Source organism: Helianthus annuus, chromosome 16, assembly GCF_002127325.2.
Source record: "Helianthus annuus cultivar XRQ/B chromosome 16, HanXRQr2.0-SUNRISE, whole genome shotgun sequence".
NCBI classification, from domain to species: domain Eukaryota; kingdom Viridiplantae; phylum Streptophyta; class Magnoliopsida; order Asterales; family Asteraceae; genus Helianthus; species Helianthus annuus.
This window is the reverse complement of record NC_035448.2, coordinates 110,664,141-110,736,229: the sequence shown is the minus strand read 5'-3', so window position 1 is coordinate 110,736,229 and position 72,089 is coordinate 110,664,141. Positions and strand designations below refer to the sequence as shown.

The 72,089-nt window shown below is 36.4% G+C and overlaps 1 protein-coding gene and 1 long non-coding RNA gene across 3 annotated transcripts; one reads left to right on the top strand and one right to left on the bottom strand.

The window, feature by feature from the left end:
* The first annotated feature begins 25,050 nt into the window (after nucleotides 1-25,050).
* On the top strand, nucleotides 25,051-31,355 carry LOC110916150 (pyrophosphate--fructose 6-phosphate 1-phosphotransferase subunit alpha). The gene is made up of 19 exons (XM_022160903.2): nucleotides 25,051-25,280; nucleotides 26,481-26,653; nucleotides 26,849-26,961; nucleotides 27,063-27,137; nucleotides 27,231-27,344; nucleotides 27,437-27,504; nucleotides 27,608-27,691; nucleotides 27,969-28,022; nucleotides 28,323-28,403; nucleotides 28,484-28,577; nucleotides 28,914-28,987; nucleotides 29,194-29,304; nucleotides 29,407-29,451; nucleotides 29,538-29,594; nucleotides 29,699-29,803; nucleotides 30,097-30,213; nucleotides 30,340-30,449; nucleotides 30,541-30,706; nucleotides 30,998-31,355. Exons 1-19 carry the CDS (start codon nucleotides 25,191-25,193, stop codon nucleotides 31,109-31,111), a joined length of 1,845 nt encoding a protein of 614 aa, XP_022016595.1. The 5' UTR covers nucleotides 25,051-25,190; the 3' UTR covers nucleotides 31,112-31,355.
* A 5,524-nt stretch (nucleotides 31,356-36,879) lies between these two features.
* On the bottom strand, nucleotides 36,880-39,835 carry LOC110916151. 2 transcript variants are annotated; one of them, XR_004884089.1, is made up of 3 exons: nucleotides 39,444-39,822; nucleotides 37,795-38,305; nucleotides 36,972-37,159 (listed from the first exon to the last, which is right to left on the bottom strand). It is a non-coding gene; the product is annotated as an uncharacterized LOC110916151 (long non-coding RNA). The 2 variants fall into 2 exon arrangements; XR_004884088.1 differs by having other exon boundaries at nucleotides 36,880-38,305; nucleotides 39,444-39,835.
* Between the last annotated feature and the right edge of the window lie 32,254 nt (nucleotides 39,836-72,089).

Here is a 72,089-nt window from a genome sequence, read left to right as displayed (position 1 = left end):
AACATTTGTGCTTGAAATCATTGTGAACAGTTCAGTTATCAATAAAACAAAGTTATTTGATCCCAATGTTTGTTTGGTTATTTTACATTTTTCATGTTTTGACTTTTGTTCAATTTTAAACTCTACATCCTGGTGCGTAACCGTACTCAGTTTAATGCGACAAATACTCCGGAACATCAACATATACTTAACATACCTTAAATAACCTTTACATAACTTAGAAAAAAGTTTTGAAGGCTTTGGTATGGCAAAAACAAGTTAATTCGCCTACAGGGACTAAATTTGACAAACTGCGAAAGTATGCCAATTTGAACTGTAACAGACATTCGGAACATGACCATAAGTTAAACATACCATAAATATCCTTTACATAGCTTAGAAATAGGCTTTGAGGTGTTCGGTGTGCTAAAATAAACTTTTGGGTCATTCAGGGACTAAAAGTGTCAAAAAGTGCATAAGTTTGCACTTTCGCGCATAACTTACGTTCTGAATACATCGGACATCCAAAAATTTATGTAAGCACTAAAATAATTTATTTTAGTGTTTGGCAGAGAAAAATCCATTCGTCACGCATTTTGGATCGTTTTTCGCGCTTATGCGCATTCCGTCGTAATTAACCAAACATCGCGATCGTACGACCAAACGAACCGACATCCGGCATATTTTGAGCATGTTTCATGTCCACAATGTTTAAGCATCATTTTAGGGCCTTAAAGTTGGCTTAACGGGCCTTAAACATGTCGGAAAAGGCTTTAAACACCAACAGGGACTGAAACTGTCATTTTCCAAAGTTGGCTGCAGATCAGGACACCCAGGCGGGGCGCGTAAGCCCTGTCTGAACCTTACGCGGGCTGCTAGGCCTCCCCAGATATGCAGAAACTCGTTTTCACAGCTGTTTAGCAGCTTTCAACACTCCAAAGGGCAATGCCTTTTGCAAAATCTCTGGGGTTGGGGTCATATTGTGGTACCATAACATTTTGACACTTGTACGGATGAGATTCAAGCACGTAAATCGATAAACGATCCTAACGGTCTTGCATATCCTATAAATACCCCCCCCATTCTTGCAAAAACCCACAAATCTAATCTAAAAGCTCTAAGTTGAAGCCATTGCTTTATACCTGAGCTCCTGGATCAAGATTAGCTTTCGGGGACCCTTCGTAAGTGTTCTTTCGTTCTTTTAATCGCTTTTCGAGTCCGAAAGTCAAAACTTTGTTTGACTTTCTACATTGACCAGTTTATGGTCAATGCGAAGTTCGTTTGAACTTCATAACGTGAGCGTGATCACGAAGGTTATAGTCCATAGTGACTATACCTACTGATTACCACGTTATCTAGGCTCAGTGACGAGTCGTAGTTTCGGTCAAAATGTGCATTCTTGCGTATTTTGTAACCAAACTACTCATAGGTATCAAAACCGTTTGTTTTGATACCAAACCTGTTTTCTAAACTTAGTTAAGCATGTTTTAACATGCTTAGCTCGTCACTTTTAGTTTAGTGCTTATATAGGGTCGTAAGGTAAGCGGTCTAAACATCGCTTATACTTTCGAACCCGACCCATTTGGTCGATCATTAGGATCCGACTAAACGCATTAGGTGACCGTAGTTGTATAGGGAATAACCTTCCGAGGTTATACCTTATGGTCACATCATTTGAGTAGTTGTATGATGGGTAGTATATATGCCTTAGGTAAATTACCAAAATGCCCTTTTTACGCCAAAATTCATATTAAGCATATGTAACATAACTTTTGGTATCTAAACTGATTTGGCAACAATATTAGACATGTTAAGGCATATTTTACTTATCATAGGGCTAGTTAGGCGTTCCGAGCGCGTTTTACGCGAACGACGCATTAAAGTAGCATAAGCTACCTAAACGGGTCGTAATGGGTCGTAAGCACTTAGGTTAGGTTTCATTTTAGTATGTGGGCTTTGTTAAACCATATTACATGAGTTTCCATACTCATTTGGTTTACGAACCCTCATTCTATCCAATCCTCCAATTTTAGGTCCAGTATATTAACATAGTTACCTATATTAGGTTGTCGTTTGATATCCGTGATCTCTAGCATTGTTTGGTTGTTACACAAGGACTTCTAAGCAATCTCAAGTGAGTACATAGACCCCTCTTTTACTGTTTTCCAAACTGTTTTGGGGTGAAACACATGTGCCTACTTGTTACTTTCGTGCTTTCCTGTTTTCACATCATATACTGCTATGCTCATTAGTACACTATTAGTACATGATTTACATTACATTGTTTCGCTTTGTATGTTAACTTAGCATACTTAGTACATTGTTTTACTTTACATTTCTGCTATGTATGTTGACTGATAGCATGCTAGCACATCGATTTACATGACTTTTCTGCTTTGTATGTTAACTTAGCATACATAGTACATTGTTTTCATATAACATGTTTACATTTGCTATAACATTTGGTTTGCACAAACGGGACTTATATACGTTCATTAACATTAGCTACGCCGCTCGGTAGTAAGTAGTGGTACCATAGGACTTGACAAATCCCATTCCTGACATCCCGGGTTTGTTTGGATGTAAGGAATGACTGAACCCGAAACATTTCTTTTGATAACCCTGACTTAGGGTTATCCGACTGTCTCAAGGCTTGAATGTATGCGTTAACTTACCACATAAATGTATGTATCAATGTAACATGCTTTTACTTTGCGAAACATAACTTTTTGATATATTCAAAATACTCTGTTTTGTACATTTTTCTACATTTGGTTATGTGACAATACTTTACTTACGATACATAACATTTGTTACACATAACATGACTACATTTGGACTTTTTAACATTTGCCAAGGTTTATACAAGGACTTTTGACAATTGGTTTAAACATAGACATTATACATTGTTGGTTGGTTTGAGTGACTTGAGTAACGAGATGTGAGTAGTATAACACAAACATGGTAAATACGCCGCTGGTACTTTTTATATATAAGTGTTTGTATTATATTATATATCATAGCGTTACTTAAATTATTCATTTTTGACTTATACATTTTACACAAGTAGCACGTTTTCACAAGGCTTTGGTTTGCAATACAATTTATTTTATACAACTCATTTTACTTGGTTATTCATTTAACCATCCATTATTCTTTTATCTATACGTATCATTTGATCTTATCACTTTTAAATGATTTACAAAACAAGACAATTTACAAGGTTCATGACTGAATGTTATTAAACAGTTCTTAAATCTTAAGTCATGAATCCTATTTTCACAAAACCTATGTATCTCACAGGCATTTTTTATGCTGACGTACCTATTTTCACATGTGTTTTCAGGAGCTTTTGCGTAGGACGATGATCGTGACACTAGGGCGGACCTGTGCCTTAGAGACATAAAATGAAGATAGACTTAGTTTAACTATGTTATGTACTCTTGGTTTTCATGTTTAAGACAATGTTAGTCTATTGTTGATAAATAAAACGTAACTTTGCATGCCATGGTTGTGAAACAATTAATTCTGTTACAACACTCCCCGACGTTTCCGCCACGTTTGATTGTTCCACGTGGTCGGGTGGTGACAGAAGAGTTGGTATCAGAGCCAATGGTTATAGGGAATTAGGTTATTAGTAATGCTTTGACCTAGACTATAACTTTCTAGACCCTAACACAAGTTATCTTGTGTTTAGATTTTAAAACATGCACTTCACCTATCCTTAGGTGATAACCGCAACAAGAACATAAATTTCAAAACTGCTTTGAAAACAAATCATCTGTTCTAGGATGATTGATTACTGGGTCTTTAACCCTCTGTTATATGGTTTCGAAACCTCGTCAAAGTTTTGGATTTTTAATAGTGTTAACACGTGCAAACTGGAAGAGCGAATGCCTGTACCCTGGGTTTTCTGTCTAAGGCTAGAGTGTTCGTACAAATCCACATAATCGGACCAGTCACTCTTACCTGGGAACTCTTAGGGTGAGTGTTCGCTTATAGGCGAGCATGTCTTCGCGATACATTATTTTTGATCCATTTACTTTGATTAGACACTGTGTGTCGCTTGTTTGCTTTACGATGCGAACGAATGACCACCATCTTTGCTTTTGTTGATTTTGCTTCATCTCATTCTCTTCATCCAATCATCTCACTCGTTTCCTTTCATGTTTTCCTCTTTTAGAATGCCTCCTCGATGCGAAAACCAGATAGCGACTGCCAAACTGGCAGAAATTATTGCGCAGCAAATGGCTGCTCAATTCCCAAACCTCTTTGCTCAATGGAACCAAGCCAACAACAACAACAATGCTCCATGCAATTTCAAGAATTTTAACTCGGCTAAACCACTCAAGTTTAGTGGTTCTGAGGGAGCAACTGGGCTTCTTCAATGGTTCGAGAGCTTTGAGAATACTTTCCGTCACGTGCAGTGTCCTGACAATCGCAAGGTCGAGTTTTCCTCAAGTGTGTTTCAGAAGAGGGCTCTTACGTGGTGGAACGGGGTAATGAGAGACCGTGGTGCAGAAGTTGCTCTAGCACAGACATGGGCTGAACTTAGGGCCCTTATGATGAGGGAGTTCTGTCCTCGTCATGAACAGCGAGCTTTGGAGAAAGAGTTTGACGACTTAAAACAATACAGTGGCGAACACCGGGCATATATTGATAGGTTTGAGGAGTTGAGTCTGCTTTGCCCAACAATGGTTGCCCCACTCGACAAGGCTATCGAAAGGTACACCGATGGCCTACCTGACTCGGTACAAGACATCATTACTGGTAGTAACCCTACCACACTCCGTCAGGCGATCGAGTTAGCAGCGACATTGACCGAGTCGCAGGTTCGAAAGGGAAAGCTGCACAAAAAGGGTGACAAGGGTAAGAAGCAGGCGTCTGACAAAGAGGATAGCAAGAAAGGTCAAAACAAGAAGGGAAAAGATTTTGGTTCTCCAAGGGGGTCTAGGAAGCGAAAGGCTTCCCAAAACTATGTCGTTACTGCACAGGCTCAAGCTGAACCAAATCAGCCTGCGTAACCACTAGCCAAGAAGCCTTATCTTGGCAATGCACCTTTGTGCAACAGGTGTAACGGCCATCACCCACCACATCTTCAGTGTCGTCAATGCACCAACTATGGAAGAAATGGTCATCTTGCTGCCACCTGCCGCATTCCTGCTAACCAGAATCAGGCAGTTCAGAACCCAGCCCAACAAATTGCTCAGCCTCTTGCTCAGCAACAAGGTCAAGCTGCACGACCACATTTTCCTCCTGGTTCGTGCTACAATTGTGGGGATCTGACCCACTACAGAAACCGGTGCCCAAGGCTAGCCAATCAGAATCAGAATCCAAATCAGAATTAGGCTCAGGCTCGAGGTCGAGTCTTCAACATGAATGCACAAGAGGCACAAGCAGATGATAATGTGGTGAATGGTACGTTCTTTATTAATAATCAGCCAGCATCTGTTCTTTTTTATTCGGGTGCCGATAAGAGTTTTGTGTCGTTATCTTTTGAACCATTGCTTCGCATGTCTAGAACAAAACTAGGTAAACCATTGACAGTAGAAGTGGCTAGTGGTGAACCCATTGTTCTTGATTCTGTTCTCCGCAACTGCCAGTTGAACCTTAACAACCATCTTTTTCCCATTGACCTCACGCCTATGCAACTTGGAAGCTTCGACGTTATTGTGGGTATGGATTGGTTAGCCAAGCATCGCGCAGAGGTAGTTTGTTTTGAGAAGATCGTTCGTGTGCCGCTTTCGACAGGTGAGATCCTACAAGTTCGTGGTGAGAAACCTGCTGGTGGTCTCCAACTCATGTCTTGTTTTAAAGCTCGGAAGTATCTGCGAAAGAACTATGTGGCCTTTCTGGCACATGTTGTAGCAGATAAGGGCAAAGGTAAATCTATTCAAGATATTCCTGTTGTTCGGGATTATTCTGAGGTATTCCCTGAGGATTTACCTGGTCTACCCCCAGCACGCAAAGTCGAGTTCCGTATTGATCTCGTACCTGGTGCAAATCCCATTGCCAGAGCTCCATATCGTCTTGCACCGTCCGAGATGCAAGAGTTGTCTAAGCAGCTGCAGGAGCTCTCTGACAAAGGTTTTATCCGTCCTAGCTTTTCACCTTGGGGTGCTCCCGTTCTTTTTGTCAAAAAGAAGGATGGATCTTTCAGGATGTGTATCGATTATCGTGAGCTTAACAAGCTCACCATCAAGAATCGATATCCCCTACCTCGCATCGATGATCTCTTTGATCAGTTACAGGGTGCTTCTTATTTTTCAAAGATTGATCTGCGATCTGGATATCATCAACTTCGTGTGCATGAAGAAGATATTCCCAAGACAGCGTTCCGCACTCGTTATGGGCATTATGAGTTCACAGTCATGCCATTCGGTTTGACCTATGCTCCTGCTGTTTTCATGGACTTGATGAATAGGGTCTGTAAGCCTTATTTGGATAAGTTCATCATTGTTTTCATTGATGACATTTTGATATATTCTAAGACGCGAGCTGATCATGAGCAACATCTTCGTCTTACTTTGGAACTCCTAAAGAAAGAGCAACTTTTCGCCAAATTCTCCAAGTGTGAATTTTGGCTTAAAGAAGTTCAATTCCTAGGACATATTGTCAATGAACAAGGTATTCATGTAGATCCCTCCAAGATCAGTGCGATTAAGGACTGGGATACGCCTACTACTCCTACTGAAGTTCGTTCTTTTCTTGGTCTCGCGGGTTATTATCGCCGCTTCATTGAAAATTTCTCAAAGATTGCAGTTCCTCTAACTGCTCTAACTCAGAAGAACAAGCCATTTGATTGGGGATTCAAGCAAGAGGAAGCGTTTCTGACTTTGAAACAAAAACTTTGCGACGTGCCTGTTCTAACTTTGCCTGAGGGCAATGATGATTTCGTTGTTTATTGAGATGCATCTAAATTAGGTCTTGGCTGCGTCCTGATGCAAAGAAACAAAGTCATAGCATATGCATCAAGGCAGTTGAAGATACATGAGAAGAACTACACCACTCATGATCTTGAGTTGGGTGCAGTTGTCTTCGCTCTTAAAATATGGAGACACTATTTTTACGGTACAAAATGTGTGGTTTTTACTGACCACAAAAGTCTTCAGCATATCTTCAATCAGAAAGAACTCAACATGAGGCAACGACGTTGGGTTGAGCTTCTAAACGACTATGACTGCGAAATTCGCTACCATCCTGGTAAGGCGAACGTCGTAGCCGATGCTTTGAGTCGCAAGGAACGTGCTAAGCTTCATTGCGTTCGTGTTCAACCTGATATTCAAGCTCAATCCGATATCCAAGCACGTATTTCTTAGGCTCAACAATCTTGTGTTTCACAAGGTTTGACGGATAAGGAATTTCCTTATCACATAACACCTGCTCTTGAACTGAAGGACAATGGATCATATTACTTCATGGACCGGTTGTGGGTCCCAAGCCAAGATAATCTTCGTACCTTGCTTATGGATGAAGCCCATAAGTCTCGTTATTCTATTCATCCTGGCTCAGATAAGATGTATAAGGATCTTCGTATTCAGTATTGGTGGCCTGGTATGAAGAAAGACATTGCCTTATATGTATCAAAATTCCTTACTTGTCTTAAGGTTAAGGCTGAATATCAGCGTCCTTCTGGTTTATTGGAGCAACCAGAGATCCCAGTTTGGAAATGGGAAAACATTACTATGGATCTCATTACTAAACTCCCGCGCACAAAGAAAGGTCATGATGCCATCTGGGTAGTTGTTGATCGTCTTACTAAATCAGCGCATTTCTTGCCAATCCGTGAGAATTTTTCAGCTGACAAACTTGCTAAAATCTATGTGGATGAAATTGTAGCTCGACATGGTGTTCCTTTGAACATCATTTCTAACAGAGATGCTCGCTTCACTTCTCATTTTTGGAGAACCATGCAATCTGCTATGGGGACCCAACTTAATCTAAGCACAGCTTATCATCCGCAATCGGATGGTCAGTCTGAAAGAACAATCCAGACTCTGGAGGATATGCTTAGAGCTTGTGTGATCGATTTTGGTGGTAGTTGGGATTCACATCTTCCATTGATTGAATTCTTCTACAACAACAGTTATCACTCCAGCATCAACATGGCTCCTTTCGAGGCTCTCTATGGTCGAAAATGTCGTTCACCAGTCTGCTGGAATGAGATCGGTGAGGCTCAGCTTACTGGACCTGCCCTCGTTTTAGAGACAACAGATAAGGTTAAGAAAGTTCGTGATAACCTTCAGACAGCTAGAAGCCGTCAAAAGAGTTACGCGGACCTAAAACGCAAGCCTTTGGATTTTCAAGTCGGTGATCGTGTATTACTTAAGGTCTCACCTTGGAAAGGTGTGATCAGATTTGGAAAGAAAGGAAAACTTGCACCTAGATACATTGGGCCATTCAAGATCGTCGAAAGAATCGGTAAGGTAGCCTACAGACTTGAGTTGCCTCCTGAACTTGGAAATGTTCATCCAACCTTTCACGTGTCCAATCTCAAGAAGTGTTTAGCGGATGAAAACCTCCACATACCGCTTGACGAAATTCGTGTTGATAAAACACTGAAATTTGTTGAGAAACCGGTGGAAATCATGGAATGTGAAGTCAAGTGGCTTAAACACAAGCACATTCCTTTGGTCAAGGTTCGCTGGGAATCTAAACGTGGACCCGAGTTTACTTGGGAACGCGAAGATCAAATGAAGGCAAAATATCCGCATCTTTTTCCACTAGTTTCCTCTAAATAAATTTCGGGACGAAATTTCTGCAAGTAGGGGAGACTGTAACATTTGTGCTTGAAATCATTGTGAAGAGTTCAGTTATCAATAAAACAATGTTATTTGACCCAATGTTTGTTTGGTTATGTTTTACATTTTTCATGTTTTGACTTTTGTTCGATTTTAAACTCTACATCGCTTTCTGGAGAATTATACGCAAACTGGTGCGTAAACGTACTCAGTTTAATGCGACAAATACTCCAGAACATCAACATATACCTAACATACCTTGAATAACCTTTACATAACTTAGAAATAAGTTTTGAAGGCTTTGGTATGGCAAAAACAAGTTAATTCGCCTACAGGGACTAAATTTGACAAACTGCGAAAGTATGTCAATTTGAACTGTAACAGACATTCCGGAACATGACCATAAGTTAAACATACCATAATTATCCTTTACATAGCTTAGAAATAGGCTTTGAGGTGTTTGGTGTGCTAAAATAAACTTTTGGGTCATTCAGGGACTAAAAGTGTCAAAAAGTGCATAAGTTTGCACTTTCGCGCATAACTTACGTTCTGAATACATCCGGACATCCAAAAATTTATGTAAGCATCATAATATTATGCCTTAGTGTTTGGCATGAGAAAAATCCATTCGTCACGCATTTTGGATCGTTTTTCGCGCTTATGCGCATTCCGTCGTAATTAACCAAACATCGCGATCATACGACCAAACGAACCGACATCCGGCATATTTTTGAGTATGTTTCATGTCCACAATGTTTAAACATCGTTTTAGGGCCTTAAAGTTGGCTTAACGGGCCTTAAACATGTCGGAAAAGGCTTTAAACGCCAACAGGGACTGAAACTATCATTTTCCAAAGTTGGCTGCAGATCAGGACACCCAGGCGGGGCGCGTAAGCCCTGTCTGAACCTTACGCGGGCCGCTAGGCCTCCCCAGATATGTAGAAACTCGTTTTCACAGCTGTTAGCAGCCATTCAACACTCCAAAGGGCAATGCCTCTTGCAAATCTCTGGAGTTGGGGTCATATTGTGATACCATAACATTTTGACACTTTTACGGATGAGATTCAAGCACGTAAATCGATAAACGATCCTAACGGTCTTGCATATCCTATAAATACCCCCCCCATTCTTGCAAAAAAACCCACAAATCTAATCTAAAAGCTCTAAGTTAAAGTCATTGCTTCATACCTGAGCTCCTGGATCAAGATTAGCTTTCGGGGACCCTTCGTAAGTGTTCTTTCGTTCTTTTATCGCTTTTCGAGTCCGAAAGTCAAACTTTGTTTGACTTTCTGCATTGACCAGTTTATGGTCAATGCGAAGTTCATTTGAACTTCATAACGTGAGCGTGATCACGAAGGTTATAGTCCATAGTGACTATACCTACTGATTACCACGTTATCTAGGCTCAGTGACGAGTCGTAGTTTCGGTCAAAATGCGCATTCTTGCGTATTTTGTAACCAAACTACTCATAGGTATCAAAACCGTTTGTTTTGATACCAAACCTGTTTTCTAAACTTAGTTAAGCATGTTTTAACATGCTTAGCTCGTCACTTTTAGTTTAGTGCTTATATAGGGTCGTAAGGTAAGCGGTCTAAACAATCGCTTATACTTTCGAACCCGACCCATTTGGTCGATCATTAGGATCCGACTAAACGCATTAGGTGACCATAGTTATATAGGGAATAATCTTCCGAGGTTATACCTTATGATCACATCATTTGAGTAGTTGTACGATGGGTAGTATATATGCCTTAGGTAAATTACCAAAATGCCCTTTTTACGCCAAAATTCATATTAAGCATATGTAACATAACTTTTGGTATCTAAAATGATTCGGCAACAATATTAGACATGTTAAGGCATATTTTACTTATCATAGGGTTAGTTAGGCGTTCCGAACGCGTTTTACGCGAACGACGCGTTAAAGTAGCATAAGCTACCTAAACGGGTCGTAATGGGTCGTAAGCACTTAGGTTAGGTTTCATTTTAGTATGTGGGCTTTGTTAAACCATATTACATGAGTTTCCATACTCATTTGGTTTACGAACCCTCATTCTATCCAATCCTCCAATTTTAGGTCCGGTATATTAACATAGTTACCTATATTAGGTGCCGTTTGATATCTGTGATCTCTAGCATTGTTTGGTTGTTACACAAGGACTTCTAAGCAATCTCAAGTGAGTACATAGACCCCTCTTTTACTGTTTTCCAAACTGTTTTGGGGTGAAATACATGTGCCATATTGTTACTTTCGTGCTTTCCTGTTTTCACATCATATACTGCTATGCTTATTAGTACACTATTAGTACATGATTTACATTACATTGTTTCGCTTTGTATGTTAACTTAGCATACTTAGTACATTGTTTTACTTTACATTTCTGCTATGTATGTTGACTGATAGCATGCTAGCACATCGATTTACATGACTTTTTCTGCTTTGTATGTTAACTTAGCATATATAGTACATTGTTTTCATATAACATGTTTACATTTGCTATAACATTTGGTTTGCACAAACGGGACTTATATACGTTCATTAACATTAGCTACGCCGCTCGGTAGTAAGTAGTGGTACCATAGGACTTGACAAATCCCATTCCTGACATCCGGGTTTGTTTGGATGTAAGGAATGACTGAACCCGAAACATTTCTTTTGATAACCCTGACTTAGGGTTATCCGACTGTCTCAAGGCTTGAATGTATGCATTAACTTACCACATAAATGTATGTATCAATGTAACATGCTTTTACTTTGCGAAACATAACTTTTTGATATATTCAAAATACTCTGTTTTGTACATTTTTCTACATTTGGTTATGTGACAATACTTTACTTACGATACATAACATTTGTTACACATAACATGACTACATTTGGACTTTTTAACATTTGCCAAGGTTTATACAAGGACTTTTGACAATTGGTTTAAACATAGACATTATACATTGTTGGTTGGTTTGAGTGACTTGAGTAACGAGATGTGAGTAGTATAACACAAACATGGTAAACACGCCGCTGGTACTTTTTATATATAAGTGTTTGTATTATATTATATATCATAGCGTTACTTAAATTATTCATTTTTGACTTATACATTTTACACAAGTAGCACGTTTTCACAAGGCTTTGGTTTGCAATACAGTTTATTTTATACAGCTCATTTTACTTGGTTATTCATTTAACCATCCATTATTCTTTTATCTATACGTATCATTTGATCTTATCACTTTTAAATGATTTACAAAACAAGACAATTTACAAGGTTCATGACTGAATGTTATTAAACAGTTCTTAAATCTTAAGTCATGAATCCTATTTTCACAAACCTATGTATCTCACAGGCATTTTTATGCTGACGTACCTATTTTCACATGTGTTTTCAGGAGCTTTTGCGTAGGACGATGATCGTGACACTAGGGCGGACCTGTGCCTTAGAGACATAAAATGAAGATAGACTTAGTTTAACTATGTTATGTACTCTTGGTTTTCATGTTTAAGACAATGTTAGTCTATTGTTGATAAATAAAACGTAACTTTGCATGCCATGGTTGTGAAACAATTAATTCTGTTACAACACTCACCGACGTTTCCGCCACGTTTGATTGTTCCACGTGGTCGGGGTGTGACAGTTTGGTTTGTCACCTGCGTGTTTTTACAGGAAGTGTGTTGTGTTTTTACAGGAAATGTCTTGTGTTGTGGTTGCGACAATTAAGATTGTGCAAGAAGAGTATGGTTGGTTTTATGCTGCCTTTCGTAAGTGTTTCAAGAAGGTGATGGGTAAAAGTTAATACTTGCAGAATGTTGAGAATGTTCCAGATGATATTCTTCGATTGCCTGCGACTTCTTTGGTTTGTATCAGATGTCATACTGAATGTACATCGATCACCACAAAGTAAGCAATGATGATTATTTAGAGTTATATTTATATAAGTAACATTCTAAGACTCATATTTGAATATAGTTTTGCAGTTTACTTAGTTAGTTGTGTATATTTCAGGTTCAAGGTGCAAGTGCGGGTTCAGGATGAGAGTGGTAGTGTTTCTTTTGTTATGTTTGATAGAGATGTTCAGAAGCTTCTTGGATTAGCGGCGAGTGACATAAGAGAGAGGCAGGTTAAGGCCAATGATACTTGATTCCCTGATGAGATATATCGATTGGTTGATAAGAAGGCTGCTTTTAAGATTGATGTTTCAGAGTTCAATCTTAAAAATGACTATCGTGTTTATACTGTGCAAAAAACAACTGAGGATCCAGTAATAATTGTTGAGTTGGTTGATGGAGATGGTAATGGTGATGAAAATACTGATGAGGTAGCATATAAAATTACTCTTTCACTCTATTTATTTTTCTTTTGAGTTTTAAACACTGGATTGTGTACTTTTTTATATGATATCATATATTATGATCCTTTAGGTTACTCAAGAGGTAGCTGACGTTAAAGACGTTAACCTTTCAGACTCTTCTCAGGTGTCTGTTGAACGAACTTCAAGGGTGAGTATTTATTTTTAAAGTATGTTTAGTACGTTTAAAAAGAGTTCATTATTTTATTAAATGAGATCAATAGTTGTTTTGTGATCTGTTGGAAGGATGCTGCCTCTATTACGGCCGACTCTTCAGTCGTTGAAGTTGAAAAGGATTCTGGATCAAGTCCCAATGGAAAGCGGATGGCTCAAGATGCTGATGTTGCGAACGTTGGTGAGCTATCCACTAATGTGAGAAGAACCCGGAAGAAGCTGACTAAGGTTAACAATTAGATTCTTATGAAAAAACAATTGTTATGAGAGATAAGTAGAAACCACTTATTTTTGAAGAATCCTTGTGGTTTTTATTTATGTCTGTTAACTGTTGTTTTAACAAACTGTGGTTAAAAGTTTTGTTTGTAATGCCTACAATGATGAATATGTTATGTAATGTCTATTGGTTGAATATCAAGTAAGGTTAACCTTTATTATACATGTTTGGTGATATTGATGGACTGGATAAGTAGTAGGGTTGTATATTATTGTAAGATTGATGAATGAAAATTTAATCAATTGTTTAGTCGGAAAACTGTTGGGGTCTGAGATACACATTAACATCTGTTAGAGGCTAAGCAATGTTATAATGTGCTAACATCTGTTAACCCCTAAGTAGTGTTAAAGATCTGTTAAAGGTTAAGCACTGTTATAGGGTGCTTCAACAAACTATATGAGATGTTCATCATCATTCGTTAAACATCTTATATTATAAATCTTTTGTTCAATTGTGTAATATATGTTGGTGCATAGCAGAACTTAGGTTCATCATACATTTTGCTTCATCAGCAGAGGTTATAGCGTTCTATCACGTGCTAACATCTGTTAACCCTTAAGCACTGTTAAAGATCTGTTAAAGGCTAAGCACTGTTATAGCGTGCTTCAACAGACCTTATGAGTTGTTGATCATCATCTGTTAAAGATCTTATATTATAGATCTTTTGTTGAATTGTCTAATATTTGTTGCTGCACAACAGAACTTAGGTTCATTATCCATTTTGCTTCATCAGCAGAGCTTCTCTTTAGCAGACTTTTGCTTCAGCAGTCTTTGTATTAACAGACCTTTCGGTTCATCGGCAGAGTTTGTTTGCCTCATGTGCTGAGGTTGTTTCGTTTAAGTAACAGACTTTTCTTTTAACAGTGGTTATCTTCAACAGATGTTTTGGTTTGCAAAGTTTAGCGAAACAAATGTTGAGTTTGTCCCTTTGTTAGGAGTAGTTTTTAAAACACTGTTATTTGTAATTCCAATTTGTATACTATTTTATTAATTTTGAGTGTTATATTTCTTTTTGTTGAGTGACCGAGAAATGTAATGGAAAATAGTAATGTTTAGATGCAAAATATAGTAATTTTTACTTAAAAAATATAAAAAGGTAAAACCACAGTTTTGAAAGTATATACTAAGACTACATAACTTCATTCCTAAGTTAGTTTCCAAACAAGAAATTTGTCCATCGAACATGTCAACTAAAACATAAATTATACAAGGCTGAAAAGTTGTTCAAAGATCATATCAACAAACTTCAAAGTGTATTTTATCTCTCTTACACTTTTTCCTTCGACTATCTCAAACCTCAGCTTTTTCCCCACAGATATTCCCGTTTCATCCATGATACGCTGCCAGTCTGTATGCATCACTAGATGGTTGTTGTCGTCAGGTGTTCTAGGATCTCTCCTAACAACCAGTTGTACCAAAAACTTCACATGACCAAATGACAGCACAGCTTTATGGTAATCATTTAGCTGGTGTTCTCGAACAAAGTTCCTCGGTATTACCTGTAAAGGAAAATTTTTTCTTTAGTTATTCATTCAAAATAGCATATACTTTAAGTAATAACAGATAGATCTAAGATTATAAGTAAAATCAACTATATTAAAAGTGGATATGTAAATACCAAGCTGTGTGTCTGTAAAAAATGGTATTCAAACTGTTTTTTTATAATGTGGACGTCTTTTGTGGTGTTGGTGATTGGTACGGCTGCAGTGATGTTTTATCTCTCCGTGAAGTGCAATCCTGTCTTTGTTAAAAACCTTCACAGTAAAGTTAAAGTCGTCTTCAGGAGTACTTCCCATCCATTGAAACAGCAGTTGGCAGCTTTCCTCAATATCATTTTCGAAGCAAAAAGTTGTCCATCCTGGTCCCATAAAACCAGCAGCTAATCCCTTTTTGTTTTCAGGAGAGAAAACATAATGGACATCAACTTTACTACTCTGCTTTGGTCCATGTACTTCGGCAACCAAGTTATCAATTTTTAATCTCCTTTGCGACAACAGCTTCAGCAAATCGTGTGGTAAATGCTATAATTTTCATAAATTTTAGAAATGTCATATTAGATTTTATATAGGATACAAAATATAAATTAAAAGTTTTGGTAACAGTTCAAAAGATACACTGTAAATATATAAAAATAAGTAGGAATTTTTAACCTACTTGAAGTATGTTTCTTCTTCAGCCTGTATCAAGCATCTATGAACATAATCTCTGTTCGATCCATCTTTTCTAATCTCCAATCCCTCATTGTCCAAAACATTTATCTCAAATTTTGCTTGCTTCAATTTTTTTAAACACAGCTTGTCTATGTTATTATTTCTATAAGTTTCAACGAACCGGGTCCATTCCGGCCCGTTTATCCTTTTACTTTTATGACCGATGCTCTATACTGCAATCTTATACTTAAAACCCGTATAATCAACCAACTTTATCACTTCACACTTTCTTGGTAATTGGTTAGCCATTATCTTTGGAAGTATCTATGTATATAAAATACACAATATGTAATATATCTTTAATTATATAAATACAGTTTTTAGCATACAATTGTGATTTGAGCTAATTTGTTCTAAGAATATAGCTTACTAATCCCTTATTTAGGTCTGCCAATTGAGAGACGTTAATAATTATCATAAACTCCATCTGAAAGTAAAAAAAATACAATAACAGTTAAATACTATAATATAAAATAAATTGTATTTGAAAAGCATTCTATTTAAGGTATAAAAAAATATCCAACACTCTGTAGGACCAAACTTATATGTTGTGTATTTCAATATGGTCCCTACAACCAACAATATGAATCTAACACTGTGTACTTAAATGGAATGAATCAAAATGTAACTAAATAGGTTGATATAAATCTTATTATAAAATAAAGAAAATAAGTTCATATAAGTTTATCTATTTTAACATCAGTAGATTATGATTTTGATGTTTATATAATTTGAAATGAGAAAACTGAAAGGAACATGTTAAAGCATACCTATAAAATACACAAGAGAACAAAAAAAATACCTGATATAAAACTTCAAACTTCTGATCGTCAAGTCTGAGGAAGAAGAAACTATAGAGTTTTTTCGCCGGAGAAGAAGAGGTGAGATTATATTGGGATTGTTGAAAATAAGATATTTATCTATTAACTTGTAATTGTCATTCAAAAAAAAATCTATTAACTTGTAATTGTTTATTTATTTAACTTATAATAATCTTTAATATCGGGATTTAAAAACTATTTTTAATTATATAAATATAAATATATTAAATTAATAGATAAGTTTTTCGTATTTACCAATATAAATTTATATTCAAACAGTGGTTATTGCTGTCTAAAAATTGCGATGTTTTAATGTAAAAGGGGGTAAAGTATAAATTTTACAAAATTTAATTTCAACCAACCAATGTAAATGTAACATCTGTATTAACTCCATTTAATATAATTTTCAACTCCATTATTGAATATAAGCTCCAGAAAAGATATTCGGAAGTTTTCTCAAATAACTTTCTTATCAAAATCGGTAAGGTTCTATTCCATATTATAGATTACACGCTATAAAATCAAATATTGTTTTTTTGAATTTATTGTTTGTATTATATATGTTAGATTAATCATTATTTGATGTTATGAGTATGTGTTTGTCACTGACGGCGTTTCATATTCTCTCTTGAAGCAAATAATAGTTTCTGTAATCAGGTGTATTTTTATTGATTAAGTACTGCATTAACTTAAATGAAGTTACTGATAGCATTCTCTGTCACAATTTGTGCATGCATCTTCGTGATGTTGTCTTCTACATTACGATTGATAAATCAACTATATAATTTTTGGTTAATGCTCATTTGCTTAATTGTTGTGAAAGATGATGATTTTCGTTTTGTGCTTTGTTTTTATAATACCTTAAGTGTGTGAATAGACCACTTGATTTTTATAATAACTTGTAAGTTCAAATTGTTTATTTACAGATATGAATCTATCCAATCAAACACCATCCTTTTTACAATTCCTTAATGAAGATGATATTATATTTTTGGTATGTTTTTTTAACTTTCTTGCCACTATTAGGAATCTACGTTAATTTTTTATGTAAGATGTTTGTTAAATACTGTTGCAGAATATACCACTTGATTTTCAGACTCTGTTGTGGGGAAAGGAGGTCCCGTATGGGCGACTCGTAGAGTTACTTGATGGTGACAAATCATGGTTAGTACGAGTAAAGAAGAGAGATGATCATTGTATATTTATAGATGGATGGACAAAGTTTGTTAGAGATTGTTGTTTGAAAACGAAAGATGCTGTATTGGTGAAAGCTATTGGACGTTTGTCGTTTGTTGTCTCATGTTTTAAAGAAAAAAATGTACGAGAACTCTTACATTTCAGCAAATATTAGCCCTGAAGTTGGAATGACTGTAACTAACGATATATTATTTCGTTACTTACTCTAAATATTTTATGATATCTCAACAGCTTGCTAACATCTATTTGCCCTTTTAACGTCTGTTTCCTTATAATCTTAACATCTGTTGACTAACCTTTTTAACTTCTGTTGACTAAGGTTCTGTTTGTTTTTTGGCCAGAAGTACTTCTGGCCACTTATGTCTGCGCCGCGCAGACGCGGGCAGACGTTTGGATGCTGCAGATTGTTTGTTTTCTCGCAGACCTTTCATTAAAAAAAGGTCTGCGAGACCTCTTCACCACACAGACATGTTCCCATGTCTTCACCACACAGACACAAACCTCTTCTTGGCTCTTCTTCCACACCTCCACCCCCACATCCTGCCACCACTTCCACCACCACATCCCTGCCACCACCGCCACCTGATACATCACCACCACCTCCACCACCACATCCCTGCCCAAAAACCCCCAAAAAAACTATCAAGTGAAGACGATAAGGTTTCATAAACAGCAGTTGAGATATCATCATTGTCATCAAAATCAACCAATCCCAAATCCCCCTCACCCCCAAACTCTCCTTTCCCTTTTTACAATGAATCCTCGTTGAATCCATAAACAAAAAAAAAGACATGGTGGGAAATGGAAATGGAAAGCCAAAAATATCATCAAACAGAACTGATTCACCTTCACACGCACCGGATTATAAACTAATTGAAGCTTCCGTTTGGAAATTGATGACGTCAGATGAAGATGATGTTAGAATTAGGGTTTCAGAACGTGATTTGATTAATAAAAAACCCTAAATCGAACCCCAAATCAGAGATCGATGGAGCGGTGGGTGGTTGTGGTTGTGGTGGTAGATGAAGGCAGAGGAGAGAGAGACGGTGGAGGCGGTGGTTGTGGTTGTTCTTGGCAGTAGATGAGGCCGAGGAGAGAGAGGCCGAGGAGAGAGAGACGGTGGTGGCGGTTGTGTAGTGGTGACGGTGGTGGGTTTGCGGTGGTGCTTGGTGAGTTGGTGGTGGTGATGAAGGCAGAGAGAGGGATCGAGAGGAGAGAGATCTGTGGAGGGTGTGTGTGAGAAGAGGAGGGTGTTTGTGAGAAGTGGTTTATGTATAATAAAAAAACAAACCCTCTTCTTCTTGCAGACTGCAGACCTTTGGTCCACCTCTTCTCCTGCAGATGTCTGCAGATGTGGTCCGCAGACTGCAGACCTTTTGGATCTTAAAAAACAAACACCACCTAAGTCTTTTAACCTCGGTTGACTAACATCTGATATTTAAGATCTGTCCACATTACAACATCTGCTGGACAAAATGGATGACAGTTGTTATGAAACCTCTGTTGGATAGCAACAGAGGTATGTAATAGTTGATAGCCAAACAGTGGTTAGGTTGTGTGTAAATACTGTAACGACTGTTGACTAACCCTGTTGAGTAATTCTCATTTTAACTTTTGTTGACTAATCCGTTGTAACTTCTGTTGCTCAATAGTTCATACCAAATTTGCAAGTCTGCGCTAAACATTCCTTTGCTTATTCTATAACTAATTGCTGACAAATTTTGGAAACAATTCTATGGTAAAAATTACGTGTATGGGATGGCAACTATCTATGTTGGCGAAAGGTTTTGGAATGTGATGATGAAAGGATGGACTGATGGATGCGGATTTAGTGATGGATGGTCAAAGTTGATTGAAGAAGTTCCCATACCAGTTGAATCTTGGTTGGTTTTCACCATGATTGCATCTAAAACATTTGAGCTTTCCGTTTTTCATTCCGAGACTGGAACTGAGGTTTCTTTCAAGAAGGTTGATGTAGTTGTTTTGGATGATTCTGTTTATGGAGATGATGGATTTGATTTATTGGCTGCGGTATAAAATTTTGATGATATAATACATTGTTTGATAACATGACGGTGATAAGTGACTTTTATTATATTATGCTAACAACTTTTGAAATCTCATTTTGTAGGCTAAACACAAACAGCTTCTGGATTCCGGGGAAGTTGCTTTGGATGATGAGGATGTTGGAGCTTTGGTCGGTAATCCTAAGCAGCTTACGAGTTTTGAGTATATTTTTAATGTATATATACACATGTAATATTTTTATATTATTATGATTTAAAATATGGTTTCTTATATATGATTCTTCTTATAAATATAGTTTGTTGATGATGGGCTATTTGATTCAAAGATTGCGTGTCTGGTTGATGAGTCCAATGTTAAAAATGTTGTAAATTTATAATTTTCTATGCATATATTTTATTGTATTATAAGTATAAGAAGATTTTTTTTTTTAAATTTTGTTGTAGCCTGAAGATCATTCTGTAAAAATAGCTGATGATGTTAACGATCGTCAACTACAGTCTAAAGATTTTTATGTTCGTGATATTTCTGCTTCTTCAAGTGTTGATAGACCATGTAAAGTTCGAAAGGTTCGTTTAGTATCATCCACTTCAGAATCAGTCTTACACTTCACCACACATGCTGAAGACAGACTTATAAGCTTTTGCAGTCATTGCTTTGTTTTGTTATTTCAATAACTCCAGTTATATATCAATATTTATAAAATTCACGGTTCAATTTTCTTTTTTTTTAGCAACTGCCATTAGATGTATCTTCTGCGTTGGATCTGCATACTGATAATCCTAAGCCTATCAAGATCCAGAATCTTAAATGTGAAGTCCAGGAATTGTTTACAACATCTCAAAAAACCAATACTGGATTCAACTATGCTGTTGTTGGATGGTCTTCTTATCTGAGATCTTGCAATATTGCTTTTGGTGATGAACTTTCGTTAGAGTTTCACAAGTCTACTCAATTGCTGAAGTTAAAAAAAGTTGTGCCTATCGTGACAAAGATAAAGTCCTCTTAGTTTTATGTCATGATTGTTTGTGGTTGTACATTTGGTCCGTTGCTGATACTAATTTTGCTTCTTAGACATGTTCTATATGTAGTTATGTCTATAAACAAGTTTCATTGTCAATGAGTGGGTGCTACTTTTTTTTGTGGATAGTACAATGAAAATACTCATATGTATGTTATATATTATCTGATGATGCATGTCTATAGTTGTCTTTTACCTATAATAGATGTCTTTTAGCTATAACAGATAACACGTTTTGGTACAATATCTACACATATGTATATGCTCTATCAATATCTGTTTACTAACTTTTGTAGTTTCTGTTGACTGACCTTTTTAACATGGCTTGACTAACATCTGATAGTTACTATCTATCCATCTGGCAAGCTCTGTTGGAGATAATGGATGACAGTTCTTATTAAAGTCTGTTGGAAAGCAATAGAAGTTTTTAAAAGTTAGTAGATAACAGTAGTTTGCTATCAACATAATGGAATTGCTGTTGAATAAATCTATTGACCATTAGTGTATATCAATTTTATAAGTCTGCACTAATTATTTTTTTACTCTCTGTTGAATTCTAAATGAGATGTTGACCAAAAGTCTAACAGATGTTTACCAAAAGTCAAACAGTTGTTAACCAAAAATCAAACAGATGTTGACCAACAGATAAACAAATGTTGACCAACAGATAAACAGATGTTGACCAAAAGTGAAACAGATTTTGAACTATTAAGAATCATAGTTTTGTCAATAGTGGTTTGACTTTGGTCAAACAGAATTTTTGAAACAGTGGTTTCACTTTAAGCAATCATCAATGGAATTGGTCAACTTTATTTGCAAAAATTGGTTTTAACTTTATTTGAATTTAAATTACAAGTACCGTATATTTCTCATTCTTATTGCAAGAATTGTTTTCGATCTAAAGTTAATAAAATATAGTATCTCAGATGGTTTTGAAAACAGTGGTTTCACTTTAAGCTATCCATCTGGTAAGCTCTGTTGGAGATAATGGATAACATTTTTTTATGAAAGTCTGTTGGAAAGCAACTGAAGTTTTTAACAGTTAATAGACAACAGTAGTTTGCTATCAACATAATGGAATTGCTGTTGAATAAACCTACTGACCATTAGTGTATATCTATTTTATAAGTCTGCACTAATTATTTTTTTACTTTATGTCAATATGGGCTATGCATGGTTTTATAAGAAACGACCCGTGTTTGCACACGGGTCTTACCGCTAGTACTATATAATAAAAGAAACTATTTATATGACACATGTCATTCATTGGAGCCATCTATTTTTTAGCCTATTAAAATTAAATAATTATTTAAGAGATATACGATGAGATATCCATTTAATATATATAATTATTAAAAATATTGATAATAAAAAGAGTCATGTTACATTATATTATTACTTTTCAAAGTTCGTAGCCCCTGCAACGATTACACCAAGGAAACCGTGTGTTCAGGTAGTACATAATCTTTTTCTGCTGGTTAGTTTTTAGTATATTCTTCTCTGTGCAAGCTTCATTCCATGTTATTAGGGATATATAAAACAATATATATAAAACAATATATATATATATATATGTTTTAAATATATTTATTTTAAATAAAATATTATATAGTTTTTAAATATGTTTTATATAAAAAAAGAATATGACTTAAGATGTAATTTTAAGGAGAGAAAAATTATTATTATTTAATAGGAGAGAGAATAGAGGAAATCAAAATCTAAAGTTAATCAGAACTCAACTTGTGTAATACACGTGGTCTTTAAAGATATAATTTTTTTATTATTTACTATATAAAATCACATTTATTCAACCCATGTAATACACGAGGTTTTTTAAAGATATAACTTTTTTTATTATTTACTATACAAAACTACATTTATCCAACCAGCGTAATACATGAGGTATTTAAAAATATAACTTTTTTTATTATTTGATATATAAATTCAACCCGTGTAATACACGGGGTTTTTTAAGATATAACTTTTTTTATAAATTACTATACAAAATTACATTTATCCAACCCGTGTAATACATGAGATTTTTAAAAATATAACTTTTTTTTATTATTTGATATATAAAATTAGATTATTCAACCCGTACAATACACGAGGTTTTTTAAATATATAAATAATTTATTATTTAGTATTTTTTTCATTATTTGATGTATAAAATTATATTTATTCAATCTGTACAACAATACACGAGGTTTTTAAAGATATAACTTTTTATTTTTTAGTATATAAAATTATATGTATTCAATCCGTGTAATAAACAAAGTTTTTAAAGATATATTATTTTATTATTTAATATATAAATTTACATTTATTCAGCCCGTGTAATACATGGGGTTCTAATCTAGTATATTATTATGTTTATAGAGACTAGTTAGGGTTTAGTAAACTTGCTCCTAAGTCCATGGTCCACAAGTGGTAACTAGGTATTTATTATTGAGGTGATAATCAAGTTACAAATACAAGATTATGTTTATAGAGACTAGTTAGGGTTTAGTAAACTTGCTCACTTGCTCCTAAAGTTAAGCCCATTCAAGGCTATAATCGCTTAGGCCCAAGGCCGACTACCCCAAACTTGTGCACCCCTTGTCGTCTCGATCAAAACCAGCTCACAAAGCTTACGAACCCAACATTTAAAACAACATGTAAGATAACAAAATCTTATAATGATCATCCTTAAAAGGTAACCCCTAACTCCTAAGTCTTTTATAATTTATGACACAATTCCATTACACAATTTCTTTTCGAACACATGTCAGAAAGTTTAATTGTTAAAAAGAAAACTATAATACAAATAGTATTTTTATGAAATTCTATGCATGACATGCAAAATCACAATATATAGTCTTACGAAATTTGCTGTTGAATTATGAGTTAGATCTATAATATATAACACAAGTGTGTAATATATTACATTTCTTTTGATGTATATATTGGGTAAAAAATCATATATACGCATTTGTACTTAGATGAGATTTGAAACAACAACTACTTGATTTGTGTGAAACTTGAGGTTTTAAATAATTTGTGTTTGAAGACTAACATGACGAACCTTAAACAAACACGAACACGAACCTAAAACTCGTTTTACACACATGAACGACACAAATATCTGCACATTGACATGATCGCAACCCGTGTAGCCCAAAGATATCATTTTTGTTTTTCATATTAATATTAATACTTTATGATTACAAATTTAGAACAAAAACCACAAACTTGTAAACTTTTCTAAAAGTTTTTTCAAAATCTATTGGTTTAACGACAAAACACTCTGAAGTCTGAACACGGCCTGTGTGGCTAAACATGTGCACGGGCTCGTCTCGAAGCCGACATGAACCTGGTATAAAATATTGGTTAACGGATCAACTTACCAACCAATGAATTTCATGTCTAGCTAAGGTTGTATTTCTATGCAATTCGGATAGTACACAATATCGTTTTAAATCCCCCAGGAGCATTGTGTTTGTGGTCCTACTTTTTCACAAGTGGCATATTCCAAGTATCCTGGTATAAAAAGGACGGGGTCAAAATATAAAAAAACCACATTTAGAAGGATCAAAATGCAAAACCCCAAAAATGTTGGGTGGTTGGTGAAGCTGCTCATTCACTCATTGGAGTGACCCCTTTCAACAAGAACCTACAACAAATATATACAAGAGTAAATTTTGATTTTGGTATTTTTACCCTTTTAACCCAAAAAGGAATCTTTTAACATCTGAGTCCCTAACATCTTGTTTTCTAATGCTTTTGGCCCCTAACACTAACCTCATTCATTTACTTTTAGGGGCCAAAAAGGTTAGAAAAAAGACGTTTGGGGCCAAAAAGGGTTAGAAAAAAGACGTCGGGGGCTCAGATGTTAAAAAATTACTTTTTGGACTAAAAGGGTAAAAATGATATAACCATAAGGGCCAAAATCGTAATTTACTCTATACAAAACAACACAAATTTGTATAAAATGTTACTATTAAATTATAATTTTTATGTAAATTTCTCTTTTAACTTTTACATAAGTAATTTATATTAATCCTTTTCAAAATATACTAGTTATGCTGAACATGATCTATCTAGCTAAACGTGTTCACGAGCTCGTCATGAAATTGATCCAAACCTATCTACACTAAACCCAACCAACGAATTTGACGTCATCGTATTTTTGTGTCATGTCATCCATTCACCTAATCACAAGTAACATCATTAGAGTGCCAAAATATAAAAAAAGCACATTTGAGAGGATCAAACTGCAATATCCAAAAAATATCGGATGGTTGGTGAAGTCGCCCTACTGTGTGTGCTTTTTCAATAAGAACCGACTTCCCCACATCAGTAGCCCTACTCTGTGTGCTTTTTAGGTGAAGAAACCAAAGTAACAATCTTCTGTCTAAAATATGGATTCAGATTACGGTGTTCCACGAGAGCTTTCTGATCTGCAGAAGAATCGATCTCTCTACACACCGGAGCTTCCTCCGTGCCTTCAGGTTTCCATTCGTAACTTAGATCGCAAGTTATCTACTCTTTTTTCAGATTTGGATGAGATTTGAATGTTTGTTTGTATGCGTTTGTTGACATTGTATTGATTTTGATGTGTTTTGAGTTAGTGAAGTGTTATGGATCGAATCTAGGGTTTGTGTTTTGAGGTTTTTTGAATATTCGATGATTTGTTGAGTTTGAAAAGTGAAGCTGAATAGAAGATTAGTAGATATGATGTGTTTTGAGTTATGTAAGTGTTGTTGATCGAATCTAGGGTTTGTGTTTGAGGTTTTTTGAATATTCGATGATTCGAGGAAGTTGAAAAGTGAAGTAGAATAGTAGATCTGACGTGTATAGATTCGTGATTTTTGCTTTTTAGCGTCTTTTGTTTAGGTCAACTTTTTGATTGCTTTGTGAAGATTCTGAGGTTCAGTTTGACTGCTTTAAATGTGGAAAATAGCATTTAGGTCATATGATTTGATGTTGATTTGTAGAATGAAGAAGATTGTTGACTTTTTTTTAGAGTGATGTGTTTTGACTTCTTTGACTTCTCTTCTTTAGTCAAGTCATGTTTAACGTACATATGTTTGTGGGGCTGTTTGGATGTGGATTTGACCTGGAGTTGGAATAATCGGTTTTGAATGTTTTTGGTCAATTGATTCGAATCTGAATCAAGTCGGCCGGGTTGAGATTTAAACGGGTATTCGATCCGGTTTAAAACTTGGAATTAACTGTTCAACCTTTATTTGTTCTTTTTTTTTTTACAAATCAAGGATTTTGAAAAAAAAACAAAAAATTGGTTCAAACCGCAAGAACCGAATGGTTAAACCACCAAACAGGTAAAACCGGCTGGTCCGGCTGACCCACCCAACCAACCAGCCAGTTTGGTTTGTGGCTTTTGGAAACCGTAGTAAGCAGTTTGGCCTATTATTTTCATCAAAGTTGACCGAACCGGACCATGAAGACCATAGTGTCTAATAATAAGATCTGGAAAGACAAAAGAAAGAAGTTGATGCAAGAAAACTGAAAATCTATTGGGAAAAAAATAAAAAAAACTATTGGCATATACACGTCCCTTTATTTGTATTTTAAAATTAAAAAGCTTTTTCTTGTATCATTAGAGAGAGGTTTTTAAAAAATGTAGTTATTGTTATGCATTTTGTTTATACATCGGATTAATGAACCATGATTTATGAATTTGTGCACAGGGAACTACTGTGAGGGTAGAATTTGGTGATGCAACTGCTGCAGCAGATCCTGCTGGCGCTCACGCGATTGCCCGATCATTTCCTCACACTTATGGTCAACCTTTGGTTCATTTTTTCAGAGAAAAATCTAAACCAGTCAATGCTCAGACCATTAGTGAACATCTTGCAGTAAGGTGCAAATGTTATTGCACTTTTGTTTTAGTTTATTCTATATAATATATTCAAAGTTGTTTGATAAGGCGTATATGTGTGCTAGCCAGAAATTCTTGTTTGGGTTTATAGCGTAAAATTATAGAAAAAAAATTGTTATTGTAATGTATTTCTAATAAAAATTAATCAGTTATATATTGTTTTGTTTTCTTTTTCAGGGTTGGATTGGTTTTCTGTGGTAGACAATCTCCTGGAGGACATAATGTTGTATGGGGACTTCATGAAGCTCTAAAAATTCACAACCCTAAAAGTGTTCTGCTTGGATTTCTCGGTAAATATATCATTTTCTATGCCCTTTTTCCATTTGTAGGACTAATTGTATGTTGCGCCTTTGATATTTACTGTAAAGATTTGTGTTATGCATGTAACTAGGTGGATCTGACGGTTTATTTGCTCAAAAAACCCTAGAGATCACAGATGATGTTCTTGCAACCTACAAAAATCAAGGTAGTTATATGAGAAATATATAATTTTATGAATAGGGTTTTCCTTTTTTTAATAATGTAATGTAATTTCTTCGGCTATTTTAATCCTTTGAAGGTGGTTATGATTTATTGGGACGAACCAAGGATCAAATCAGAACCATAGAACAAGTAAATTCTGCAATGGAAGCATGCAAGGCTTTGAAGTTGGATGCCTTAGTGATTGTTGGAGGTATATATATTTACGTACGTAGAAATAATTAACCGCTGTAAATTATAAACGTTTTATCATGTTTATTGACACAAACCATGGTTTGCGTGAAGGGGTAACATCTAACACAGATGCTGCTCAGCTTGCTGAGACTTTTGCAGAAGCAAAATGCTCAACAAAGGTAGTTATTTGTGGTTTGATTTCTCACACATATCTCTGATACACTTAAGACTTTGCTTACCTTGTTGTATAAATAATTATTGAGATCTTTTTTAATTTTACAGGTGGTTGGAGTACCTGTGACCTTGAACGGTGATCTTAAAAACCAGTTTGTTGAAGCAAATGTTGGTTTTGATACTATCTGCAAGGTATAGATACTATGATTCTAACTTCTTCAGATATACCGACGCTGTTTAGCGTATGGAAATGTTACGGAGATCATATGCTTGTAGTCTCGTTGCAAACAGTATTCAGATTATTGTAAATTTGTAACTGTAAAAAGATCATCAATATTAAAAATGGTGTGCTGGTTTTAGACTACTGGCAATTGCTCAAGTTCTTTGTGGATTCAAGTCCTTTTATGATTAGTTTAAAGTTTTTATAATGTATATTAGTTATAGTGACCATTTTTTAATTTTATTTTAGGTGAACTCTCAACTCATCAGTAACGTCTGCACTGATGCTCTTTCTGCTGAAAAGGTATATATTTCCAATTAATATAATATCTATTTACTTGGATGCATTGTTGTTGGAGATGGCAACTTTGTCCCACCTACTTATAATTTAGTCAGTTAAAAACGTTTAGGTAAAAGGGGATCGGAAATGGGTTCAGACTCTCATATAGTTTATTTGTTCTATTAAAATAGTTAGATATTTGTAGTAATAATATTGTTTATGTAAGCTACTCAATCATCATACTAGAAAAAGTGTTTGCTGGTCAACCCAACATGTTTTCTTGCTATTATGCTACTTAAGATCTAATTGGTGTTTTTTCTGCAGTATTACTATTTTATCCGGCTCATGGGTAGGAAAGCATCCCATGTTGCTGTGGAATGCACACTTCAGTCACATCCTAACATGGTGCACTTCCAATCCCTTCCATAATAATTCTCATTTTTATCTATTATTCTTGGATTAAACTTCTATATGTTGTTATGTAGGTTATCCTTGCTGAAGAAGTTGCTGCTTCAAAGCTTACCATTTTTGACATAACCAAACAGATTTGTGATGCCGTGCAAGCCAGGGCAGAGCAAGGTGTGTTTTTTTTTCTCAAAACGGATCAAATAAAAATTGTAACTCAAAAGGAAACGGGTCACATGGCAAGAAAGTCGCCCAAAAGTTTATTCTTAATGCACAAAACATCCTATATCTGACTTTTATATGGTTATATCAACAATTTTGTTATTAATAATATTGTGTTTGTAATCATAATAACTTGTGAAATGTTTATTAGAAAATAATAATAGTGGACAAAACATTTGTTAATCAGCTCAACCTCATCTAGCTAGCATCTTGCCACCTCTAATTGTTGTTGAAATGGTAGCGGTGGTAAACCTTTGCATATCTTTTAATGTTCTTTTTTTCTTTCAGACAAGAATCATGGTGTCATTCTACTTCCAGAAGGGCTTATAGAAAGCATCCCTGAAGTTTATGCACTGTTACAGGTATTTCTTTCTTTCTTTCTTTCTTTCTGGCTAATGATACAGGCTGGATATTTTGAAACTGAAATTACTTAATAAACATGTTCTAGACAATACATACGTCTTGAGTGATTAAACGTTTAACATTTGGATGTTGCCTTTTAATCTTAAACTCTTATTCAGATAAACTTTCAGCATTCAATCCTCACATTTCACTTGTGTCTTTTCAGGAAATTCATAGTCTTCTTCGACAAGGTGTTTCGGCTGACAATATATCCACACAACTGTCACCTTGGGCATCCGCCTTGTTTGAATTCATGCCTCCTTTTATTAGGAAACAGGTCTGTTTCAGACATAGTTTTGCACATTTAAAATAAACAAAAAAATACACATGTATTGAATCCCAATGTCAAAACTCATATAATTATTCTTTATCGTTACAGCTTCTTCTTCATCCTGAGTCAGATGACTCTGCCCAGCTGTCTCAGGTACTTCATAGTCAAGCGTCATGACACCATAAAAGTTTTGTAAACTGTGTCTCTTACATTAATCATTTGCACACATCATTTCTCAGATCGAAACCGAGAAGCTTCTTGCTGAACTTGTGGAAGCAGAAATTAACAAGCGACTGGTATCGTTGTACTTCGAAGCTAGAAGATTTTATTCTAAAATCATAGTTTACACACACATACATATATAAATGTATAATGCTAATATCTTCTGTTGTGTTAACAGAAAGAAGGAACATACAAGGGGAAGAAATTTAATGCCATCTGCCACTTTTTTGGCTACCAAGCACGTGGTTCTTTGCCATCAAAATTTGATTGTGACTATGCCTATGTAAGTTTATTTACTTAATCGATGGGTGGTTAAGTTCAAGTTTGTATGAAGCACCTCTTTTCTAAAGAAAGTTCGTAATTTCTTTTAGTGCTTAGCGTGCATAATATGATTACAAAGTTTAAAGTATTTTAAAGAATATATTTTTTTAATAAAATGATTTAAGAGGCTTCATGCATTCAATTACTTTGGGTGACCTAGAGTTCTCGACTCATTCTAAGTAAATGGGTTGAAATTACCACCTCTACTAACTTTCAGCTATTGATCAACTAAATTCAAAGCATTTATTATTGTAGGTTCTTGGACATATTTGTTACCATATTTTGGCTGCTGGTTTAAATGGTTATATGGCCACTGTCACCAACCTCAAAAGCCCTTCAAACAAATGGCGCTGTGGTGCAGCTCCAATAACGGTAGGGTTTCCACCCTCGGAATAACCGCCATCTTTATTATTATTATTTTTATTCTGTTTCATTGTCTTTTATTTTTGTTGAATAATGTGGATTAGTGATATCATACTTTTGACTGGGACATTCTAGGCTATGATGACTGTCAAGCATTATGGTCGCGGGTCAGGGTCAGGGGCTACAACCCTTGGGAAACCTTTTGTTCATCCTGCTGCCGTAGATTTGAGAGGCAAAGTATACGAGTAAGTGAATTTTTTTAATTTCGTTCTGTAAGGCTTTTATATTGAAGGAACAATCGAAAATATGGTTTATTAATGGTGGTGATTGGTGCAGGCTGCTTAGACAAAATGCAACAAGATTCTTGCTGGATGATGTCTACAGAAACCCCGGCCCCCTTCAGTTTGACGGTCCAGGTGCCGATTCCAAAGCTGTCAGCTTGTGTGTAGAGGACTTGGATTACATGGGTCGCATCAAGGAATTGAATGACTATCTTGACAAGGTATACACTGTTCTAGCTAAAGCAGTTTGGGTGGGTTCAACGGGTCGAAATGGGTCCGGATTTGGTTGACCTGGAACACCATTGTTCAAAAAAGTTTAATACCCAATACTCCAATAGTATCAATTATGATTACACAATTAAATCATGTTGAATAAGAACAAGTTTTTTTTTCTAATGAACAGGTTTAGCTAAATTTATTTTAAGTGTTTGACCCGTTTGGGACGGATCACAACTAGAATCAACATTTTGCTTTTTTAACACATTGGTTAATGTTATTCTTCACTTCTACAGGTAAGAACAATTGTGAAACCAGGTTGTTCACAGGATGTTCTAAAAGCTGCTTTGAGTGCCATGTCATCTGTGACGGACATTCTTTCTGTCATGACCTCACAACGCCTCGACTAATCAATACTCCATGTAGCTTGCTGATCTGGCAAAATCAAACTCTTTGGTGCTTCCTCAACTCAATGCTCAAGACACTTTCTGATTTTCCTTCATTTTCTTGATTTTGTGATGAGTTTCTTTTTTATTATTTGAAGGCGAACAATGAGATTTCAGTTAATCATCATTACGTTTGTTTTGGTTTTCGGGTCTTGTTTGTGGAAGCTTTATAATGAGAAATAATGCTTGACATTTTGTCGAATCTTTACACATTTTTTTTACCTTGTTCGTTTGGTAGCGTACTAACATGTCAAACGGGGTCTAAACTTGTTTTACTGCTCAAGACTCAAAAGTGTATAGTTATATTCTCTAAATAAAATGATTTAAGGCTTTAAGCGTTAATACACGTGTTAAAAATAGGAAAAGTTTGTGAGAATAGAGTCTCTCTCAAAAATGGGAAAATGATACGTGTGGAGGAGTATAGTCCTTTGGTGATGGTCTGATATGTAGGCGGGTACATCATTGGGCATGGGGATGAGCCAAGGATGTGGTGATGAACCCTTTTATACATACATATGTATATATGTATATGTGTGTGTTGGATAAGAGAGGGACGTCACGAGTGGCTTTAGGAGGACGACCGTGACGGGCCCCAAGGGGGCGGTGTAGCCGGCTCAGGACTACCATTGATGGCCCGGGGATGAACCTCACACCGTATAGCCTAATAATCATATGTGTAATGGTTATTAAGAGTGAATTGTAAGTTTTGTTCTTTTATCTTTGTATCATTTTTCAGATGATATCCTTTGTAGATGATATCCTTTGTGTTTAAATTTGATAGTATAAAATAGGTAATGTTTTTAAATGCTATATTTTATGTCCTTGTCCCTAATCTAGTTTTTTTTTTCTTATCATGTTTGAATAGTTTTTCACTCAAAAGTCAAATCAACCTCCAATTTCTTCATTTAGTTATTGAAAAATTATTTATTGGTTTTTAATAAAACATCTGAATGAGAGAGTGTATGAGAGAAAGAAAGAGTGAGTGTTAAAAGAGAGAGAGTGTGTTGAGAGAGAGAGAGAAGAGACAAAACAACTAAACAGAGAGAAATAGAGAGAGAGAGAGTAGAGAGGGAGAAATTGATCAGTAAATTAGTGAGTAGAGCAAAATTTGAAAATTAATATAGAGATAATGTGCCAAAATGAAGAATCGGAATATATGCAGAGCAAGACCACCGCCCCAAGACTGCCGCCTTGACCAGAACCACCGCATGACCCTAACTGATCACCAATCAAACCCGACTTGCTCACCGACCAAGGTTCCGCCTTGACCAGGAACACGCCCTGACCCGAATGGTCCACGAAACAACCAGTTCACTCGCAACCGCATCTGGGTTCGTCAAACAATAATTAAGAGTTGATCTTCATAGATATGGTATATGTAGAGCAAGATCTGTTCACCTTTAACTATGTTCTCGAGTCTTATTTAACTAGGGGAGGGGAAAGAAAAGGGTTAAAAATATGAAAAAACCATGTTCCCGAAATCTTTTAAGGATAGAAAGGGAGGGGAAAGGGAAGAAAATTTGTATGTATATTTATCCTCTCAAATCGGAGAGATTAGGAGATAAAATCTTATTAATTACTAAATTACCCTCATATCTAATTAAAATGTTTTATGTTTAAAGGGTATAATGGTAAAACTGTTCATTTCTTTTCCTCCTAACTCGGGAACACATAAAATGCTTGGTTTCTTCTCTTTTCCTTTACTTTTCATTAAACTCGGGAACACGAAAAAAATCACATCTTTTCCTTTCTTTTCTCTCTTAATTCATTTTCCTCCCCCCCATGTTAAATGAGACTCGGGAACACAGTGGTGTGTCGTGTTTCTAGTGTTTTGTCATCGCAAGAGATGGTTGGAACAACTGGAAACTGGCCGGTGCCATCTCTCTTACACATAACTCTTTTTTTCTTTCTATCTAGGGTTTGAGTGTTAGGAAGAAATGAGGAAAAGAAATGGTGGTGGTAGCAGGTGTTGTAGGTGGTGGTAGTCGGGTAGAAGTCAGTTTTGGAGAGAGAAATGGATTTTATATTAAATCATATGGATTTTATATTAAATCATTTTCTTGTATTAAAAAAACTACAAAGACCAACTTGCCCTCTTGTAGGGTCTACGTGACCTGATTTAACTGAAAAACAAATTGGGTTAGGCCTAAAGGGTATAACGTGAAACATTTTGAAACATAAAGTATAAAAGCCGTCAATTTTAAACACAAAGGATAACGCCTGAAAAATGGTATAAAGATAAAGGACAAAACTTGTAATTCACTCGGTTGTTAATATAATTATTATTTTTTGGGTTTATTGTCTACCATTGAAAGTTTCACAAAGAATCAAACCTAATATATGAGAAACCGATACTTGAGGTTGGGTATTTGAAATTAGGGCTGACATATCGTGTATACCTGTACCCGATAATACACGAATACGATAATACACGATACACGAAATCCCATACACGAACACGACACGATAAGGTTTCGTGTCCAGTTTTTCATACACGAACACGAAATATTTTTTAACATGTATACACGATAATTACCTGTTAATACCTGTTTACGAATGTTTCAATAATTACATATCTAGGAACCTGTTAAGTGAAACAAAAGTTGCCAAAAGTTCACAACAGGCTTAAATAATGCATAAACGCATAATCCGTAACAAGTTTGAAACAAAATCCATAAATGACTATAACAACCCTCGAAAACACCTTAATATACCCCGTATATACGTAACCGAACCCGTTTAATCCTAATTTCGTTAAACAACAAATAAAATAAACTTTTTACATCGCTCGCGGGCCGCGACAGGGACCACTTGAGTGTGTCGCGGGGCGCGATGGCCGGTTGCTTGCCGGGCACCTGTTTCACCACGTGTCGAGCCTATGGGGCCACCCGGCAACCCTAGCCGTAGCTAGGGTGCCCTCGTGGGCCGCGAAAGGAAAGGGGAGGGGGAGTCGCGGGGTGCGAGAGCCTCCGAATTCAGCTATAAATAGAGTAGAAGCTGCACGTTTCAATCTCGTTCATTTCTTTCTTTCTCTCTATCCCTATAGTGCGAAAATCTCAGTTATTATACCCCCTAAAACACGAAGCTCTGCCCCGTTGTAAGTATTTTAACCCCAATCACTAATTCGTTACCCTACCCGATTGATTTAGGACCCACCAACGCATGTCGAGGCTCTGCCAAACTAAGTTCGTTGGGGTTCTGTCTCGTGTTGTATGGCTAATGTGATTTGGGTTATCTTACTAACATGTGTGCATTGTATGTTTTTAATAGAAAATAATTAGGAAAAATCAACAGGAAGTTGTAGAAATACATAAGTCTACAAAGTGAGTCCATTCTCTTTTTCTCACAGCTTGTGAGCAATTATTTCACATGTTTTACAAAACCTTATCAGTTATACTTACAGAGATTAAGTCTTTGTATTCTACAATTACTGCCGGTATGTGGGGTTTTGTAGACACTACTAATCAAGCGTTACTATTGGACAACGAGTTAGCCAATAATAATATGACCACGGTCATTGTAACTACCAACGTGACAAATACTGGATGAGTAATTGGGTAGATATAAACATTGTAATCGCTCTTAATACTGTAAAGTTATAAAAGTTTCTTTTAAAACTTGAATGTACTCGCAAGTATTTCTTGCTGATAAAATGTTTTTAAAACGCGTTTCAGGTAACCTAATGTGAAGCTATAAGAAGCCAGCTATGGAGCACTGAAGGTTTAAAGGAAGTGGCTATAAAAGTTACCTAAATAAAAGAAGTTTATGTTTTCAGCAACTAGGGTTTATCCCTATAAAGATGTTATGAATGAAACATGGGTTTTATCACATTTGTTTATTATAAAAGTTTGGTGTTTTGAAACTCTGAAATTTATTTCCTAACTACGATCCTGATGTCTCATTTCCGCTGCCAAATTAATAACACCGATACCACCGGCTGTTGTCTCACGGCTTCCGCTCTCGGGGTAGGGGTCGGGGGCTGCAACAGTGGGTGGTGTCAGAGCCACTGGTTTAAGCCATTTAGGTGTTCTTTTAATACCTAAATTTTAACCAATTGTGTTAGGAAATAACTTATGTGTTATTCTGTGTAAAAATATATTATTATTTTATTGTTATTTTGACAATTTTCTAGTTTACAGTATGAGTGATCATGGTACTTTTGACGCCTACCGTCAATTACCTCATTCGCCTATGAATGAAGGAACATCCCAGCCAACCCCAGGATACACCGCTGATTCTGAGGATATCTTTGTTTTCAGAGCTAAATCCGAAGAACCTTTTCCCCCTAAAAAGAAAGGTTGGTTTAGTAGAGTAAAATCAGAGAGGAGAAAAAGGATGAGAAATTTTCAACAACAAAGAATAGTGAAAAGAGAGAGAAATACCCAGAATCAGGAGGCTAGACCCTTATGGGAGGAAGAATTGGATAGGCAATTAGCTGACTTTCATATGTTTGGAAATGTCGAAGGAAATTTTAATCTCAACCAAGTAGCAGAGCCACAACTTGTACCATTATTCCCTAATCAACCCATGGAGCTAGAACAGAATCAGGAAAACCAACTCCTAATCCCAGCATTTGATCCAAATGAGATACCTAGAATTCTAGCACCAAACCCTTTAGATCAAGATCCGTGGTGGGATGACAATCGGTCAATTCAGGAAATATTGAATAACCCATATCCTTATGGAGAACAAATACCACGTTACCCTGAACCAGTTCCAGCCCCAATGAGCCATGAGAACGTGGCAGAACTTCGCCAGTACGGTGAAGAGTTGGTCGAAGAAGGAAATCGAATCCTCCAAATCGGAGAGAAACTCGTCTGGAAGCATGACGAGAACGAGATGCTGTACTAGAAACAAGTCACCTAATATATATATATATATATATATATGTGTGTGTGTGTGTGTGTATGTGTATTTTGTACTTTGATAAAAAAATAAATCAAGATATAAACTAATATATATCACCTATATAAATATATCGATGCATAGTTAATAGTGTTTAAATTCCAGTTATAGTTGTAATAGATGCATATATATATATATATATATGAAAAGAGTAAGTCACAATGATCCACGTTTTTGGTTAAATGTGCTTGAGTGTTTGTTTGTATTAACTTTATTCTATGATATTAATACCTAATAAATGTTTACAACTCAGATGTCAAACGAAGTAAATCAGGAAATCCAGAATAACGATAATAACGGAAACCAAGCGGATAAAAGTGCTATCGAACACATAGTAGCCCAAAGAATCATAGATGCTATGCCATATATTATCAACACTATTAAAAAGGCAGAAAATAATTCCGTAATAGGTAGTAAACGTGCACCCACTGAACCAAGTCACAACGTGAATGGAAATCACGGACCACTTATCCAAGCTCCAATTCCAAAAAGAAGAAGGACCATCTCATATGGTTGTTCATATACAGAATTCTTAGCCTGTAAACCGATAGAATTCTCAGGAAATGAAGGAGTCATTTCAGCCTTGTGCTGGATAGAAAAGACAGAAGCAGTGTTAAAAATAAGTAAATGTGCAGATGAAGATAAGATCATGTTTGCTTCTAATCTCTTTAAGAATGCAGCCTTAGAGTGGTGGAATACCATTCTTCAGTCCAGAGGAAGTGACAGGGTATATAACATGGAATGGACCAACTTTAAGGAGATAGTTGAAAGAAAATCCTGTCCTCCTCATGAAAAGGAGCAGATTGCTAATAAGTTTCTGAATCATAGAATGAGTGGGGTAGATTGCAGGGAATATACTACCACTGTAACACCCTAGTTACTAAATTACAATTTTACATGAAAATACCACAATTAGATGTGTAGTTAAGACCACACATACTATACAAAATGCGGGTTTATTAAAACTTTTACAAATCATAAGTTATCCAACAAACGTAATTGAGTTCGTTGTTTAAAATTTACAACGTGGCAATGTGCGGAAGCGTGTATCTATATCGTGTTCGGTTCTCCAATGAGCTTGATCGTCTTCCGGCATCCAAAATGTACCTACATTTCATAAACAAGAAATGCTTTAGTCTTACGGGGGTTATAAACGTGTCTAACGAGTTCTGGGAAACGAAACTGATTAAAATAAATTTTGTTACCGTAAATTTCGGTGGCTACCGTAATTTACGGTAGCCCCTGAATGTTGATTCTTCCACCGTAAGTCAGTGGGTTTAAGGCGTAAAGATTTTTAAGGCTACCGTAAGTTACGGTAGCTACCGTAACTTACGGTGGCCTCTGCAAGATTTTCCAAGTTTGCCGATTTCTAAAACGGAAACCTTCATAACTTTTAATCCGCTTGTCCATTTGACCTACCGTTTCTTCGTACGTGATTGTAAATTGAACCTCCATCAAATGGAGTCAAGACCCAACATCTGGATTAACAAAATTTAAGACTTTTAAGTCTTCGGCTTATTAACCCTTTTTACCAAATTTGACCCGTTCGTGATTTTATCAAACAAACCTGTTGTTTGATTCTAATTTCTCATTTTTAACCAAATCTTGTTTTCAAAACATTCTGTCTAAATAATTTAAATCCTTCGGTTTACCTATTAAGGTAATCGAATGCCCTTTTTTTTATTTTGCCTAACTTTCATAGAACTTCAAGTTCTACAGATGAGTTAATCTATTATACATACCTGGCTCGGATCAACTTACTAACCCGGTTTAATACCTTGCTTTATAATTGCTAATTAAGAGCGATGCGAGTATCCATTGGATATCTACTCCTGTAAACATATAACTCGACACCAGAATCATTAGTCGATATTGTCAAAAGGTGATGTCTACACCTTTTGACCCGTTTGGCCGAATTGACCGTTTATCTTTGCGAGATAATATTTATTATCATCTCATCTACATGACTCGCTCCTTTTAACACCGTATGCTCATTTTATTTATAAACCGTTTATTACCACTTTCGGCTCTTTATGTCTTACGCGGGAAAGCGTCTTTTAAAACTAACGATTATTGTCAACGTGTGACTAAATTACCATTTGTCTTATTCGTAGTCAATACGACAAAAGAACATTCTAAAATATATGACTAGTGTAAGTTATACTTACCTTGCATCCTTGCGAGCTTCATACTTGAACTTGTATCCATTTGACCCGTTCATTTCCAAGCTCCTACCTACTTGTCAGAGTCAAACTACCATATCATATCCACAAGATGATTAGATTAGTCAACCATTAACATGACCATCACACCTTATGGATTCACACACTTATTCACCAAAGTATGCTATTTATTCAACAACTATATTATTTACTTATTTATTTTTTTGTCATAATTCTTTCCATTCACTAACCGTTTGACCCGTTAGTCAAGTTATTTATACAAACTAGTTAGTAAGTGATTTTGAACACTTTAAGCATGTCATATAAAGTGTTACTTGTTCCTAACAATAAATACTTCATGACTAAACAAGTATACGCAATCATATGTCTTTTTCTTGGTTAATAAGAACATTACTAAAGTGCAGCGATTTTGTATTCAGCTGCTGTAATTGACCATTTTGACCCATTTAAAAGCTGAATTAGATCAACATGTTCAAAAATGGATCGTAGAACTCTGAAATAGCTTTCTAGGCATATATGGTACGTCTTCTAACGATGTTCCTATGATTTTATATGATTTTTACAAAATCAGCTCTGAAGTAAAAAAAAATGCTTCCAATCAGCTTGCTGTCAAAACAGTTCAACCGACTTCGGACACTGTTTTGACCCGTTTAACATCAGAATTTAACAAACATGTTCAAACATAAAACGTAGTATGTTTCAATAGCTTTCTGAGCATATAAGGCTCAACCTCACAGGTCGTTCCAATGATTTTATATGATTTTTTTTTAAAACTGCAGCCCAATAATTTTTAATCCCAATCAGTTTTGTTATATTTTCTTGTTCAAGCATTTCATCAAGCACCTTGTGTGCAACACGAAACATCAAATTTCTCCAGCCCATTTAAGTGTTCTAAACCCTTAAATTCTAGCATAAGTAACAAGTACTAACATCAAACTTCAAATTCAACTTCAGGGAGTTCTACTAACACAATTTAACCATTATGATTCTAGGGTTCATCATGTTTCTACAAAACTCATTTAGCACATAATCGGGTGATCATGAATTCACAATTATGAACATCAATTCAACAAGTAAATGACTAGGGTTTACTCCTAGACATCAAATCATTCATAATTTCATCATATAACAAACATGCAACCATCAAATTTCAGATTTCTAAGTTTACCTAGAAATCCAACTAGAGATTTTTCATAAAATTTACATACCTTGTGACTCCTTTTTCAGTGGGGATCACTAATACGTGCTCGGATTTCGATTTGGACCAGATTAGAGCCTTCAATTGATTGATTTAGTGAGAGTTAGGGTTTGTGTGAAGCTCCTGCTCGTTCCCTGCGTTTTTAATCGACCAAACACACCTAAGTGTGTGTTTGGTGGTGTTTATTTTGTTTTAATCTTTCAAGTTTCCCATTTTTAACGGTTTTGGTCCCTCGGGTTTTCTTTTGATCAAATAAAGCTATGCCTCACCATTAGTCACTTAATCACAAGCCACTAACTAGGTTAATTACTCCTAGTTATTTTAACGGGTTCGGGAAATTATAACCTGTTATGTTTTTAAGTCCCGTTAATTTGGCCTTTTTATATATTTTGTTTTCTCAAAGTATTTATCCCCCTTTTTAATTAATATTAGGTTTATTTATTTGAGTCCTAATATTTACCGGGTTAATTTTTACCACTAACGGCATTTTACCCGTCTTTACTATTAACGTGGTTTGATTACCAAACCCGTTTTTGGGATGTTACAACCACATTCCTCGAATATGCAAGGATAATACCAACATTAGCCTCACCAGAACCAATGTTAATCTCCCGTTACATCTGGAGATTAATTAGTGAGATTAGACATGCAGTCAAGGCAGCTAAACCACAAACCATAGAAGAAGCACTAGAACTTGCTAACACTTTGACAGATGAATTGGTACGTACGCAAGAGGAAAACCAGAAAAAGAATCTAGCTCAAAAGATTACCCAGGAATTACGTTATGGAAATTCTTATCGCGGAAAAGGAACAAGTTCTTCCTCTTCACCCAACTGCAAGTATTGTAAAAGGAAACACTCAGGAAAATGCTTGATATACTGCAACTTCTGCAAAATATCTGGACATAAGGAAGAAGACTGTAGGAAGAAAGCCAACAATAGAATATGCTACAATTGCGGAGAAGCTTGTCGTATTAAGCCGAACTATCCAAAACTAGCTCTAACAATAACCAACCAGGCTAAGGAAACTGATGGACCCAAGAAAAATGCCAGAGCATTCAGCCGAAGAAGCTAAGATGATTCCGGATGTGATTGCCGGTACGTTTTTAGTTAATGATGTTTATGCTAAAGTATTATTTGAATCTGGTGCGAACCAAACTTTCATAAATACTTCTTTCTGCAAACTTTTCAATCAACCATTAACTAAACTTCACCAAGACTGTCTGGTGGAGACAGCAAATGGAAGTTCCATCAAGATAAGCAAAATCTTGCAGGGAGCAAGAATAGAAATTCTAAACCATAATTTTATTGCTAACCTTTTTCCAATGAATCTAGCCGGATTTGATATCGTATTAGGAATGGATTGGTTGGTAGCCAATCATGCAAGTATTTTATGTGATCAAAAGTCGGTACAAGTAAATACACCAAATAGTGAAAAGATCACAATTAAAGGAGACTAGCCAACGAAAACCACAAAATTCATCTCCGCGATAAAAGCTGCAAGTTATGCACGAAAGGGATGAATGGTGTAAATGATTTCAGTAATCATTAACACCAAAGGAAAACAACTAAAAGATATTCCCGTAGTATCTAAATTCTCAAATGTCTTTCCAGAAGAGTTACCTAGATTACCGCCAGATTGAGAAGTTGAATTTAGAATTCACCTAATACCAGGAACGACACCAATTGCCAAACTACCTTATCGACTAGCACCGAAGGAGATGCAGGAATTGAAGAAACAGCTTGATGAATTACTAGAGAAAGGTTTCATACAACCTAGTTCATCACCGTGGGGAGCACCGGTGTTATTTGTCAAGAAGAAAGATGGATCGATGCATATGTGCATTGATTACCAAGAACTGAATAAGGTTACGATTAAAAATCGGTACCCATTACCGAGAATCGATGGTCTGTTCGATAAACTTCAAGGAGCCCGATTCTTTTCCAATATCGATTTACGCTCAGGATATCATCAATTGAAAGTACAGGAAGAGGACATTCCTAAAACTGCTTTCAAAACGAGGTACGGTCATTATGAATTTACAGTCATGCCATTTGGTTTAACCAATGCCCCAGCCGCATTTATGGACATAATGAACAGGATATGTAAACCATATCTGGATAAATTCATAATTTTCTTTATAGATGACATTCTAATTTACTCTAAGAGTAAGGAGGAACATGCAGAGCATTTGCATACACTTCTGACATTATTGAGAAGAGAAAATTTTTATGCTAAATTCTCTAAATGCGAATTCTGGTTGCAAGAAGTGCAATTCCTTGGACATCTGGTTAATCATGAAGGAATTCATGTGGATCCCACAAAGATCGAGGCAATTACCAAATGGAAAGTCCCCGAGTCACCAACAGAAGTAAGAAGTTTTCTTGGACTGGCAGGATATTATAGACGTTTTATTCAAGATTTCTCTAGAATAGCCATTTCGTTGACCAAACTGACTTGCAAATCAGTTAAGTTTGAACGGGGACCAAAACAAGAGGAAACATTTAAGAGTTTGAAACAAAAGTTAACCAACGCATCCGTACTCGCGTTGCCTGAAGGAACTGAAGACTTTGTAGTCTATTGTGACCCATCTAAGTTAGGATACGGATGTGTGCTGATGCAACGTCAAAAGGTAATTGCTTATGCCTCTAGACAGCTTAAGAAACATGAAGAGAATTATACAACCCATGATCTAGAGTTAGGAGCCATAATTTTTGCCCTTAAAATTTGGAGACACTATCTTTACGGTAGTAAGTTTGTTATTTTCACGAATCGTAAGAGTTTAAGATATGTCTTCAGACAAAAGGAATTAAACATGAGACAAAGACGTTGGATGGAAATTCTTAGTGATCATGATTGTGACATCCAGTATCATGCAAGGAAAGCTAACGTAGTGGCTGACGCCTTGAGTCAAAAGTATCATGAAAAGCCAAAAAGGGTGCGTGCCCTTAGATTAAACCTACAAGTAGATTTAAATGAGTAAATTAGAGAGATACAAGAACAAGCAATCAAGGACGATGCTGAAGATTTGAAATGAATGATTAAGGAATTAGAACAAGGAGTAGATGGAATTTGGAGATTCCATAAGAAAAGAATCTGGATACCTATTAAAGGAAACCTACGAAACCGAATTTTGGAAGAAGCCCATAAGTCTAAATATACCATGCATCCTGGAAGTGATAAAATATATCAAGATTTAAGAAAGAATTTTTGGCGGATAGGAATGAAGAAGGATGTAGCAAATTACGTTGCTAAATGTTTAACCTGTTCCCAGGTTAAAGCTGAACATCAGAAACCTTCAGGGTTACTACATCAACTGGAGATGCCAATCTGGAAATGGGAATTGATAACAATGGACTTTGTTACCAAATTACCCAAAACACGAAAAGGTAATGATACAATCTGGGTGATTGTAGACAGATTGACCAAATCTGCTCATTTCTTACCAATGAAGGAAACTTTCAGTATGGAACAGTTAAACAAGTTATATGTAAATGAAATAGTTTCATTACATGGAATTCCTTTATCTATTGTGTCTGACAGAGACAACCGTTTCACTTCTCATTTTTGGACAAGTTTCCAAAAAGCAATGGGAAGTAGATTAAATCTAAGCACAACTTATTATCCTCAAACGAATGACAATTCAAACAATGGAAGATATGCTTAGAGCCTATGTAATTGATTTTGGAGGAAATTGGGATGATCGTATACCTCTCATAGAATTTTCTTACAACAATAGTTATCATACCAGCATCAATGCTGCACCGTTTGAAGCCCTCTATGGACGAAAATGCCGAACACCAGTCAGTTGGACAGAGATTGGAGAAAGGCAACTATCTGGACCTGAGCTTGTACAAGAGACAACTGACAAAATTATTCAAGTCAAGAAAGACTGAAAGCTGCACGAGATCGTCAAAAGAGTTATGCAGATAATAGATGAAAACCGTTGGAATTTCAAGTTGGAGACAAGGTATTGTTAAAAGTTTCTCCATGGAAAGGAGTTTTCAGATTCATTAAAAGAGGAAAGCTAAGCCCAAGGTATGTTGGACCTTTTGAGATTATCAAAAGAATAGGACCAGTAGCTTATCAGCTACAATTGCCAGAGGAGATGGCAGGAATACATGATGTATTTCATGTATGTAACCTCAAAAAGTGCATAGCAGACGAATCATTTGTAATACCTTCTCAAGATAGAGAGGTAAATGAGAAACTTAAGTTTGTAGAAAAGCCCATTCAGATTGAAGATAGAAAGATAAAAAATCTCAAACACAAGAGATTAGTTCTGGTCAAAGTGAAATGGGATTCAAAGAGAGGACTAGAATACACATGAGAGCTTAAATCAGAAATGCAACGGAAATATCCACACCTGTACCTGTGAATCTCGAGGACGAGATTTAAAACAAGGTGGGGAGGATATAACAACCCTCGAAAACACCTTAATATACCCCGTATATACGTAACCGAACCCGTTTAACCCTAATTTCATTAAACAACAAATAAAATAAAGTTTTTACATCGCTCGTTGGCCGCGACAGGGACCACTTGAGTGTGTCGTGGGGCGCGACGGTCGGTTGCTTTCCGGGCACCTGTTTCACCATGTGTCGAGCCAAGTGCCGAGCCTATGGGGCCACCCGACAACCCTAGTCGTAGCTAGGGTGCCCTCGCGGGCCACGAAAGGAAAGGGGAGGGGGAGTCGCGGGGCACGAGAGCCTCCAAATTCAGCTATAAATATAGCAGAAGCTGCACATTTCAATCTCGTTCATTTCTTTCTTTCTCTTTGTCCCTATAGTGCAAAAATCTCAGTTATTATACCCCCTAAAACATGAAGCTCTGCCCCGTTGTAAGTATTTTAACCCCAATCACTAATTCGTTACCATACCCGATTGATTTAGGACATACCAACGCATGTCAAGGCTCTGCCGGACTAAGTTCGTTGGGTTCTGTCTCGTGTTGTATGGCTAATGAGATTTGGGTTATCTTACTAACACGTGTGCATTGTATGTTTTTAATAGAAAATAATCAGGAAAAATCAACAGGAAGCTGTAGAAATACATAAGTCTACAAAGTGAGTCCATTCTCTTTTTCTCACAGTTTGTGAGCAATTATTTCACATGTTTTACAAAACCTTATCAGTTATACTTTTAGTGATTAAGTCTTTGTATTCTACAATTACTGCCGGTATGTGGGGTTTTGTATACACTACTAATCAAGCGTTACTATTGGACAAAGAGTTAGCCAATAGTAACATGACCACGGTCATTGTAACTGCCAACATGACAAATACTGAATGAGTAATTGGGTAGATATAAACATTGTAATCGCTTTTAATACTGTAAAGTTATAAAAGTTTATTTTAAAACTGGAATGTACTCGCCAGTATTTTTTGCTGATAAAATGTTTTTAAAACGCGTTTCAGGTAACCTAATGTGAAGCTATAAGAAGCCAGCTATGGAGCACTGAAGGCTTAAAGAAAGTGGCTATAAAAGTTACCTAAATAAAAGAAGTTTATGTTTTCAGCAACTAGGGTTTATCCCTATAAAGATGTTATGAATGAAACATGGGTTTTATCCCATTTGTTTACTATAAAAGTTTGGTGTTTTAAAACTCTGAAATTTATTTCCTAACTACGATCCTGATGTCTCATTTCCGCTGCCAAATTAATAATACCGATACCACCGGCTGCTGTCTCGCGGCTTCCGTTCCCTGGTAGGGGTCGGGGGCTGCGACAATGCCAAATCACAAAGGTTTTAAATAATTCGTAACATCCATTCAAAATAATGTAAAGTGCATTGGAATGGGAACGAGAAGGGTTAGGGAAACTAGAAAGATAAGTGATAAAATCAGGTTTTCAAATCACATGGTCACACTAAATTATTATTTTTTATTATATTAAAATTGTTAACATGTATTAACAGGTACTAAACACGTAAACGTGTATTTTACCTGTTTAGACACGAAAATTAACAGGTATTTTCGTGTCTACCTGTTTAGTACATGTTACCTGTTAAGGCCATACACGATACACGTTAACTTTGTGTTGGTTCGTGTCGTGTATTCGTGTACGTGTCTAATTTGAAATTGCTAGAGCTTTTATTTATAGTATAGTGGTATAAAATGGAAATTAAACATGTTAAAATCGTTTATTATATTATTTATAGTAGAAGGGGTTATTTAAATGAGCTAAATACATTTATTATTTACCGTTAGGGTATTAAACACATAGATAAGAGATTATATACAAGAGAGAAATTTCACACAAACTATAAGAGAGAATCATGACCCTACACGTGTCTTTCTCAAGTTAAGGAGGGAATGATATAATGATATTTTCTCCCTTCAACTATTCCCCCTTGATTTTCAAACGACTATAACTTTTTGCATACGTTAATATTTTTTAATTACATCGTATTAACGATTATTTCATTCTTTTTAATTCAAGCAAACTATTATTATAGTTTTCTTATAATTTTTTTACAGGATACGTGATTACACAATCAATTTAAATCATTACGTGACTAATTTAATAATGAAATCACGTAATGGGTATTCAAAAATCACGTAATAATACATAGTCAACTATTGTTACGTAATTACGTAATCACTCAGTAGGGTTTCACATAAAGTACTATAGTGAAATCACGTAATCCCATAATCAGTATTCATTGACTATGTTCCAGTACGTAATTACATACTGGAACAATATTATCAAGTAATTTTACAGCTTATATTTTTTTTAATTTAAGAAAACTATAATATGCTCGAATCTAATAGAATGAAATGCTCGTTAATATGGTGTATTTTTTTATAAAATATTAACGTATGGAACAATTATAACCATTTGAAAATCAGGGGGGAGTTCAATTGAGAAAAGACCAGAATAGCCTTTCTTTATTTGTTTTTCAACTGTTTGAACCTGATATTTACCAAAATACCATCACTTTATTTGTAGCAATTGATCTTGGGAGATCAAGGGTGGGACTTGTCCCCTACACTTCGTATGCAATTCCCCTCTTATATGATAACCACTCTTTAAATATAAATTTAGCGGGTTAAACAAGTTTTTTTTTATTTGAATTATAAGAGGTAAAGTCAAAACTTAAACAATTCACCCTAACACTATGAATAGTAAAATTATGTGAGTATATTAAATTTTGATAAATGTTATATACAAGAGTTTGTTTGTTGTGAAGTGTGGGAAATAGTAGAGCAATTACGTTGCAAGTAGCGTAACAATAAATACTACATAAAATAACGTAAAAATTGGGGCGGCAAATGAACTAAGAATAGTTAGTGAAACGTTTAGTGGAAAGTTCGTTTGTATTCGTTCGCTTAATAAATGAATGAACACAAACATGAAATTTTGTTCATTTAGTTAAGTGAACGAACATGAATGTTATGTCGTGTTCATTTATATTCTTGAACGTTCAGTAACGTGTTTGTTTTTGTCCGTTTGTGCTCGATAGTTCGTTTGGGTTTCTAATTTTTTTATATTTTTATTTAGTTTTTCAAAATCTCCGCCAAAAAATATTAATTAAATATTAGTGTGTTGTATTTTATTTAAGTTATTTAATTAGTTTATAGGTTAGGATATTATGGGTGGATCTACGAAATGTTTGTGATGAAAGATGCAGGGTTTATTTGAAAATTACGAGTTAAGTGTCATTTACATTCCTTTAGTCTGTCCACTTTTGCCATTTCAAGCCAAATTTCAAAGTTGTACCATTTTCCTCTCTGACATTCTCGAAATGTGTAATTTTAATTCAAAAAACTAAACCAGTTATAAAAAAACTCATAACTCAGTTAGCGCAGAGACGTAAATGACATTTCAACTCTAAGGACGTAAATGGCACTTAACTCCTATATTTTCATTTTTTAAACTTCTTCTTCTTCTTCTTCTTCTTCTTCTTCTTCTTATTATTATTATTATTATTATTATTATTATTATTATTATTATTATTATTATTATTATTATTATTATTAACTCCTAAATTTTACAAGGGGCAAGTTTGTTCTCGAAAATCTACTTGCATTCGGGGTATCACCAGTTACGGGTATGGGAGGAAGATGTGGCAAAGACCGCGTATAGAACCCGTTACGGACATTATGGGTTCTTAGTGACAAGTTTGTTCTCGAAAATCTACTTGCATTCGGGGTATCACCAGTTACGGGTATGGGAGGAAGATGTGGCAAAGACCGCGTATAGAACCCGTTACGGACATTATGGGTTCTTAGTGATGTCCTTCGGGCTAACTAATGTACCGGCTACGTTTATGGACCTTATGAACTGTGTGTGTCGATATATGTTAGACAAATTCATAATAGTGTTCATAGGTGGCATTTTAGTGTACTCCCGAAGTGAGTCCGGTCATGCATATCACATACGTGAAGTGCTTGAAACACTCCGTAAAGAAAGGCTTTGTGCGAAGTTTTCCAAATGTGCTTTTTGGCTTAGGGAGTTGCAATTTCTTAGCCATGTGATAAATGCGGAAGGCGTTCTTGTAGATCCGGCGAAGGTAGAAGCCGTTGTGAAATGGGTTCCCCCGAAGAACCCAAGTAAAGTAAGAAGCCTTTTAGGCTTAGCCGATTACTATAGGAGATTCATCCAAAACTTCTCTAAAGTAGCCTTGCCTATGACCAAGCAGACGAAGAAAAATGAGAAGTTCCTATGGGATATTGAGCAAGAAAGGGCGTTTCAAACGTTGAAGGAAAAACTGCCGAGTTCTCCGGTTTTGACCCTACTAGACGGAACAGAAGACTTGGTTGTGTACACGGATGCTTCACGCCAAGGATTGGGATGTGTTTGATGCAAACGGGTAGGGTCATTGCGTATGCTTCAAGACAATTGAAACAACATGAAGGTAACTACCCAATCCATGACTTGGAACTAGTGGTGGTAGTTTTTGCCTTAAAGATTTAGAAGCATTATCTGTATGGGATGAAGTGCACGATTTTCTTGGATAATAAGAGTCTCAAAAATTTATTCGAACAAAAGGACCTTAATATGAGGCAACGCAGATGGTTAGAACTTATCAAGGATTACGATTGTGGTATCCTTTATTACCTGGGCAAAGCAAATGTTGTGACAGACGCCTTAAGTCGTAAGGACTATCCACCCCCGATTCGGGTGCAGTCCATGAGAATGATAGTTATGCCTTTCCTTTTCGAGATAGTACGGGAAGCCCAAATTAAATCATTGAATGCGGAGAATCCAAAGAAAGAAAGAACAAAAGGGTTTGCAGATAAGCTAGAAGAAAATACAAGTGGAATCAAAACAAGGTTTGGCCGAATCTGGATACCTTGGTTTTGTGAAGCCAAATCCGTGCTACTCGAAGAAGCACATAATTCATGATATTTGATACACCCGGGGACAAAAAATGTGTCGAGACTTGAAGAAGTAATACTAGTGGCCCGAAATGAAGCGTGACATTGTTAAGTATGTCGTGAAATGTCTAAAATGTTCACAGGCGAAGGCGGAACATCAGAACCCGTATGGTAAGTTACAACCTTTAGAAATACTAGTGTGGAAATGGGAAGATGTGACGATGGATCTTGTAACCAAACTTCCCAAAACAAGGAAGGGGCATAATACTATTTGGGTAGTTGTAACCGCCTCACCAAGAGTGCCCATTTCTTGCCCATTAGGGAGACCTACTCCTCAGAGAAGATGGCGGAAATTTATGTAAACAAGATAATATCTCATCACGGAGTACCCGTATCCATCGTCTCAGACCGGGACACAAGATTCACTTCCCGGTTTTGGCAAAAGTTAAATGAAGAAATGGGGACAAAACTGCATTTCAGTACCGTCTACCACCCCTAAACGGATGGTCAATCTGAATGGACCATTCAAACGCTCTTTGATATGTTAAGAGGTTGTGTTTTATATTTTGGGGGAAGTTAGGACGACCATTTTCCATTACTGGAATTTTTCGTACAATAATAGCTATCACAATAGCATTCAAATGGCACCTTACGAGATGTTGTACGAAAGGAAATGTTGAACTCCCGTATGTTGGGGAGAGGTGGGACAAAGGGAAATTGCATCTAAGTATGTGGTGGCCAAGACTAACGAGAATATTGATCTTATACGGGCTCGACTAAAAGCGGCTCAAGACTGACAAAAAAAAAAACTTATGCGGATCGAAGAAGACGCCCCATTAAGTTCCAAGTTAGGGATCATGTGATGTTGAAGGTTTCCCCGTGGAACGTATAATCTGATTCCATAACAGAGGAAAGTTGGGTCCCCGATACATAGGGTCTTTCAAATTTTTAGCCCGAGTCAGAAATGTAGCATGCCGGTTGGATTTACCGCCGACATTGGATGGAATTCACAACACGTTCCACATATCACAACTGAAAAAGTGCCTTGCGGATGAAACGACATACATGCCCCTTGATGACAAGACCATTAGACAAGTCTTGGCCCAATGGCAACATCGAAAGGGATCAGATCTAACGTGGGAATCAGGATGAGATATGGGAGCACTACCCATTGTTATTTGGTACATATCTAGGTTTCGGGTTCGAAACCTTCTTTAAAGGGGTAGACTTGAAATACCCCAAAAATTTAATTTATAGTTTAAAGAGTAAATTACAAGTTTTGTCCTTTATTTTTGTACCAAATTGCAGGCTGTGTCCTTTACCTTTAATTTGACGAGTTTTGTCCTTAACGTTTCAAAATTCTGCACGTTATGTCCTTTAGCGCTAACTCAGTCATATTTTTTTTGTTAAATATGGTCATGTGCCTTGCACATGAGGGTATTCTTGTCATTTTACCCCTCCAGAGACTATTGAGTAAATAACTTATATCAAGGGACTAAATGTGTAAAAAGATTAAAGAATAATATATTAATTAAAAACTCACACTCTCTTTCTTTCTTTCCCTCTCTCTCTCTGCTTCTTCATCTCTACTCTATCTCTTCTACATCTCTCATCTACACTTTCTCTCCACCATTGGCGCCACCACCTTCATAATCTCCAAGGTGTTGAAGGCAACACTTCTCTCGCAATCACCAATGCACTTATATTCCTCATCTCTGTTCTCTTCGGATTGATCACTGATGCTACCGGTGTTGTTGCCTTTTACATCGTCGGTGCTGGTGGAGATGACGATACTTTGTCTACTGCCGTTAGGTTTCCTACTCAGGTAATGTTTCGATACGGTAGTTTGTTAGGTTATGGTTATAAGTTTGTTATTGATTCAATTGTTGGATTCTAGTTGAATTGTATGATAGATTGGTTAGAATGTGGGATTCTGTTGGATCCAGCCATATACTGGTTAGCTTTAAATCCAGACTGGCGCTCTTTCTTACCTTAAATTCCTTCTTTCCTTCATTTTCATGAGCTTCAGCTTCTATTAGGTTTATTAAGTCCTCTGCATTTTTAGCTCTTTTGATTAGTGGAGATGGGGTTTTCTCACTATTTTCTTCTTCTTGTACAACAAATGTTTTTTTTTTAACTTTTTTTTAGTACACTAGGAGGCCAGAAGTAGGAGTTTGTATGATTGGAATGGCAGTTGTTTATGAAACATCAGGAGCAGGTGGTGGTTTTGTGGAAACAACCTTTGGCTTTATGTGTATTGGCTTTGCTACAATCATTGCTTGGGAAACATCTGTTTTTGGAATATCAATTGTTGTTGAAAGTTCAACAGTTGGTGTTTTCATCGGTGGTGGAGAGAGAGAGAGTGCAGATGAGAGATGTAGAAGAGAGAGAGTAGAGATGAAGAAGAAGAGAGAGAGAGAGAGAGAAGAGAGAGTGCAGGTTTTTAATTAATATCTTATTCTTTAATCTTTTTACACATTAAGTCTCTTGATATAAGTTATTTACTTAATAGTCCTGTAGAGGTAAAATAACAAGAATACCCTCATGTACAAGGCACATGACCATATTTAACAAAAAAAAAATTGACTGAGTTAGGGCTAAAGGACATAACGTGCATGATTTTGAAACGTTAAGGACAAAACTCGTCAAATTTAAAGGTAAATGACACCGCCTACAATTTGGTATATACATAAAGGACAAAACTTGTAATTTACTCTAGTTTAAACAAACACGTATACATGTTTGTTTATTTCTGTGATAGTGGTATCTAGAAACATGAACCTAGTTAGAATGTAAGTGAAATCTGAATTTAAGGATAGACCATGCTCATTTAAAAATAAACACTCAAGCATGAGGGGTCAAAATGGGAAAATTGGAAAGATAAGTTATTAAAGCAAAATTTTAAAACATAAACACACACATCAGTGTGTGTGTTTGTGTCAACCAGAGATAGAGAAAGGGAGGGAGAAATCCCTCACAAAACCAAAATCAATAAATTAGGAAGGAATTAAAGGATAATTGTTATGCATGAACATCATTCCTTGATCATCTAAGCTTGTTTATCAAAAGGTAAGTGACAATTCTTAATTTGGTGGATTTTTGTTATGATAAGAATGCATGAAAGTGGTTATTCTTTAGGTGTCATGGTAGTATGATATAAATTGATGAAGAAGTTTCGTTTGGAAACATTTGTGGATGCTAATTTGTATGTAATTTGTCACACCCCAACCGATGGCGGAAACATCGGAGTGAGACGAAATAGATTGCTCATTACACATAACACTAAAAGTGGCAATAGAATTTAAGTAAACCGATTTCATTTCATTGCATAAAAATTGTCAAATTACAATACAAGGAAATTCAAACACATCATGTTACAAATACAACAAAGCAGATTACAACATAACATAGTACAAAATTTGATACAACAGCGTAATCTAAGATTTCTAGGTGTGCATCTAAAGCATCATCGCTACACCTAATTTTAATATCATCATCATCATCATCCTGCAATATGTTAAAAAAATACATGGTTCAATACAAAGGTATTGGCGAATATACAAGTTTTGATACATAGCATAAGTAATAAAGTTATAACAAATCCACATGGCAACTAGTTATCAAGATTAACATTTAAACTGGCATGTGAACAACAAGTTAACCCAAGGTTTAACGCAAATGATTAAAGACTTAACATGACCTTACGTTCACGGGCGATGCGTTACTCCTATAGCGCTATACATGTTAAGGGTAGGCTCGTACGAAGTTAATGACAAGTTCAACACAAAATGAACAAACCCAGATTAAAGTATCAAGTATAACATATCCATGCATGTATTGGATTGTTTGTGCATTTTATGAGTCTAAGTGTAACTGTGTAGGTTTAATAATAAGCATATTGCACCCAAAGTGTAAAACGGAAAAAAGGGTGATTGAGTATACTCACAGTTTTGCTAATTCTTCGTTAGAAATCCCGCGAGCGTAGTTGATGTGTGTAAAATGCAACATATAAATTACATCAAATGAGGCATAAAACTAACCCTTTTTAGTACTAATGTTGGAAAAAGTGTGCTTTTGTCTTCCTTTTGTATTTTTAGGACCAAATGAGCTTAAATGAACAAAAGGAACAAATATTCAGCAAAAACTAACATAAATACAAGAAAATGAATAAACGTGGCATGCCCGACCACTCGACAGCATCTTCCCAAGCAAAAAAAACAAGAAACAGAAGGCTGACCACGGCCCCATGCCCAGCGGACACGGGGGCATGGCCTGGTGTCTGCAGAAAAGACAAAGTTGTAAGCTTCTATTCCCAGCACGGGGGCATGCCCAGCTCAATACGGGCCGTGGTCAACGCTAAGATTCGCATAATCTAGCAAATCTTGATAGTATAGATACGCTTCTACACACGGGGCCGTGCCCAGTGAACACGAGGGCGTGTGGAGCCTAATACAGACAATTGCAATTAATGAAGAAAGAGAAAGAGGGTGGACACGGGGCCGTGTCCGGGCTTCTGTGTAGGCTATAAATAGGGGTGCTTGGTTCACTTCAAAGGCATCCCTTGGCAAACTACCTCTCTCCCACTTCACCACTATAACAACCCTCCAAAATAATTCCGACACCCTTAATATATTTAAAGTGCCCCTATACGTCCTAAAATACATCCCGTATGCGAAAACTGGTCCCAAAATACCTTACATAACTAAAAATTAAATAAAACAAAGTTTTAAGGGTCGCTCGCGGGCCGTGAAGACCTCCTCTTAGTCTTATGCGGGCCGCGACAGATGGGAGATCAGGACGCACCCTAGGGTTCCACGTGTCAGGATGCGTGTGGGAGCTATGGGTCAACTCAGCAAAGCTACAACCTAGTCTACAAGTCCTCGCGGGCCGCGTAGCCCTTGGCTAAAACCTTCGCGGGGCTCGACAAGGTGTCGAACAGACACTATAAATATATGCAATAGGCCTTCAGTCTTCGTCGTTCAATTCTCAAAGTTCTCTCTCAATTTCTATATAGTATACACTATACTCGGGCATTATACCCCCCCTAAATAACGAAGTTCTGCCTCGTTGTAAGTATCATGACCCCCGGTTACGTATTAGATACGCTGCCCGATTGATCTAGGGTTCCGTAACGGCTGTCGAGGTTCTGCCCGACGTAGTCGTTGGATTTCTGTCTTGGGGAGGGTATTACTAATGTAAATATTGGGTTATTATACTAACGCGTGTGCATTGTGTAATTAATAGATAATCACCAGGAAATCACAAAGGAAAACTCTAAGACAGCAATGTGAGTAATCCTCCTTTTTGCAAACTGTTTTTACAAAACCTCAAATGTTTTACATTATATTAAACATTGATTGAGTATTTGTATTCTACAATTATCGTCGGTATGTTGGGGTTTTGTATACAAAATTTGTTACTACACTATGAGTAGTAACATGACCACAAGTCGGGTTGACAGTACCGTGGGTGGTAATTAAAGTAGATGGAAACAAATGTAATTGCACGACCGCCCTCAATACTGTAAAACGGTTTTACCTGTCTTGATTAAACTGGGATTTACTCGCCAGTATTTCCCACTGACAAAATGTTTTTAAACGCGTTTCAGGTAACAAAATGTGAAAGCCAAATAGAAGCCAGCTGGACAGTACTGAAGGCTTGGAAAAGTGGTTATAAAGTTACCTATAATAAAGAGATGTTTTATTTAAATAAAATAGGGTTTATCCCTATGAAAATGTGTGTACTTGAAATTTGGGAATTTTCCATGTGTTTAATATTATAAAAGCGTGGTATTTTACTTTGATAAAATATTTCCTAACTACGATCCTGATGTAATTTCCGCTGTCAAACTGATAAACACCGATACCACCGAAACTGGCCACGGCCACCCGTTCCCGGGTAATTAGGGGACGGGGGTTGCGACCGAAGGTGGTATCAGAGCTAAGCCACTGATTCAGCCACAGAAGTGTTCCGCTGACACCAAGATATTATTCAAAATGTTAGGAAATTTTCTACGGAACTACGTGCATATCTGTATTTTATTGTTGTGTGTTATGTGACTATTTGTTAGTTTATAGTATGAGCGACCAAGGACTCAGACGCTTACCGTCAGTTGTCTAGCTCACCTAGGGACGAAGGCACCTCTTCACAGCCTACCCTCTCAGGGTATTCAGCTGACAATGAAGATGGGGTATTCATGTTCAAGGCCCAATCTGAAGAGCCATTCCCTCCTAAGAAGAGAGGATGGTTCAGCAGAGGAGCGCATGAACGTACGAAAAGGATGAAAAAGTTACAACAACAGCGTGCTTTAGCAGCCGTTAAGAGAGAAACAGATGCTCACACTTAGGATATGCTCAATAGGAGTCTAGCAAATTTTAATATCTTAGCAACTACAGCTGCAGACCCTAATCTAGAGCAACTCATAGCACCCCAACCATTACCACTGTTTCCCACACAACCAATAGAAATTGAAGTCAACTCATAAAACCAAATCCCAATGCCTGATTTTAACCCCGTTGAGATACCTAGAGTACCAGCACCCAATCCCTTAGACCCAGACTACGATCCGTGGTTTGACGACCATAGGGATTACCAGCAACGCTACCCAATACCAGAGGAACCCATGCCAAACCTAGCAGCTTATCCAGACCTGGACCCTCTAGACCCCTATTATGATAATGACCAATTCATCAGGGAAATTCTAGAGAACCCTTACCCTTACCAAGAACCGATGCCCTAGTTTCCAAACCCAGTACTAGCTCCGGCACCACCCATGAGCACAGAAAATGTGCAAGAACTCCGAACCTTTGGTGAGGAGATTTTAGAAGGAAGTGAAAGGATGAGGCAGATAGGGGAACAACTCGTCTGGAAATATGACGAGCGTAATATGGACTTTTGGATGAACCCCTATAATTAGTAATAATAGTAATAATATATATATATATATATATATATATATATATATATATATATATATATATATATATATATATATATATATATATATAATATGTGTGTATGTTTGAAAAAAATATATATCTAGACAATAGCTATGGATGCATAATAGTATTGTAATTTTAAATTCCAGTTCCAGTTTGTATTAGATGCATAATATATAAGAAAGAGTAAAAGTCGTAATGTTCGACGATTTTGATTAATACGTTTGTTGTGTGATTGTTTGCATTAATTATTATCTTGTGATATTAATACGTGGTAAATGTTTAAAATTCAGATGGACAACGAAGTGAACCAAGAAAACCAGAATAACGATAACCAGAATAACAATAACAATGGAAATCAAGTGGATAATAGTGCCATCCAACACATAGTGGCACAAGGGATTATAGACGCAATGCCATATATTATTAGAACGGTTAAGGAAGCGGATAATAAAAGTAATCATGACAGTAAACGACCCACTGAACCTGAACATAGCGTAAACAATGGACCCATACTTCAAGTGCCCATTCCCAAAAGAAGAAGAACCATGTCTTATGGTTGTTCTTATAAAGAATTCTGGTCTTGTAAACCAATGGAATTCTTGGGTAATGAAGGGGCCGTTGCAGCTTTACGCTGGATAGAAAAGACTGAGGCAGTCTTAAAAATAAGCAAGTGCGTGAAAGAGGATAAGATAATGTTTGCCTCCAATCTGTTTAAGAACTCAGCTTTAGAATGGTGGAACACTATCCTCCAATCTAGGGGAAGTGACAGGATTTACAATATGGAATGGGAAGAATTTAAGAACATGGTTGAAAGGAAATGCTGCCCTCCCAATGAAAAAGAACAGATAGCAAATAAGTTCTTAAACCTTAGAATGACTGGAGTGGATAGTAAGGGTTATACTACTACTTTCTTTGAATATGCTAGAATAGTGCCAACCCTTGCATCACCCGAACCAGTATTAATCTCCCGTTACATCTGGGGATTAATAAGTGAGATTAGGCATGTAGTCAAGGCAGCTAGACCCCAAAACATAGAAGAAGCTGTAGAACTAGCAAACACCTTGACGGATGAATTAATGCGTATGCGAGACGAAGACCAGAGGAGAAACCTAGCGCAAAGGCTTACCCAAGAATTCCGTTATGGAAATTCCAACCGTGGGAAAAACGTAGGTTCTACCTCTGCACCTTACTGTAAGGCCTACAAGAAAAAGCATTCAGGAAGATGCTCCACTTACTGTAATTTCTGCAAAATACCAGGACACAAAGAAGAATATTGTAGGAAGAAACCTAGTAATGGAGTGTGCTTCAACTGTTGAGAAAAAGGTCATTTCAAGCCAAACTGTCCGAAACTAGCTCCAGCCATGAACAACAAGACTACTAAAAATGCTAGGGCATTTGTTCTGACTACAGAAGAAGCCAAGATGATTCCGGACGTGATTGCCGGTACGTTTTTAGTTAATGATGTTTTTGCTAAAGTATTATTTGACTCTGGTGCAAACCAAAGTTTTATTAATACTTCATTTTTCAAAACTTCTTAATCAACCATTAACTAAACTCCCACAAAAGTGTCTAGTAGAAACAACAAATGGGGAAACCATTAAGATTACTGAAATCTTGCAGGGAGCAAGAATAGAATTTTTAAATCAAAAATTTATTGCAAACCTTTACCCAATGAATCTGGCAGGATTTGATGTTGTATTAGGAATGGATTGGTTAATAGCCAATAATGCCAGTATTCTATGTGATCAAAAGCCAATCCAAGTAAATTCACCAAGAGGTGAAAAGATCACAATTAAAGGAGATAAGTCGTCTAGATCCACAAAATTCACTTCTGTAATGAAAACGGCTAGCTATGTAAGAAAAGGATCATTAGTGTATTATATTTCCATAATCATTAACACTAAAGGAAAAGAACTGATGGATATTCCAATAGTATCCCAGTTTCCAGATGTATTTCCATCAGAATTACCAGGACTACCGCCGGACAGGGAAGTCGAATTCCGAATTCATCTGCTACCAGGAACAACACCAATTGCCAAAGCACCCTATCGTTTGGCACCTGCAGAAATGCAAGAATTCAAGAAACAGTTAGACGAATTGTTGGAGAAAGGATTCATACAGCCAAGTTCATCGCTGTGGAGAGCACCGATTTTATTTGTTAAAAAGAAAGACGGGTCAATGCGAATGTGCATTGATTACCGTGAATTGAATGAAGTCACGATTAAAAATCGTTACCCATCACCGAGAATCAATGATTTGTTTCATCAATTGCAAGGAGCTCGATTTTTCTCTATAATCGATGTACGCTCAGGATATCATCAATTAAATGTACAGGAAGAGGACATTCCTAAGACCGCATTCAGAACAAGATATGGCCATTATGAATTTACTGTCATGCCATGTGATTTAACCAATGCCCCAGCTGCATTTATGGACATGATGAACCGAATATGTAAGCCATATTTGGATAAATTCATAATTGTCTTTATAGATGATATTCTCATTTACTCTAAGTATAAAGAGGAACATGCAGCGCATCTGCATGCACTCCTAAGTTTATTAAGAAAAGAAAAGCTTTATGCATAATTTTCGAAGTGTGAATTTTGGTTAGAAGAAGTGCAGTTTTTTGGACATTTAGTCAATCATGAAGGAATTCATGTGGATCCCACAAAGATCAAGGCAATTACCAAATGGAAAACCCCTGAATCACCAACCGAGGTTAGAAGTTTCCTAGGATTGGCCGGTTATTATAGAAGATTTATCCGAGATTTTTCTAGAATAGCCATTCCCTTAACTAAGCTAACCTGTAAATCCGTTAAGTTTGAATGGGGACCAAAGCAAGAAGAAGCTTCTAGAATTCTTAAGCAAAGATTAACCAACGCACCCATACTAGCATTACCAGAAGGAACAGAAGACTTTGTAGTCTATTGTGACGCTTCTAAGTTAGGTTACGGATGTGTGTTGATGCGACGAAAAAAGGTTATAGCGTACGCCTCTAGACAACTTAAGAATTATGAAGAAAATTATTCAACCCATGGTTTAGAATTAGGAGCCATAATTTTTGACCTGAAAATTTGGAGACATTACCTGTACGGTAGTAAGTTCACCATTTTTACTAATCATAAGAGTTTAAGGTATGTCTTCGGGCAAAAGGAATTGAATATGAGACAGAGACGCTGGATGGAAATTCTTAGTGATTATGATTGTAATATTCAGTATCATGCGGGAAAAGCTAACTTAGTAGCTGATGCTTTAAGTCGAAAATATCATGAAAGCCAAAAAGAATATCTTAAATTAAATCTACAAGTAGATTTAAATGAACAGATTAGAAAAACACAAGAATCAGTAATCAAGGATGATACTGAAAAATTGAAAGGAATGATTAAGGAATTAGAACAAGGAACAGATGGAATTTGGAGATTCCATATGAAAAGGATATGGATACCTAAATTAGGAAACCTACGCCACCATATATTAGAGGAAGCCCATATGTCTAAGTACATGATGCATCCAGGAAGTGATAAGATGTATCAAGACTTAAGAAAGAATTTTTGGTGGATAGGAATGAAGAAAGATATAGCAGCTTACGTTTCTAAGTGTCTAACCTGTTCGCAAGTCAAAGCCGAACATCAGAAACTCTCATGTTTATTGCAGCAGTTAGAAATGCCGGTATGGAAATGAGAATTAATAACAATGGATTTTGTTACCAAATTACCCAAAACAAGAAAAGGTAATCATACAATCTAGGTGATTGTAGACAGGTTAACTAAGTCAGCTCATTTCCTACCAATGAAGGAAACATTCAGTATGGAACAATTAGTTAAGCTATATGTAAATGAAATAGTTTCATTACATGGAATTCCTTTGTCAATTGTTTCTGATAGAGATAGTCATTTTACCTCTCATTTTTGGACAAGTTTCCAAAAAGCAATGGGAACCAAGTTGAATCTAAATACAACATATCATCCTCAAACGGACAGACAAAGCGAAAGGACAATTCAGACAATGGAAGATATGCTTAGAGCTTGTGTAATTGATGTTGGAGGTAAATGGGACGATCACTTACCATTAATAGAATTTTCATACAATAACAACTATCATACCAGTATCAATGCCGCACCATTCGAAGCACTTTATGGGCGAAAGTGTCAAACTCCAGTCTGTTGGGCAGAAATTGGAGAAAAACAACTATCAAGACCTGAGATAGTGCAAGAAACAACCGACAAGATTGTTCAAGTCAAGGAAAGGCTGAAAGCAGCACTTGATCGACAAAAGAGTTATGCTGATAACAGGTGAAACCGTTGGAGTTTCAAGTAGGAGACAAGGTGTTATTGAAAGTCTCTCCTTGGAAAGGAGTGGTAAGATTCATCAAGAGGGGAAAGCTAAGCCCCAGGTATGTTGGACCTTTTGAGATTATTAGAAAAATAGGATCTGTCGCCTATCAGCTGCAACTGCCAGAGGAAATGGCAGGAATACATGATGTATTTCATGTATCTAATCTCAAGAAATGCTTAGCCGATGAATCATTAGTAGTACCTCTTAAGGATATAGAGGTAAATGAGCATTTAAAATTTGTAGAAAGACCTCTACAGATTGAAGACAGGAAAGTCAAGAATCTCAAATACAAGAGATTGGTTTTAGTCAAAGTAAAATGGAATTCCAAGAGAGGACCAGAGTAAACTTGGGAGCTTGAATCTGAAATGCAGAGGAAATATCCACACTTATTCCAGTAGACCTCGAGGACGAGTTCTAAAACAAGGTGGGGAGGATATAACAACCCTCCAAAATAATTCTGACACCCTTAATATATTTAAAGTGCCCTATATGTCCTAAAATACACCCCGTATGTGAAAACCGGTCCCAAAATACCTTACATAATTAAAAATTAAATAAAACAAAGATTTCAGGGTCGCTTGCGGGTCGCGAAGACCTCCTCTTAGTCTTACGCGGGCCGCGACAGATGCGAGATCAGGTCGCACCCTAGGGTGCCACGTGTCAGGATGCGTGTGGGAGCTATGGGTCAACTCAGCAAAGCTAGGACCTAGTCTACAAGTCCTCGCGAGCCGTGTAGCCCTTGTCTAAAACCTTCGCGGGGCGCGATAAGGTGTCGAGCAGACACTATAAATAGATGCAATCTGCCTTCAGTCTTCCTCGTTCAATTCTCAAAGTTCTCTCTCAATTTCTATATAGTATACACTATACTCGGGCATTATACCCCCCTCCTAAATAACGAAGTTCTGCCTAATTGTAAGTATCATAACCCCCGGTTACGTATTAGATACGCTGCCCGATTGATCTAGGGTTCCGTAATGGCTGTCGAGGTTCTGCCCGACGTAGTCGTTGGAATTCTGTCTCAGGGAAGGTATTACTAATGTAAATATTGGGTTATTATACTAACACGTGTGCATTGTGTAATTAATAAATAATCACCAGGAAATCACAAAGGAAAAATCTAAGACAACAATGTGAGTAATCCTCCTTTTTGCAAACTGTTTTTACAAAACCTCAAATGTTTTACATTATATTAAACAGTGACTGAGTATTTGTATTCTACAATTATCGTCGGTATGTTGGGGTTTTGTATACAAAATTTGTTACTACACTGTGAGTAGTAACATGACCATAAGTCGGGTTGACAGTACCGTGGGTGGTAATTAAAGTAGATGGAAACAAATGTAATTGCGCGACCGCCCTCAATACTGTAAAACGGTTTTACCTGTCTTGATTAAACTGGGATTCACTCACCAGTATTTCCCACTGACAAAATGTTTTTAAACGCGTTTCAGGTAACAAAATGTGAAAGCCAAATAGAAGCCAGCTGGACAGCACTGAAGACTTGGAAAAGTGGCTATAAAGTTACCTAAAATAAAGTGATGTTTTATTTAAATAAAATAGGGTTTATCCCTATGAAAATGTGTGTACTTGAAACTTGGGAATCATCCATGTGTTTAATATTATAAAAGCGTGGTATTTTACTCTGATAAAATATTTCCTAACTACGATCCTGATGTAATTTCCGCTGCCAAACTGATAAACATCGATACCACCGAAACTGGTCGCGGCAGCTCGTTCCCGGGTAATTAGGGGACGGGGGTTGCGACAACCACCACTCCACCACCACTACAACACCCACATCCACCACCATCATCCATCATCCACCTTAGAGTGTGTGTAGTAGTCTCGGGATCCAAGATTGATAGTAAGAGTTCTTGACAATCAAAGGCCATGTTTGCCTAAGTCTCTTACATCACTTGGTGAAGCCAAGAATTTAATGTAATACTTTCGAATTTTAATCTTTTAGCACTTTTTATTTGGTTTTGTATTAATGACTTTAATAACTAGTTTCTTATGTTGAAGGTGAAACTTCCTTATCATTTGTCCGTGGTGTCTTGGCGTTATTTTACTGTCTATATAAAATAAAAGATTTTCACCATTCATATCTCTATGGTCTATATAGAGATACGTTGGCTACCTGGTCGGGGGTTAAGGGAATGGTTTGGTAAGGTTCTTGCCTTGTTCAGTGTATAGATCCTACAAGGACCTGGGTCAAGCTTACTAGGACCTCCTTCAATACCCACTGGGATTGGATGGCGGGGGTGCGAATGGCTTGATCCCCTCATATATAAACTACTATTAATACATTAACCCGGCTACTTGGGATTGTATCCTTGCTGACTCAAACCACTTAGCCGAGGGTAATGTCGCCTTCAAAAGAGGGGCCTACCACATTACGCGTTAATAACTTAATTAAGTATCTTTCAATATTCCGACCCTTTGGGATTGTATCATTGCTGACTCAAACCACTGGGTTGAGGGTAACGTCACCTTCTAAAGAGGGGCCTACTACTATAACTAAGATAATCTCTTAAAAAGTGCAAAAGCGCGGAAATCATCAAAGGTTACATTAACGGCGAGTCGGATCCAAGTGATTCATCTTGTCTGTCTGTTTTTATTTTATTTTTATTTTTCAGCATTTTTTAGTTTTTTCATGTTTAAAACCTTTTCTAAAAATTGTGATTTGATTAGACATTGAGAATAAACCGGTACTAAAAGCTCTTGTGTCCTTAGACGACCTCATTATCTTACCAACGCTATACTACGCTCACGATGGGTGCACTTGCCCATATGTGCGTTTAGTGTTAGTAGAATATCGTGTTTTATAAATTTAAAACTTGACTAACGTGTTAAGAAGGGCTTAAAATATAAACAAAAACATATAACGCTACACACGCATCAGTAGTTTTGGTAGGCATACTACAAGAACGCCAAGGTTATTCTACCCAGCGAGCAAATGGATGGTGGATTTAGTACAGGAACACCAAGGTTACCCTACATGGCAAACGAAGGCGTGAGTTAGAGTTATGGATTTAAGTTACGGAATTTAAAGTACTTAGTAAGATACGAAAGTATGATAAAACATAATTTATATTCTGTTCGTGCACTTGTCCCGACACTGATCTTCTGTGGTTTTACGGGTCCTAGTTTGCCCGACAGAATCAGCGACAAGGAACACGGAAAGCAGAATAACGGGAAAACCGAAATACGAACTATTCGGACGAGAGACTGTCTGGGATGAATGGGTCATTCGTACGAAAGGGTCGTTCGTACGAGAGGGACTATCTGTTAAACCGAGTCTCGTTTGAACGTTTTAACTATCAAACAGTTATGTTCGTGATTTCTGTTAAACTGTTAGTTATTATAATAGTATATTAATTAGTCTAGAATAATCAGAAGGTTCATAGAAGTCATGCATGGAGGGTTAACCTCATTATTGTTCACCAAAGCACAAATCAATTAACTTAGTTAACTGACCGGTTGGTCATGAATAATGAAAGGAAAGACAGAATGTAAAATAAGCCAAACAACCGAACAACGTACAACCGAGGTGTGCCAACACGACATAGAAAGAATTAACTAAGTTTCGAAGGCTGGACGTGGTTCACTTGTTCTAGGTCTAGGAGATTGTTTGGGTGTTCGTTTCACGAGTTAAGTGAGGTGGTGGTTCTAGATTGGAAACCAAAGTTCCCACAGAACACACACTGATGTTCCAGAATCAACTATATGGAAAATAGCAATCTGGACAATTATTCAACACTCGAAATCGTCTGAACTTGGAGAAACAGTTGCATTCGGACGAACTGGGAATCCCCTTTCGTACGAGAGGGGAACCCTCTCGGGCGACTGGGCTTGCACTCTTGGACGAACTGGACTGTTTCTAGGTAAAATCAGTTCGATTTTGTTTGAACTGACCACCTACTCGGCTGGAATTGGTTCAAACTTGAATCCACAGATACTAATTTGCTTGTGAGCTCGAAGAACCTCAGATCCAGCTGAGCTCAAAGTTAAAAAGTTTGTTTAAGATTTACTTCACCTTCAACTTGGTCCTCAACTGATTTTGAGAGTTCATACCAGTTTCCATAGCAGATCTGGAAAAACCAAGTGAAGATTCGTGAAGAATCTTGTAAAAAGTTCGATAAAATAGAAGAAAAGTAGAAGTATAAGGATGAAATCAGTTGTTTACGAGCTCAGTACTCACTTACAAGTGACTGAGATAGGCTCCAAGTGATCTACTCAATGTTAGTTCGAGAGAGCATTTCGGAAGTTGAAGGATTGAAATGAAGGGAATGGACTTGTATTTATAGGCTGAAGGTGTCCTTTGGGACGAATGCACACTTCTCATGAGAGTGCCAGGCCCAAAATCCCATTTTCCAATTTAGCTTGATTTTGTCGGTTTTAAGCGTATAAGTGCAATGTTTAAGTGTTGTGCATAAATAAAGGAATGTATAAATGTATTTTGCATGTATAATAAGTATGAATACACATGAATTTGCATGTAGATGGTATTAGGTATGTATGTAACACGAATAATCGACAAGTATTTATGAATAATGAATAACACAAGTAGATAAAAGATGGGATTTTCATTAAGATTCAAGTCTCGATTTACAACATTTGAAATGAAGTACGAATACAAAGGAATACAAGTTTCCACAAATGGAAAGTACAACAAACTTGCTAAATAAGGAAAGTTACAAAAAACGAGGTGTTACATAATTGATATGCTTATATGTTTTGATAGAAAGATTTTATGAATCATGAAGTGGGTTTTGGAGATATTTTAGTTTAGAGTTTTGATGTTAGGTGATTAACATGAAGATAGAATGAATAATTGTTGTTAATGATTTGTGTGATGATTAGCGTAGTTGGGATTTTTTTGTATGTGAAAAATGATGCATATTAACATGGAAAATAATAGTCTAGGTAACCTTGAATGTCGCACACCAAGTACTCGATGAAATGCATTAGGTGTTAATTATGTGAATTTACGGCAATTTTTTTAGTAATATTGTTGATGCATTTATTGTCTATCGCCTTCGTCAATCCGAGTCGTAGTGAGAAGCCGGAAGAAATCAAGCGCATAATGTCATATTTAGTTAGAAATGGCAAGGTGGCAAACTTGTAATTAATGTGAACTTTCATTAAATAGCCTTGACCATATAAATAGGGGATTATGTCACTAGTTTAGTTAGTTCTTGAAAGAGTTTAGGAGGAGACTTGGAGGAGAAGACTTTCTAGAGAGAGAAAGTAGAGAGAGAAAGTTGTATATTTGTGATTCTTGTACCGTACACGTCAAATTTAGCAATGGAATCACGTTAAGTAGTACGTTATTGTGTGTTCGGTCACGTACGTTCACGGATTCCGCACGTGAAACGTTCGTTACGCAATCGAACGGTCGAAAAACCGGTCCTACAATTGGTATCAGAGCTAGGAGCTCGATTGCTTGATCAAACACATCGTTCTCGTACATATTTCAGCGATTTCAGAGGCGATTCAGATCCGATTTCACCTATTTCTTCATCTTCTACCTACTTTTCACGTTTTTCATCTTCTACTCATTTCTTACGTTTTTTACTGAAAAACATCAAATTGAACAGGTTTTCACGGTCCGTTTCGTCTGATTTTTGGATATGTTGTGCGTATAGACCCGATCTACAACCCTACCAAGTTTCAGCTCGAAACTCCAAGTCGTTTAGGAGTAATCGCGATTTTTCGGTCCGATTTCGCGTCATACGATCAGATCAGTTGTGGACCGCTTTTGTGAACAACTCATGGGTAGCTTATACGAACAAGTGTATGGTTCGCTCAAACAAACAGGTTGGATCGCTCATAGGGCAATTGGTATGGTCCGCTCTTAAGTCAATTTTCTAAACCGCTCATTGTGACAAGTGTGGCCCGCTCCTAAAGTTTCAATTGAGGTCCGCTGATAAGTCAGTCTATGGTTCGCTTATAATTGTTACATGTTGGTCCGCTCATATGTCGTCTTCTTCAAAAAGCCTGATATTGTAACAGTTGTCGACATTTAAAGGTGATACATTACACATGATTACTTGGAGTTATGGGATATTGATTGCATGTTAAAACTTCGGTCCAATCAAAAGTGTTTAAGAGAAGTGGGTTATTAATGGTGTCGGCTGAATTGCAGGTTGTTGTTTTGATTTAGTGCACCAGCCACAAAAACAAATCCAAGTTGATAAGTGCACCGCCCAACCGCCCAAAACTACCCAATCAAACTAAGGTGTTTGCATGTGATGTCGGCCCTATTGATTTGAGGTTTAAATATATTTTGGCTGAAGTGTGTTTTATCTTCAATTTATTCATTACACAGCCCCACTAAGATAGCGGTCCAATAAAAACACGTTTTATCACCGCCCCATTATCAATATAGGGGTCCAATCACGATTACTTGAAAATCATAATTGTTGGTCATTGTAGTGTTGATTGAATAAAAATTGTGTTGGATAAGTGTATTGAAACAATCATCACCGCCCCTACTTGTTTAAGTTTGGTCCAATCAAAACTAAGACCCACAATAGTTTGGCAGGTTGTTGTTGTTACACTATTGGCCCAATCAAAACTTTTGTTACACCGCCCATTTTCACCAATCAGCAAGAAGGCCCAATCCCAGCCCAACACTTGTGACCCAATCACGCGTAAAGGCCCATGTGATCATATAGGGTTGTCGGATTCAAGAAATCAAGTGTAACTAAGTGGATCAGTGCTAACAGTTTTTGAGTGGCTTGGTTAATTGATTTGAATTGTTGACAGCCAGTTTTAGTTGTTTAATTGCAGGTGATCCAAGGTAAATTGTCAAGAATAGGATCCTCGCCCGAGAGAATCCTCACTCGATTTGTTGTTGCCTAATCTTTGTTATTCATCATTGTGAATCTTTTGATACCGAAAATGGATTCTAAAATTTATACTGTACTGAACAAGTTCAATAATTTTTCAGGTATCGATGGAGAATCGATTGAAGAATTGATCAAAAGATATATCGAGTTGTATTGGGAGATGGTGAGATTGAAGATAACCAAGACCAATGAGGAATGGGTTGACAAGTTGGCAAATGCTTTACCGGATGATGGGTGGAGAACATGTTTGTCAGATTTGAGGAAGATATACTTAGAAGTGAATTTAAGCTTGTTTATCGAGAAGATTAAAGAGCGAGAACGTGAATTCCAAAAGATTAGAAATGAAGCAACTGATGAAGCAAAATTAAAATCCGAGGAAAATGTTCGAAAGGAAGAGGAGCAGGTTAAAGAAATTTCAGCGATCAAGGTTGAGAAGAAAGCTGAAACTGTAAATATGATCGAGAAGTGCTCAAACTGTGAAAATCTAAAATCAGAAAATGCCAAACTCTTGAGGGATTTAGAGAGTTTGACATTAGAAAACGAAAATCTTAAAAAATCAGAAAATATTTTGAAAATTCAAATAAAAAATTCAGAAAATGAAAAAGTAAAAATTGAAAAAGATTTTCAAAATCAAATGAAAATTCTTGAAGATGGGAGAGATGTGTTTAGCAAAAACAACATTGAAAAACAGAAAATGATAAATTCCCATCTTCAGAAAATTATAAAATTGGAAAAAGAAGGTGAATGTGCTCAAAAGAAAATCAAAGAGTTGGAAAAAGAGCTTGAAAGCAAACAGAAATCTTCAGAAGATTTAGATTTCTGGATTAAGATTGAAAACAAGAATCTGAAAGCGAATGAATCAAAATTTCAGGAACAGATAAAAGTTTTGATGAATGAAAAATCTGTTCTTGAAAATTTGAAGAATAATAATGAGAAAACAATCAAGTCTCATTTTGGGAGAATATCTCAGCTTGAAAGTGAAGCTGAGAATTTGAGGAACAAAATTGATGAACTTGAGAAGAAATTGATAGGTTTTGTGACTAAATCAGACAGTTTGAATTTTCCCTGTCCAAAACCAATCAATTCTGTTCCAATAAGTGACAATGTCACAAACTTTGACAAAGTCAAAGTTAAAGATTGTGGTGAAAAATCTGATGATAAAAAGGAAAAGTTTCAGAAAACTGTTCTGCAATCAACTGAAAAGGGTGAATGCTCGAAGCAAAAACCTTTGAAGAAGAAAGTGGAACAGAAACAAAAAATTAAAAATGAGAAAATTGTTCAAAAAGATAATAAAAGCTCATTAGATCGATCATCCAATCAAAATGAAAAATTACAAAAATTGGAAAATGAAAACTCAAAAATTGTTGGTAATAAGTGGTGCAGGTTTGACCACAGTGCTCAAAAGTCAAATCCAACAATCAAGAAGAGAAAGGAATATCACCAAGCCAAACAGTGCTTTGATCTGAGCATTTGGTGTGACAATGGTGATTGGTATGATAACAGAATGTGTTACCGATGCGGCTATCAAGGACACATTGCTGTTAACTGCCAGAGACAGAGATTTGAGACGAGAAGATGCTTTAACTGTCAAATCAAAGGTCACATTGCTAGAGATTGCCCAAGGAGATCAAATGAAAGATTGAGGGTTAATTCTCAGAAATTGGCAAAGAAACCAGTCACTGTCAAGCCCAAGGAACTGAAGGTTTCAGAACAGAAAGTCAAAGAACAGAAGGTTCAAGAACCTAAAGTTCAAGAAAAGAAAGTGAAGCTTTCTCAAGGGCAAAAAGACAAACTGCGAAAGAAGAGGAAGAAGGCCAGAGAATATCTGGAGAAGATTTTGTCCTCGGGTTCGCCCGACAGATCGAATAAAAGTTCTGATGAATCTACTCCCTCAGCTGTAAAGACAAGCAAAAAGAATTCATCAGATACAAATCTGGGGACAAAAGAGGAGAAGAAGAAGGAAAAGGTCGGCGATGAATCTGACGTGCCGAAGTCAGACAAGCCACCTTCAGGCGATGAATCTGGCTCATCAAAGTCAGACAAGCCACAGTCAGGCAATGATTCTGGTATGGTAAAACCAGAAGAGCCATGTGTTGAGGTAAATGTCGAAAATTCTAGTTTAACAATGGATGAGAAAAACTTTCCACCATTGTTGAACAAGAATTCAAAATCACCCAAGGCTGGTCAGGCTTGGGTGAAACTATTCAAATAGAAAAAAAAACCTGACTTGCCGGAGCTCCCAGGTGTGTAAGCGTGGAGCATGAATCGGCATCTTACTTTAATTCTCTTCGGTAATGTCAATCATACAAACGGTAAAAAGGTTTGTATGTGTTTTTCTTACAAGAGGTATTAGATGAGTTTATGTTTTGCAAGTGGTACAGAAGATTCTGAACTGCAAATGGTAAATCAAGGACATTAACTTGTACTTGGATTTTCCTACATCTGATCGAAAAACAAGATGATGAAGTAACCCCGTACCTAAATTGTTTGGTAAACAAACTTATATTTTCCGGAAAAACCATTTTGATTAAAACAAACTTAAGTGTTTTGAAATCACAATGGGAAAATAGTTTGTTGTGAGGGGGAGTTCTGATTGTTTACGCCAAAGTGGATGGAGAATTGAAGTGATTCTCATCAAGTTGTCAAGTTTGTACAGTTTGTTTCAAATTAGGGGGAGAAAAATTTTAAAAAATTAGAAAATTTGAAAATGTCAAAAAACATTAAAAATTTAAAAATGAGTTTTGTTGTGAAAAAGAGGAAATGATAGTAAATCAGTGGACTATCACAACATGCTAAAGAAATGTAATGTCAAATGTAATAAACGGTCTCACTGATGATGTGACGATAGGTTTTTGTACATTTAGTAGATTTATTCGGGATATAAACCTAAAATTTCAAACTTGTGAAATTCGTGGGGAACACTACTTGGATATATAGGTAACCCCTGAAATCTCGTTTGAAAGGTCTCGTATTCTGATATACTAGGTGTTTATACTCTATGATGTCTGGGGTATTATTCCGGGACTTCTGCTGAACGGTAGTTCTGACCTAGTCCTTGGCTAATATTTTCCGCAAAATGCTTGAAACATAGCATAAAGCCCTCAGCTGATTAGACAATAAAATTGATAATCATCTGTTGTAGCTGAAAAGATCCTCTAAAGGGGACACACTGCTAAGTCGAAGCTGATATCTCTCTGCTGAATGGAAGTTCTGACCTGAGATCCCTCAGTTCTCGCATTTAACCCCTAATTTATGTACAGATATCACTGTAGTATTCATACCTGTAAGACTGAATATTGGGATTCTGGATACGGGAGTATATTCAAGAGGTGGGACACATGAATCGAACTAAGTTCATAAAACACTTAAATAGTATCCTGAATAGATTGAAAATTGTATGAAAATTTAAGAGGACAACTATATCGTCAATCAACGTGAATCGTTTAGAACTTAAAACGATTAAAAGCTTAACGGTGCTTGTGATGTGTCTCAAAACCGATATGATCCTCTTACACAAACTCACAAAAATATGTTTGTACATATTTCATTTCTGCATTTAATTTCTGTCTTTACATTTATGTTTCTTATTTTCAAAAATCCAAAAAGATTTTCGATAACTGATATTGAAGAGCTGACATTCAAAATCTCAAAGGCTAAACATGATGAACAGACGGTTTGGTTAATTGGTTTGAAATGTTTAAGATAATTCATTAATTTGAATTAGAAATTGGAATGTTTCAAATTTTGATAAGTTTTAAATATGAAAATTCTCAAATGTTTAGTTGATTCATTAAATTGAATCACAACTTTATTGGTTTGTAATAGAGAGGTTGAGATGTGCAGGTTTCTTAATCTTTTGATACGGAAAGCCAGGCGTCGATCCCAAAAGCACGGAAGCTTGACGACAGGGGGAGCCTGAAGAATCTGAAGAAAGAGCAACGGACGCTGAAGACAGATCCACCGGGATTCTGTTCGAGCAAGAGTATTTGAAGACTCTCACTAAATATTCCGTCAACATCCAAGGGGGAGTTTGTTAGTGCAGTTGTCTCTCGACTACATCTTTGTTCGAGTCTTAGAGAGAAAGAAAGACAAGTCGCTACGAGATTGACTACGACAATATCCAAGGGGGAGATTGTTGATGCATTTATTGTCTTTGGTAAAAATAATCTTGATAAACAGATTGAAATAAATTCTCATCTTGCTAAAATCATTCAGCTTGAAAAAGAAGCTGAAAGTTATCGGCATAAAATTGCTGAGCTTGAAAATAAATTGAAAAGTTTTGTGATTTCTTCAGCGTATGTGAATATTTCGTGTCCAAAACCGATCAATTCTATTCCAATAAGTGACTGTGTCACAAACTTTGACAATGTCAAAGTTGAAGATTGTGATGAGAAATCTGATGATGAAAATGGAAAAATTGAAAAACAAAAATTGTTTTTAGAATTAGAAGAAAAATTCAAAAATACTGTTTTGCGATCTACTGAAATAGGTGAATGTTCAAAGCAAAAACCTGTTAAGAAGATTGTTGAACAAAAACAAATTGTTAAAACATCGAAAAATGTTCAAAAAGAAAATAAAAGCTCATCAGATCGATCATCCAATCGCAATCAAAAAGTACAAAAATTGAAAAATGAAAATTCAAAAATTGTTTGTAATAAGTGGTGCAGGTCAGACCACAGTGCTCAAAAGACAAATCCAACAATCAAGAAGAGGAAAGAGTATCACCAAGCCAAACAGTGCTTTGATCTAAGCGTTTGGTATGACAATGGTGATTGGTATGATAACAGAGTGTGTTACAATTGCGGCTATCAAGGACACATTGCTGTTAACTGCCAGAGACAGAGATTTGAGACGAGAAGATGCTATAATTGCCAAATCCAAGGACACATTGCCAGAGATTGCCCAAGGAAATCAAGTGAAAGATTGAGGGTTAATTCTCAGAAATTGGCAAAGTAACCAGTCACTGTCAAGCCCAAGGAACTGAGAGTTTCAGACCAGAAAGTCAAAGAACAGAAGGTTCAAGAACCTAAAGTTCAAGAAAAGAAAGTGAAGCTTTCTCAAGGGCAAAAAGACGAACTGCGAAAGAAGAGGAAGAAGGCCAGAGAATATCTGGAGAAGATTTTGTCCTCGGGTTCACCGGACAGATCGAATAAGAGTGTTGATGAATCGTTTCACTCGACAACAGAGTCAAGTAAACCGAATTCG

Bases quoted from the DNA above. Each gene is read 5' to 3' on its own strand.
- LOC110916150 (XM_022160903.2), top strand. From the start codon at position 25,191: ATGGATTCAGATTACGGTGTTCCACGAGAGCTTTCTGATCTGCAGAAG. The intron at 27,692-27,968 runs GTATAGATACTA...ATTTTATTTTAG, and splicing joins GTTTTGATACTATCTGCAAG to GTGAACTCTCAACTCATCAG. The intron at 29,305-29,406 runs GTCTGTTTCAGA...TTATCGTTACAG, and splicing joins CTCCTTTTATTAGGAAACAG to CTTCTTCTTCATCCTGAGTC.